The sequence below is a fragment of the Equus przewalskii genome, chromosome 6 (genome assembly GCF_037783145.1).
Source record: "Equus przewalskii isolate Varuska chromosome 6, EquPr2, whole genome shotgun sequence".
Taxonomy (NCBI): domain Eukaryota; kingdom Metazoa; phylum Chordata; class Mammalia; order Perissodactyla; family Equidae; genus Equus; species Equus przewalskii.
In genome coordinates, this window is record NC_091836.1 from 32,352,666 (window position 1) to 32,424,754 (window position 72,089).

The following is a 72,089-nucleotide window of genomic DNA, read 5'->3' on the forward strand; positions in this document are numbered from 1 at the left end:
ATCTGATAAAGTTTGTATATGAACCCTTTGGGCTCATCCCTGTGCTGTACATTCATGGATCTGACCATAAACAGTGTATCTGATGTTTGGATAACTGAAGGATGGGGTACACTGCCCACATCCCAGCCTTGCCTGAGGTGGCCCACATACAAGACAGATCTACTAAAGATGCTCCCAAAACTGAACTGACATTAAAACCACAGCACACAGAAGGCAAGCTTAACTTGTGATAGCTTTTATGGAAAAAAAAATTACAAATTACCAAAATTTACCCACGAAGAGATAAGCAACCTAAATATCTGTTTAAAAAAATGAATTTTGGGGGAAGAAAAAAAACCTTCCACAAAAGGTAACTCCAAACCCAACTGTGGAAAAACCCCCACAAATATTCAGTTTTATTTTCTTCATCTTAAAACAGGACTCACAATTCATACGAAACCTTCACAGGGATTCGCTAAAATTAGATAATGCATGAGAATTTGTTTTTATAAATAACAAAGTTCTATACAAATGAGTGAAAATAAGTAGGTGAACAGACCATTACATATGTAAAGCCTTTTGAGAGAAATAGAACCAAGTCAGAGCCTGGGAGTTCATACTATTTATGTCAAATCAGTAGTATCTTTTGTCCTTTCTTTCACAGACAGGCCTTTTCCAGAACATGATAACTCAGTGTGTAGAGGATGGTAGAGATCAGCCTGTGGCCTGAAGTCGACCTGAAATGCAAACTCTTGGCTACTCCAGCTGGGCAACCACCCAACTAACACAGAGAATAACAGAGAATGAAAAAACCTCCCTTTCACACATGGCATAACAGCATACATAACTTAAACAAGGAAGTCAGTGAGTGCGTCCAAAAGCAAGAAAGAGTGAATCTGATACCACGGTGGATGGGTATGCTGACGTTTGATCTAAATGTAGAAATTAGATGGCTACAAATGGAACTGAGTTTAAATTAGCTCTCAAGAACAGAAAAAGAGTCAAAATAAAGACACTATTGCTGTATAATGATAGTCACTGAGAATAATTAGACTCAGTTTAAATACTTCTTTCCTGAACTGAACTCATACCCTGAGAGAATTAAAGTCTGTGGAGTTTATGACTATTAAAACTCCAGATTTATTTTTCCTCAGTGATTAACTCTTTGAGCATCCTTTAAGCATTCAACAGAAACAGCACAGCTTTGCAATTAATCTCACAGTTCCTCATCTCCAGAGAGCACAAGGCAAAGCTCTACATGAGCTCCTTGAAACACATGCCTTGCAGATAAACTGTGGGTTTCAGGTAGAGTCCATTTTCAGTCCAAGGAAATAACAGAACTGAGACATGCTGTGGCAAAGACCACAGAGCAGGGATGATGGAAAGTTCCTAATATAAAAATGTGAGAAAAACCTTTAGAAGCACAAAAACAAGAAGAGGCCATCAGTCCATTGTTTCTAGGCAGAAATGAAAACTAAATCATTAACTATATCCATTTCAAGCTTTCTAAGAAAGATATTTATATTCTCTGTTAATCACCTAGACCAGTCTGTTGTAGTCTTTACATGTATAATTTAATCTCTTGTTCTGCAGATTCCAATTTTCTTAAAGCTTGAAAAAAATAGAACGAAGCTTGGAGGTAATATAGTTCATTTTTCTATGTATGTCCACAGCAACATACAATGAATAATATAGTAAATAAAGAATACTGAAGACTGGGACTTTAGTTTTTTCCCCTTCTTGGGCTCATTCTGCAGAGTTATAAACAATGAGGTGATTGGTTTTGCTATGTCACTGCTCAGGCTGGATCACTAGGATTTGGATAGCATTCAGTGGGCTAAGCAATTCCTATTCTGAACATCTACCTTTTCTTGATGATCTATTATTTGTGAAGAATCCAGCCTTTTCTCTTTATTTTGGTGAGGAAATTAGCTCTGACTTAACATCCACTATCGATCCTCCTCTTTTTGCTGAGGAAGATTGATCCTGAGCTAACATCTATGCCCATCTTCCTATACTTTATACGTGGAATGCCTTCCTGCCACAGCATGGCTTGATGAGCAGTACATAGGTCCACACCAGGGATCCTAACCTGAGAACCCCCAACCACCAAAGTGGAGTGGTGAACTTAACCACTACGCCTCAGGGCTTGCCCCAAGGATCCAGCTTATTATATCACACATGTGAGACTCTTAAACCTACCCAGGAGTTGACAGAAAATCACGGATCAGCCCCACTCTCTGGATGTCAACTCATATCTTTGAAGAAATGGAATGCCCAGAAACCACCAAGGTGTCAGTTGACATCCATAAGAGCAATCCCAACTTTCCTTTACTGATCATTTTTTCTATAGCTCCTGTCAGTGAAAGCCAATTAGAAGAATGCCACAAATATAACATGGACTTCAAAGTAAATCATAGTTTTCTACGTATTCATAGTCACAGGTCTTAGCATCAGGAGACCTCAAGAAATAATTTGCTTCAGACATTTCTTAAACAGATTAAAAACAAAAAAACAGGTGGGATGATTAAATAATTCTAATTTTTAGAAATTCCCTGTCTAGTAATGGTAATATCCCTAGCACATCTGAGTTTGGTTCTTGTGCTTGCTTGGTCTCTTCAGAATGCCTTTTCCCTGACATTCGGCACATCTTATGACTTTTGTTGAAAGCAGAGCATATTATATCTCTTAATAGACAGTGAATTATCAAGCCTTTAAGTTTGAAGATTTATATTAATCTGGCTAGAAACTAGGTGTTTTAAATGTTTGTTGTAGTTCTAGTTATCAGAGACTTCAAATGTCTTTATTGTCCTTGTTTTTGTCTACTCTCTTGATTTTGGGTCTCCTCTTTGTACTTCTCCCAGAGATAAACTGTGTGTTGAAGCTCTATAAACTATAACCTGCTGTTATCATACAGCAGAGTTGTTGGTAGAGTGGTAGGGTGTGACATGAGGGAGTGTCCTATAATCTTCTGAGTGAGCCTCAGTCTTTTAGTGGGCCTGTCTCACAGGGATGTAACGTTCAAAACTATTTCCATCCTTCCACCACTGGTTACAGCTTTCTTTCCATTTGTCTCCTATGCCCTTCCCTAGCTGTATCATTCTCAATCTATTTTTAAAGAACTTTCCCATGTTGGCTATTTTTTTTTTTTTCCCATAAGATGAGACAGGAAGACCAGAACTTGGGCAGAATTCCTTTCCTGAACTGGGGAAAAGATTTCAGAATTGCCATCTGTCAAATTCCTTTCCCCTGGAGGTCAGGTCTTTGTTAGGGAGTAGAGTCTAGATGGGTTCCAAGATGGCTACTTTTTTCATCCTCCTTCCAGGGCCAACATGGGATCTGTTTCATGTCATCATCATGACAACCCAGAGGATTCCTAAAGGGAAAGCCTATAAGTGTGGGGTCCCCTTATGACAAAAGACACAAGAATTTCTCACAGTCATTCCAGTCTGTACTCAGCCTCCAGCAGTTTGTCAAAATAATTATTTGAGTGTTCCTACCACTTTGGAGTTCAGTGACTTCTGCTACAGCTAAGTGAATCGTAAGGGCTATGTCTCTCTAGATACACCTGTCTCTCTTGATTTCAGGGTGGCAGTTTACACTGCAACCTCTGCTCTCTGATGGGTCCAAGAAAAGTCATTAATTTTCAATTTGTCTACTTTTTTCTTGTTCAGTCAGGAACGACAACTTTCAGGTTTTTTATATGTCATAACTCAAACTCTAAGTCAGCATGCAAGTTTTGATACTTGATGTTGGTTAGTTCAACATAGAAAGTAATGAGATGTCATCTAGGAGATAATTAATAAGCATGTTGTTATACACTGATATAGCATCTTTATATAGTTCAGACAGAAATGGATTAAAAAGGGCTAGTGATTTGGACTTATCAGAATCTTTGAAGAAAAAAGTAGGGGTTGGTGAATTTTAGAATGCTTAATGTGGCTGTAATAATAACTAATATTTTCTGTATACTTATATTCTAGCGTTATTCAATCCTTGTGATACTGTGTTATTCAATTCTTACAATACATTTGCGATATAAGTACCATGCTAATAAGCACCACTTTGAAGATTAAGAAACTGACATTCACATAGATTTGGTCACTTTCCTTGTGTCATGCAGGTGGTAGAGAGTGGAGGAAGGACTTGAACTGCAATTCATGTGACTCCAAAGCTCATGTTCTTAATCAGTACTATAGGTCCTCCCAAGAGATAGAAAAGTGTTCTAGCGAAAATTCCATGGTTGATGTATATGACTGAAGGCTTTTCAGGTTAGAGAAAACCTGAAGACATCGATTTATAGATAAAATATGAGGTGCAATCAAACTACTTATGTTACATTGTGATAATTTCTGGGCAACACCTTACAGAAGGGCAAATTGACATGGTCAAGTTAGGACCCACAGAAATGACCAGAATGTTGAGGGCTTGAGCAGTATTACATGAAATGATACATGAAAAATATTTGGTGGAAGAAGACATTTTAGTTTAGTGGTATAGGGTACCAGAAGTTCTCCACATCTCTTCCACTTCACAGTCAAGATGGATATAACATGACCGTGGAACTGACCTTCTGGGTTCAGGACTATTACCTGAGGGGTCACCTGTAAGCATGCAAAATGCTTAGATGCTTGAGACCACAAATGGCAATGGACCTGTCTTCCTTAGCAATTATCACTTTTACAATTTTACCTTTGATAATTTTTTTAATCAATTTCTCCCTGTTTCATTGCACCAACACTATCCAAAAGGATTTTTGGAAATGATAGTAATTCTCTATTTCTGCCTTCTCTATTACAGTAGCCATTAGTTACATGTGGCTATTGATTATCTGAAATGTGTAAGTATAATAGAGAAGGTGAATGGCCACACAGGGATAGTGGCTGCCATGTTGGGGAGAATAGCATAGCACTAGACAGTAATCCTTCTCTATTTAATTTGCTCACCATTATAACCCCAGGACCCAGCATAAAGCTTTATGCATAGTAGGAAGACAAATATTTTCAAACGAACAAATGAGTGAATGAATGATTTTGCCACTCTTTCAGTTTTTTCTAAGTAGGGTAACCACATGATTCAGTTTGCCAGAAAATATTTTTATTTATGCTTTTGGTTGTTGTAATTATTTGTAACGTCTTCATGAACTTTTCTTTGCTTCAATTTCCTCATCTGTAAAATGAAAATAATTCTAGTATATACAAATATATAAGAATAAAGCATAAGAGTACCTAAAAAGCTATTTGACACAAAGTAAGACTATACAACTGTTTACTACATATGTATTAAGTTCAATAGTAGACATATTTAAAAACATACAGTTTGCTTTTCTGAGTTTATGTCCTAACACATACTATGGTGTACTGCATGTCTATTGAATGAATAAATTATTGAATTCTTTAAAATATATGTACTATATTAAAAGTAATAATTTTATTAGCAAACTAAACTGCAATTTACTATGTTGGTAAGCTTGAGAAAATTAACCTTTTGTGTCTCATCTTTTTTTATTTTTTAAATATTAACCATATTAATTTTAGGTTGAATCATATGAAATTGATACCTGATTCAGCCTAATATTATCTTCCACATTGAGCTATTGTGAGAATTAGGTAAGTTAGTAAATGTAACAAGATTAAAATTACATGCAGCACATAGTATGTGTTCAATAAATCCTGGCTATTATCAACAATGGTGCATGCGCATAAAAATAAAGCATTTTGAAAACTATAAAGAGCAACCACCACTAATAATTAAATATAGTTATTTCCCCAAACCTTAAATAAACAGACAAAGATTGAAATCATGGCTTCAAATATTTCAGAAACTATATTCAGATAAGAAGTTGTTGTCATAAAGACTTTCTAGAACAATGTCTGCCAGGCTTGAATTGCTAGCCCTTAACCTAGTAAGTGTCTGCTGTGTGAACACTGAAAGAGAATAGTATACACAAGGGAACTAAGAGAATATCAACAAGGGATGAAAAATGGAAATTTTAATTGCTCCTGAGCCCCCATAGCTCATCCCTGGTAAAAGGAAATCTTGAGGGAGCTTCCATCTATATTGTTTTCATGATACCTCTTCTATAGTGAAATCCTAGATAAAAACATGTCCCTTTGGCAAATGCCTCTGGTAGCGTTATGAGGAGGCTGCAATAGGAAATCATGGATTTTGATTCATAATACCTATGTGAACAATTCAGGAATTGAGATCTGCATTTGACCCCCTAAGTAAGAGACAACCTAGGATATTCTATTTTGAACAGCTTCTACCATCATCATCAAGAGCTGTTTCCCTTAGAGAGTACTTGGTCTAAAGTGTACACATAAGGTTTCCAAGTAAAGGGTGAGTATCTAAATTTATCTATTTTAGAATTTTCTAATCTCAGAAAGTTAAAGGGCTAGCTTCCTCTCAGCATTACAGGAATTTCCTAAATCCATCTGAAAATGATTACTCATTTTTTGCTGTAACACATTTGAAGACAGAAAATTATCTTTTTCATAATTCAATGCATATTGTTTTCAGGCACATTTAATAGTTGGAGAGATTTTTTTAATGTTGAAACAGGTCTCTCATTGGCCATAGCTCTTCCCTTTGAGGTAACATACAATAAATCTAATCCCTCATTTTGGATAATATGTTCTTTTTAATGAATTGACTGGAAATTTTAGGTGTTTTTCTCTTGATCCAGATCTTTTGGACATGAAGAGCTATTAGGCCCATGCTTCCAAATTTTGAATGTTTTGGACACTTGGCTTATTTCTACATATCCTTCCGGATTCAGGTCTCTTTTGCAAGCCTCCATTGACCCTTATTCTGGGATGGCACCATATTCAGCATGTTCCTGGAGGACCCGTGCAATCACATATTTATCACATTGTCTAGTCTACCTCCCCACTCCTTTTAGATTGTAGCTTTCTGAAGAACAGGGCTTGTCTTATTCATCTATCCTGAGTGCTCACAGCAAACTTTACACTTGAAACTGTTAAATTTTTCTATTTAATATAAGTCCAGACCCTCAGACTAACAATTTTTTCTTGAATCATTGTCATGAAACAAGCGTTCATTACTCTTTCCTGTGTTTATGTTCTCTATGAATTTTGTGATGATTTCTTCTGTGGCATCAGCCAGGTTATTGATAGAGTGTTTTGCAAGATAAGACTAACTATAGTTCTCGGAATAACAGCTCAAAATTTTTCACTTTATGATTAATCCTTAGATGTTCCTTGAATTGATATAATTTTGATATATTGTTCTGTATTTTTACCTACTATACATAACTTTATCAAGTCCATAGATTGTCACAGGAAATTTAGACAATTCTTTATTAAAATCAAGGTAAACTAGGACTATAACATTCTTTTACTATTAATCTAGTAAAACTAAAGAAAGAATAATTCTAGGCATACCTTAATGATCTTACACCAGGTATGAATCATAATATTTCTTTTATAAGAGCTCAAAACTTGTTTTTTCTTTCCTAAATTGCTTTGGTGTTTTTCTCTGGATTCATTCGTCTTTAAGACAGATCAGAAAGAGATAAGAAAAGGCCATTGATGCAATGCTGGGAATTCTCCACATGTAACAGTCATGGACATTCAAACAAACAGGTGGTGTTACCAGGGCAGACCAGGAAGTAATAGAAACTAAGAGCACGTGTTGAAGTCAGACTTCAGAGGGAGCTGGTCACATGTAATGATTAAGAGCCCAAAATCTGCAGTCAGAATTACAAAGATTGGACAGAAGATAATGGAGCTTTTGTGTTGGGCATGGGTATTTAGTATGTCAGTCTTGTGAGAGGCCAGGAGTATAGGAAAAAAGTCAATTGGCCATGATAAAGGGTCAGAAATATGGAAAGATATAGACACTCAGCCCCTTTAAGATCAGATAAGGTAAAATTAGGGAATAGAGTAAAAGAAATAGATTTTGTAGAAGATAACTTGGAAAATCACCATTTTGAGTTTACCAAACTGGCAACAGTCTTGGCTTGACAATTTTGTACATTAGACATTCTTAAATTCTTCATTGTGAAGTATTGAATTGACCCAGAGCCAGGATGTTGGTTTCTGCAGAAGACGGCAAACTTACCGTTATCTGAAGATAAGAGGAAAGCAGATGTCAGGCAGCAAATCACTAATTACTGGGCACTCCACTTAAGTCTGATGAGTATTTTCTGGTACTGTGATTTCAGGCCTTCTTTACTATGTTTGGTTAATTTTTCTGTATTTGTTGATTTTTTTCCTCTGATGAAGACATAGGAGAAATATTTTAAATAGAGTATATGTTTGCCTTATGTCTATAACTTATTAACAATTCATAGTTAAAGCCTATAATTTTTATTTATGCATTAGAGAGAAAATATAATTGTGAAAGACAGTTATAATTTTTGAGTGAATATAGCACAAAATTGGGAGCAGGAAAAGATCTTATTGGTTGAAGAAAGACTTAATTGGGCATATTTGGCATAACTAAAGAGGCGTACACCAGGTACAACCTAGATGGGGAAGGCTTACAGGACAATGGCAAGTTAGCAAGTTGGGTGGAATGTTTTGTATAGTCACTATGGTATCACTGTTGTTTTGTTGTTGTTTTACTTTTTTATAACAGCTTTGTTGAGATGTCATTCACATACCAGAAACTTTACCCGTGAAATGTGTACAAATCAAAGTTGTTTTAGTATATTCACAGAGATGAACAACCATCACCACATCCTAATTTTAGAACATTTTCTTCACTTCCCTCCCCACCAAAAAAAGCCCTGTACCCATTAACAGTCACTTCCCATTCCCCCTGCTGCCAGTCCCTGGAAGATACTAAGCTACTTATGAATTTACCTTGTCTGGACAATTTGTATAAATGGAATTATACAATATGTGCCTTTTGTGTCTATTTCTTTCACGTAGCAGAATGTTTTCAGGTTCATCCATAATGTGGTGTGTCTCAATACTTCATTACTTTTTATTGCAGAATAATATTCCATTATATGGTTATATCACCCTTTGTAATCTAGTCATCGTTTGGTGGACATACAGATGGCTTTTACTCTTTTGACTATTATGAATAATATTGCTGCTTTAAACATTCATGTACAAGTTTCTTTGTGGAAATTTGTTTTCAATTCTTGTAAGTGCTTAGGAGCTGAACTGCTAAGTCATATAGTAACTTTATGTTTAACACTTTAAGGAAGTGGTAAACATTTTCTAAGAAGTAGTATCATTTTGCAATCCCACCTGCATTGTATGAGGGTTCCAATTTTTTCAGATCCTTGGCAAGACTTGTTATTTTCTTTCTTTTTGATTATAGTCATCCTAATGTGTATGAGGTGACATATTACAGCTTTGATTCGCAATTCTCTAATGACTAATGACATTGAACCTCTTTTCATGTTCTAGGCCATTTACACAGCTTTGAGAAAATGTCTCCTCAAATCCTCTGCCCACTTTAAAATTGGGTTGTATTTTTATAGTTGAATTGTAAGAATTTTTTATATGTCTTGGATAAAACTTCCTTTTCTGATATATGACTTTTAAATATTTTCTCCCATCTGTAGGGTGCCTTTTCACCTTCTTGATGGTATTCTTTGAAACACAAAATTAATTTTGATAGCATCCAGTTTATGTTTTCTATGGTCCTTTATGCTTCTGGCATCTTATCTAAGAAAATATCACCTAAGGGCACAAATATTTTCTCTTATATTTTCTTTTAAGGGTGTTATAGTTTTAGCTGTTAGGTTTAGGTCTATGATCCATTTTGAATTTATTTTTGCATATAGTGTGAGGAAGGGGTCTAGCTTCATTCTTTCACATGTGGCTATCAAGTTGTTCAAGGACCATAAAAGATTATTCTTTCCCCATTGAATTATCTTGGGATCTTTGTCAAAATCAATTCACCACAGATGTATGAATTTATTTCTGGACTCTTATTCTCATTCCATTGATCTACAAGTCCATATTTATGTCAGTGTCAAACTGTCTCAATTACTGTAGCTTTGTAGTAGGCTTTCAAATTAGGAAGTCTCAGTCCTCCAACTTTGGTATTCTCTTTCAAGTATATTTTGGCTATTATGGATCCCTTACCTTTTTACATGAATTCTAGGGACAGCTGTTCAACATCTGCAGAAGCAGAGGTGGCATGTTGTTAGGGATTGTGTTGAATCTGAAGATCAGTTTGGTGAGTATTGTCATCTTAACAACATGGAATATTTTGATTCATAATACCAGATGTCTTTCCATCTATGTGGGTCTTCTTTAATTTCTTTCAGCAATGTTTTGTAATTTTCAAGGTACATGTCTTGCTTTTCTTTGTTTAATTTGATCTTATGTATTTTATTCTATTTTATGCTATGGCAAATGGATTTTTTTCTGGATCACTTATTGCAAGTGGATGGAGATACAATTGAGCATTCTATCTTGATGTTGTAGTCTTCAACCTTGTGAGCTTGTTAATTAGTTCTAAGTCTTTTGTAGATTCTTCAGGATTTTCTATATGTTAGATCATGTAATCTGTGAATAGAGATAGTTTTACTTTTTTCTTTAAAATGCAGATGCCTTTTATTTCATTGTCTTGCTTGATCACTCTAGATAAAACTTCCAGTATAAGGTTGAATAGAAATGGTGTGATGGACATTTATCATGTTCCTCATCTTCGAGGATAACATTCAATGTTTCACCAGGTGTGATGTTAGCTGTGGCATTTCTTTGTGGTTGCTGTTGATGTTATTTTATTTTTTAAAAATAAAATAGAATGCTTTTTGACAGGGCATGTGCTCTTCAAACTGCATCATAACCTCGTATTTTTTTTTTTTAAATCAAGGTGGTCCTTTGAGTCATTTAAATTTGAAAAATCTTAAGGACATTACATTAAGTAAAATAAGCCAGTCACAAAAGGACAAATACTGTATGATTGCACTTACATGGGGTATCTAAAATAGTCGAATTCACAGAAACATAAAGTAGAATAGGAGTTACCAGGGTCTGAAGGAAGAAGAAGAAAAGGGAATTTGTTAATGGATATAGAGTTTCAGATTCTCACGACAAAAAAGTTCTAGAGATCTATTTCACAACAATGTGAACATATTTAACACTACCGAAATGTACACTTAAAAAAATGGCTAAGATGGGAAATTTTCTGTTATTTTTTTATCACTATGAAAATGGGAAAATCAAAACAAAAAAATAAATAAAATTTAATACAGTGGTGGGATGACTTTCTATCACTCAATTTGAAGTTGTATTCTGTCAGTGGTATAATCACTTCATTACACCTAAATCTTTAGTAAAAACGTGTTATATCCAACACTCATGTGTTAACGATGCTTTAAAAATGAAATAAAAAAGTATCGGCAGTTTTACTAGTTCCAGTCATCAGTGGGTGGTGAAGATGGGAAAGGCCAAAACATGGAGATATTATAGGAAAATGGGGCTGGATGACAGCAGAGGGGCAGGCAGCAGTGTGAGAGGATGTAAGACAAATACCCTTTTCTCAAAGCAGTTTCAAGAATGACGGCCCAGGTGGGAAGGAAGCATAGCAGCAAAATTCTTCTAACGTGTGAGATGGTACTTGACCCATTTTATTTGAGTACTTTGAAAATGGTGCCAGGGTATCACCTGCACTGGAGATACATGAATTACATTATTATACTAAACATAGCTAAAAATCATTTTGAAATTTGGAAGGCATTAATTTATACTCATAATTTAATATAACTACTGTGTACTTTGTGTGTACATTGTTTAAAACATAAATGTGTTCCAGTCAGATTTCTAAGGCAGGTATTTATCCTAATTTTTATGCTTATTTTATCCTTGAGTTCAGAACTTTGTAATTCTAATCTGTTATAAGATTTTTAAAATGTTTTGAAAAAAAACTAAAATGATATTTTATTAATTTATGAAAAAGGTGTTTTTAAGTCATTTAAAGCGTTGTTTCTTTGTTAAAAAAACACCAAATGGTTTTTATATACTAGAAATTAAATATACAAGGCAAAAAAGTTTTACTATAAGATTTAAAATGACAAAAATAATCATTAATATTTCTTTGAATGTTCCTGTGCTATATTGTACTTATGCATATAGTTTTTAAGCAAAATGCACTTAATAATTAATTTTGTTTTGAAAGTTTGTCTATTTCACTTTATCATAACTATTTAAAACCTACATTTTGGAAATGTGACAGACAATTACTCAATCTACACTTGTTTTGAGACTTGAGCTCCATAACACATTGATGTTGTCAGATCTAAACTCCTATTATTTAATGTTAGATTTATCATAACTTCCAAGGTATGAGATATCTAAGGACAACTCAGGAAGCATGAAAAACGATAGATTCATCATGTCAATACCTTCATCATATCAAAGAGAATCTCTGCAATGATACAACTTCATAAAAATTAAAAATACAACACATCAATCTATAGGATATTTTAATGGGGATATTAACATTACTTAAATCCTGATTTTTAGAAACATCCAGTCAGTTAACAGCATTTTAAATATTGCAAATTTCACTTCCTTTAAGTTAAATTTTTTTCTGAAGAAGGAAAACAGTTTTACATGGGGCTGTCACTAACCTCCAGGCAAATAACTTTTAAAAATCACACTTTTGCAATGTCCTGCTATCTAAAGACTAATAGGCCTTCACTCTCGGAAAGACATCTTCACAACCATGAATGAAGTCTATGTCTGTAGATGAAAATGTCAACAAGAGTGGCAGAAAACCATTTCTTATTTTAAGAAAATAAAAAAAATAAAAATATACTTACACTTTTCACATAACTAAATTAAGCAATAATTAACAAAGTAGTAAATATGTGAAAACTGTAAATTCCAAAGATTGAGATTATTATACTATAGAAACAATCATTAGTATTATACTAGAAAATTCTTGGAACTGAGAGACAAAGTACTAAACATAAGATTAAATTTTGGTATTATATTTACCTATTTCCAGCCATGACTTGCACAGTGTAAGAAAACATACCAGAGATAGACCTTTTAGTGGTTCAGTTGACTTTGTGCTCAATAAAAGTTTACATGAAATTGATAATTTGGGAAAGACAAAGACATTTTGTTTTATTTGTTTCATGCAGTGAATCCAGTTGTGTCCCTTTATTCATACACTGTTCATTGAGCAGTCCATGCATGGATAAGTAACTAATATAAGATTCATCTCTGTAGTATCTTATCTAATCTCTGGTCTAATTAGAATCACTCAATAAACATTAGTATCACTATTATAATTTTTCTCCAGTTATTATGTTCTTTGAATCTAGCATGTGTTTTATACATGCTTTGGTTTTAGAAGAATGGTATTTCCAGAAGATATCAGTATTAGCTCAAGTCCTTTATTACCATTTTTATTTCTCATGGCTATGTTAAATTTTCTACCGGTACTATTAGAAAGCCATTGTCAAACTATATTGAAAAGCCACAGAGTCACCACTAAGAAATTGCTTAAGTGTCTGAATTTTAGTTTCCTCATCTATAAAATGGGAATAATAGACTCATAATGTTGCTGGGGGGAAAAAATAAGACACCATTGATAAAAGTGCCTGGACAGCACATGATACACATTGAAAAAATAAGAATATCTCCTGATCTTTCATTCTTATCCAAATATTCACACTCTTGCTTTTTGATACACCGATGATCTCTGATGGTAACTCTTGGATCTCTTTCTTTTGAAGATAAAACAGTCATCACATTGTGCTATGCTCAAAATCATCAGCTTTCTTCTAAACTCATGTCCCAGAGATAGACATATTCTTTCTGCTTTGGTTCTCATGACTCTGAGGGAGTGCTATTAAAAGCTCTGGTTTGAAGGCAAATGCAATAACACCAAGACAACATGCAAATGTTGCTATAGTCTAAGTACCATGGAAGATTGACATTATGCAGCCCTAATCTCCCAGAACATAACCCCTAAGGGTCAAGGATTACATCAGGTCATACAAAGTGCTTAACACAAGGTGAGTACTCCATAAGTGTTTTTGAAATGATTGAATTTGGACTTTATTTTTTCACACTTTTGAATCTTCTTTATTAGGCAACTCATGTCCTTCCTGGATGTGCAGCTCAAATTGAACAATAGACTTACTGTTAACCATGCAGTTACTTTCCAGAACCACTATTTCTGTATTTTCCAAGTGGTGCCATTAGTCAAGGTACTCACTACATCTGAGTCCATTCCGGATCAGTTGTTGATACACTATTGTCAGTACCTTACATTAAGTTTTTCCATCACACTGATTACTGAGAAGGGTGTTTATGGTATGACAAAGAGACAAGGGTAGGAGGGCAGACATGAGTAGATAAAACAAGAGATGGAAGATGATACAGACAGGTATTATCTTATATCCTTGATCATTCAGTTATTACATGCTTAACTGTGGGCAAATATCCACCTGCTATAAGCCTCAGCTGCATAATATGTAAAATAAGCATGGTAGTATTTGCTCTGAAGAAGGGATGAGGAGAATACAAACAAGTGAAAGTTCTTATAACACTCAATGAAAGTTAACAGAAAAGTTATTTGGACGTTCAGGGACTGAGCAGTACCAAGATCCACTCTTATAGCATAGAATGAAAAAGGAATAGTTCTATCTGATATTTACTTACACGTCTCATATTATTGAGATCTCAGGGTCTTTGACTGCTAACATAGATCAGGGACAAACAGAAAACTGGAATCACCTGGTTGAAAAGACTTGAATTCTGCTTCACACTTCATTGTGTGGTGAGACAATAAATACCTACCATAATTTTTCTTCTTCTCTTCCTGCATAAAATTCCCAAAGGAAAATGACAGAGGGAAATCATTCCACAGTGACTGAGTTCATCCTTGCTGGGTTAACAGAACAGCCAGAACTCCAGCTGCCCCTTCTGCTCCTCTTCCTAGGAATCTATGTGGTCACAGTGGTGGGGAACCTGGGCATGATCACACTGATAGGGCTCACTTCTCACCTGCACACCCCCATGTACTATTTCCTCAGCAGCTTGTCCTTCATTGATCTCTGCCATTCCACTGTCATTACCCCTAAAATGCTGATGAACTTTGTAACAGAGAGGAATATTATCTCTTATCCTGCATGCATGACTCAACTCTATTTCTTTCTTGTTTTTGTTATATCAGAATGTCATATGTTGGCTGTAATGGCATATGATCGCTATGTAGCCATCTGTAACCCATTGCTTTACAATGTCACCATGTCTAATCAGGTCTGTTCCTGGATGGTAGTTGGGGTGTATATCATGGGCTTGTCAGGTGCCACAGCTCACACAGGCTGCATGCTAAGAGTGCTTTTCTGCAAGGCTGATGTAATCAACCATTACTTCTGTGATATTTTTCCACTACTGGAGCTCTCCTGCTCCAGTACTTATATCAATGAAGTGGTAGTTTTGTGTTTCAGTGCATTTAATATCCTTACCCCAACCCTCACTATCTTTGGCTCATATGTCTTCATTATTGCCGGCATCCTCCACATCCACACAACTGAGGGAAGATCTAAAGCCTTTAGCACATGCAGCTCCCATATCTCAGCTGTTGCTGTTTTCTTTGGCTCTGTAGCATTCATGTACTTAAAACCATCATCAGTCAATTCTATGGACCAAGCGAAAGTGTCTTCAGTGTTTTACACCATAATTATTCCCATGCTGAACCCTTTGATCTACAGCCTGAGGAATAAAGATGTCAAAGTCGCCCTAAATAAAATCCTTGAGAAAAGAACTTACCTATGAAAAAGGATATTTTGCCTTAGCAAAAATTTATAATTCCTCAAGAAGTTTTGGTAAGGAACAGACCAGAGACAGCAGTGTATGTCCACAAGTAATGAAATTGTTGAGACTACGTGATTATTTGGAATAAAAGTGCCAGGGGATTCATAGTATCAGTCACATGGAGAGCAGCACCATTTCTCGAATGCCCCAGAGTCCATCTACCCATAATAATCTATACTACATCTAGTGTTGGTGCTATAGTAGTGTGCATAGCTGCCTTCCATATTACCTCTAAACATTTTTTAAAAGTCTTCAAAGGCTTCCATGTAAGTGATTATACTTTATATGCACGAAATATGGTACTTTTTAAGGCAATACTTATTTATATTAATTCAGGAAATAAATCCATCTGGTCAGTATCCTTTGATAGTCTCAATACTTGTGTCCCTGCCCAATAAGAGTATTGACGAATGTTTCTAAAAGTGTGTTCTCTAAAATAGATAATTTTTAACCATTTGGAACCTACAAAATTTAATCTTTAATTCTTCTCAAGTGCACAGAATTGTATTAGGGAATATGGGGCATATGACGTTGATAAGATATAATTCCTATATCATAGCAGGTCACACTATAGTGGAAGGGATTGACAGTAATAAACATCATTGAATATATTATGTGTAATTTGGCTTATATCTTTATGAAACACTCCTGGCTCCACAGTTGTGTGATAAAGCTACCGCCTTCACTTTCCAGACAATCCTATATTCATTTTCTCTTATCTCTAAAAGATATCTCTTTTTTGCCACTTGCGTCATATAATCTCAGATTTAGAAGCGACATTCTTTTACTATTACAACCATATACATAGCAAGCTAAAACTGAAAAATTGTTTTCTGACTAATGATAAGTATCCTCCTTACCTCAAAATTCTATCCATTCTGGAAAAAGAAATTAAATTTTTTGAGAGGAGGAAGGGGATGTCTAAGCAATAGATTCCCACGTTCACCCCTCTCCCAATAGGTTTCCATTGGTGCTCTTGAAAACAGCAAACAGAAAACTCTTGAAATTTCTCTTGGCAAATAATTGTTTCCATTAATAAGTCTCAGTAGCTCTTGGTGGCATTCTGCCAGTTTCTCAGTTCCTACGTCTTCTCTTGCCAATGGTAGCAGCCTCTGCATGTGTTTTCTCTCTCTCCTTAGAATAACTCCTCAGATTCTTGGATATTTCTGTTTTGTTTTAGAGCCATTTCTAGATGACAAGTCATGTTGTGTTTTTTCTGGATGGCTCAGAGTTTCAAATCCTCCCCAAAAATTTGCATCAAAGAGACAAGCATAGACATCTCCAAAGAACATCATGCTCTTGACTGCTCATTTCTGTTATGCTGAGCCCAGAGATAGGGCACAGGGCTAATGATTCTTTAACTCAGCATGGACATTTACACCTGGTTTAAGTGCATTTTAAAAACAATCTGTCTCATCGCTCAGACCAAAACAGTGCTTGCTTTATCATCAGCTTGCCTTCAAATACATGCCATTAACACCTCAGTGAGATGTCACCTTTTATCTTACTTCATAAAATCAAAACTTGTAATGAGTAAGAGAAGCTTATTTCTTTTTTAAAATTAGAAGAAACTTCTCTCTTGGCTTTCTATGTACTAATCGTCCTTATCTTCATATCCCATTTTTTACTCCTATAAAAAATATCTATATGTGTGTGTGTATCTATACATATGTATATGTATATATCTATATGTTTATGAGTGACTTTATGTATATGCATGTATTGTATACCAATATGCATTTTATTGTTAGGATATGTTTTACAAAGCATATGTGTTTGTAATTTTTATTTTATTACTATAAACATTAAACAACCAACATCTAGCAAATTTTTTCACATTGATGACTGATTGATAAAAATGACTTTATATGAGAATTTTTTGTGTTTCCAAGCATTCATTTTTGTATTAAAAGTATTAAGAAGGAAAAAGAAATATGTCTGTACTGTTTGGTGGTCTTAAAACAGGTGGAAGACATGCTGTTAAAATAGTAGAATAGATATCAGATAGATTCCAAAGTGGAGATGGAGCTCGACAACAACACAGAGAGATATAGGACCATGGAGAAGGAGATGTACTAGAAATAAGAAAAAACAATAACAAATATATATGATTTATTAGGTACAATTACAGAAGGATATATATTATCAAATATTTTAATAATTGAAAGCAGTATGATAGAGTAAATACGTTTTAACATTAGGCACTATGATAAACTTTCATAATGGTCTCATACATAGTTTGTTTTTAAATCTGATACAAGCATGCATTAATTTATAAAAGAAAACAATTCCTCATGTGCAATTAATGTTTTCAGGGATCATCAGTATGTCACAGGACTGAACTTTAGACAGATAACTTTTTATCTTTTGCATTAGTTAAAATTAGGTTTGATTGCATATCACACACACAAACATGCACACACACACACACTCACACATACACACACACAGATATACAGCTCACCATGGTGCCTTAAATCAGAAGATGATTCAGGGCTGGTACAGTGCCTCATCAGGAACATAAACATCTTTTAAATTGTAGCTCTGCAGGCTACAACATGTAGCTTCTATCTGTTGGTCTCAGTAATGAACCCAGACCCATCCTTCACCTCCAGCACCCCGTCATCAGAAAGAAAGATATGAAAGTGGAAGGGAATGTCCTTTAACTTGAGAAACACTACCTGGAAGTGACAGATCTCACCTCCACCTATTTCTCTTTGATGAGGTCTTAGCCATATGGCCAAACCTAGCCGCAATAGGGACTAATAAATACTATGATTATCCATATAGCCATGTGCTGAACTAAGATTCAAGGCATTTATTATTGAAGAAGAAAAGGAGAGTTAAAACTAGGAATAATAGCAGTTCTCCTACTTTTTCAAGTATTTATATTTAGTTATAGATAACTCCATGCTGTTTTCTCTAGAGTTTAACATTTGAATTTAACATTGTATCTGAATAGAATAATAGGTTAAATGTGATTAAAATAAAAGCAATTCATAAATAAAATATACCAATATTTTGATAACTATTAGGATTGTCTAGAAAGCTGTATGTCATGCTGGGTGAGGTAGTTCCAATAGTATCTCAACAGTGCTGGGTTCATTCCCATGGCCTTGTCTTCATTCATGCTGCTTTCCACCTTGATGTGGCTTCCTGATTACATTCTCCTTTTCCAAATTTTACACACTTTTCAATGACAAACACAAATTTTAATTCTCCATGCATTTTTTACCACACCAGGCTATTATCAGGCACATTTCTGGTTCATCATGCATACTAAAATAATGATGTTTTTTGTCATATTGTTTACTATTAATGCATGCTTGTGGATATTATCTCCATCAAAATTGTCAAAAATACTTAAGAATAAAAATTGTGTCTTCCTTTGTACCGTATTTCTTGTTGTAAGGTTTGATAAGTACTGATGAGCAACATTTTCCTTAGGACATATGAATTATTCTCTTTAGTTTTTACGCCTTTCACAGCAATTTGAAAAAATTCCTTTACAAAAATGATTAAAGCCCCATATAAAACAATAATTTAAAGCATTTCAAAATAAATTTGACTAAGAAAATTTAATGTAACTATTGCCAAAATTATATAACATTTACTGAATATTTTGGATAAAGACGTGAAATACAATTTTAACTTCCAAAAAATAATTTAGGATTTATATGGAACTAAAATAATCTCTATAACACATATATTCGCTTGTTCCTCATCGTTACTCTTTTAATTTTAGAGGAAAATAAAATCATCGTTTCTCCTTGTTAGGCTTTTTAGGAATGCCTTATGGGTTTATGGTAATATCTAGCAGATTCCTTCATTCAAGTCACAAGTTAAAATATTCCAAGCATCACTGTAATATGAGTACATCATGATTCCTAAATGCAGTCAGTACAAGTCAATAAAAACGACTAGTTTTGAATCTTACACACGATGTTTACTTTCCCTGATTTTCTACTTTCTCCTGTAAGAAACAACTTTAGAAAATCTTCTTAGTGTAGGTCTTAAAAATTTCCTAAAATTTTGCATTTTTCAATGGCTTGGCATCAAATTCATTGGAGCTCTAACACTCTCTCACACATCCTCGTTTTCAATCCATAGTCTAACAAGAACAATAAATCACACCCATGTGACACTGTTAAACACTTGAGAACCAATGGGGATAAAGGGAAATTCTAATCGTTTCTTTTCCCAAGAGTTGATTCTTGTGGGAAGTCATTATCACTGTTTGTTCCTAGTCAGATTTGTAGTATGTATACCTAGAGGATAAAATCATCATATCATATCAACAAACCTTTGCAGAGGACCAGATGGCTTTGGGCACTGGCTTCATCAGAGATCAAGACCAGTGACTCAAAATAATTGCCAAAGGAGACTTTTAGTCCATGACCTCCTTAGTGTGAAGGAGTACTGGAAAGTTAGTACTCAGAACTATCCACCAGCATCATCAGGTCATTCTTCCCTCCACAGCAATGGACAAGAAAGAACACAGTGTTGAGCTCTCTGGGAAGAAGGAGGGGTATGTTTGAATCTCAGTCCCTGACTACCAAAATCTTTGTCTTCTGTTCTAGCTACCTCCCAGTGCACATAGAGATGCACATAGCTATTTAACAATATTCACCTGTCCTCATTCTAAGTTCACATTCTTTGATGAAAACAGGTTCCTTTATTATCTCCCTGTCCCTTTCAGTATAAAAATATAGCAAACATTTTTTGTTCACTCATTTCAACTCAGGCAGACTGAGGGCTTTGTTCACTTATACGAATCCATGTTAACTTATCTCTAGCTCTCCTTCAATGATTTTATTAAACACATATTTATTGAGGCTCACTATATGCAAGGCTCACTATCGAGGCTCACTGTGACAAAGACTGTATTGAGTTTACAGTCTATTAGAGAAGGAAAAACAGTAAATAATTCATAATAATTAATACAGAATTAAGTGCTCAGTGTAAATATAAGGAAAGTTTTCATGGGCATATAAAAAATGATCTTGTTAACTAGGGCTTTCACTATTAAAGTCTTTAACTAGGGGCCGGCCTGGTGGTGTGGTAGTTAAGTTCACATGTTCTGCTTCGACGGCCCGGAGTTCCCCAGGTTGGGATCCCGGGTGTGGACATGGCACTGCTTGGCAAGCCATGCTGTGGCAAGTATCCTACATATAAACTAGAGGAAGATGGGCACGGATGTTAGCTCAGGGCCAGTCTTCCTCAGCAAAAAGAGGAGGATTGGCAGCAGATGTTAGAACTAAAGGATCTCAACTATCAAATAGACTTCATAATACAGAGGGAATAGAAGAAGAGAAAAACCAAGAGAACACAATGAGGCAAAACTGAGTCTACCAAATACTCTTTTGGGGAACAGCTAAATCATTCGATACTTGTTGGGACATAAAAAAGAAAACTTTTTCTTGATAGCATAAAGATTTGAAAGTCCAAGAAATTGGTTTGTACTTTATTTGGATACCATGGAAAATATTGATAGTTTTAAGAGGTTAACATTTTAGTAAAAAATTCTAAATGTCTGTATTATTGTGTGTATTAATGGAAAGGAAAAACAAAAAGATATACTGAAGAAACAAATTTAAAACTCTGCTTGCCATTATGAAAATGAAAATGTTGGATATGTGAAAGATATAACAGAGAGAAACTGAACAGATTACAATTAAAACAACATTGGAATTTATTAAGTTCTTACCAAGAGTCAGGAACTGGTCAGCACCTTTCGGGCATCATTTAATTTAATTTTATGTGAGACAGAAATAGTAATGTTTGACATTTGGTAATAACTATCATGCCCCACATACATTTTTGCTTTGCTAGCTAAATATCCTCAGTTATTTCAGCGTTTCTTCAAAAGATAATACTTTTAGATAATTTTTATGAATTTTCTAGGTTTTCTACATCACATAATGTATTGTAACCCAAGTTTTTTTTTTTCTGAGGAAGATTAGCCCTGGGCTAACTGCTGCCAGTCCTCCTCCTTTTGCTGAAGAAAACTGGCCCTGAGCTAACATCAGTGCCCATCTTCCTTTACTTTATATGTGGGACGCCTACCACAGCATGGCGTGCCAAGCAGTGCCATGTCAGCACCCGGGATCCAAACCTTTGAACCCCTGGCCACCAAGAAGCAGAATGTGCGCACTTAACTGCTGCGCCACCGCACTGGCCTCCCCCACCAAGATAAAAAGACTAAGCCAACTATTGCTGGAGTTTTAAGGAAGAATATGAATTTCCATTTTCTAGAATTCACTCATTTTCTTTGCAGTTCTAAGCAAAATATATATATATGTCCTTTTTAGAAATAGATAACTGTTGACTAATACTGAATTTAAATGAAAATTTCTAATTGTATTTTGCATGTGCTGTGCTAACCCATATCTCTATCATCTTTAAATGCTATAGAAAGTGCATGCAAATACATGATAAGAAGACACCTAGCGTTTTTATTCCAAAGCTTTTCTCATATTTTGGGAATAAAAGTAGTTTTCTGACCTCCACCAGTATAACCATGAAGTCCAGTTAACATAAATCATTCATAGCCTACTGCTTGTCTGGGCATGGTGGTGGAATACACAATTTACAAAGCCATTGTATTACTTCCCTGGGATGATTCAAATTAGAAACAAAGGAAGACGATACTTTACTCTTGAAGAAACTGCTAAAATAGAAGTATGTTCTACTCTCGTCTTGTGAAGTAGTAGGGGGATGGTGGAAGCCAGGACATACGAAGAGCAGAATTTCAGGCGAAATCAGGCTGATAGTTACCCTAGTCATTCAGGAATTTTAAGCTGGAATTCTAGTAAGTAAAATAATTCAGACCAAAATAATTTTTTCACAGACTTTTGAATCCTCTGTTTACTAACGGTAGAAAGCATTTGCTATTCCTTTCTTCTGAGACAAATGAAAATTTAATCATTGTCTCATTTGACATGCAGGTTATGAACATATACATATAGAATATAGGAAGAGAAAAAGACCTTTAAAAATAACAGTAGTAAGCTTCCTACTAACTGACTCAAAAATCCAAAAACTTGTGTTTTCTCTTAAAAATTAGAAATATCTTAATTAAAAGTTTCTTGAATTTGTGATTCTTTCCCTGGTTAATTGGAATGATAGACCTAGAGAAGTGGAAGAGACTCCAGAGATACCTGCATTGAGTCTCCTCTGATGAGGTATAAAATAATGATCTCCACAGAGTTACTCTCCCTTTTACACACACATACACATGCACACACACACACACACACACACACACTCAAATAGACTCATTTTCTCTTTTTTATACTTAAATTCTATGAGAGGATAATGGATACCGGAAATCATTCCACAGTAACTGAGTTCATCCTCGCTGGGCTAACAGATCATGCTGAACTCCAACTACCACTCTTCTTCCTCTTCATAGGAATCTATGTGGTCACAGTGCTGGGGAACCTGGGCATGATCACGTTGATAGGACTCAGTTCTCACCTGCACACCCCCATGTACTATTTCCTCAGCAGCTTGTCCTTCATTGATCTCTGCCATTCCACTGCCATTACCCCCAAAATGCTGGTGAACTTTTTGACAGAGAAGAACATCATTTCCTACCCTGAATGCATGACTCAGCTTTATTTCTTCATCATTTTTGCTATTGCAGAGTGTCACATGTTGGCTGCAATGGCATATGACCGCTATGTTGCCATCTGTAACCCCTTGCTTTACAACGTCATCATGTCTTATCACATCTGCTTCTGGCTCACAGTGGGAGTTTATATTTTGGGCATCCTTGGATCCACAGTCCATACAGGCTTTATGTTGAGACTCTTTTTCTGCAAGATCAATGTAATTAACCATTATTTCTGTGATCTCTTTCCACTCTTGGAACTATCCTGTTCCAGCATCTATATCAATGAATTATTGGTTCTAGTCTTGAGTGCATTTAACATTCTGACTCCTGCCTTAACTATCTTTGCCTCCTACATTTTCATCCTCTCCAGCATCTTCCAAATCCGCTCTACTGGGGGCAGGTCCAAAGCTTTCAGCACATGCAGTTCCCACATCTCAGCTGTTGCTGTTTTCTTTGGATCTGCAGCATTCATGTACCTGCAGCCACCATCTGTGAGTTCTATGGACCAAGGGAAAGTGTCCTCTGTGTTTTATTCTATCATTGTGCCCATGCTGAATCCCCTGATCTACAGTCTGCAGAATAAAGATGTCAAATTTGCCCTGAAAAAAATTCTGGACAGTAAAAAATTTTCATGAATAGAATCATGATGTCATATGAGAAACAGGCTTTTGGTTTGCTGACATATGTAATGTGTTGGGTTTATTATTCAAATTTTTGGAAATTAAGTGACACTTCCTCATATAACATATCTCCAAAATTCACCTCCAGGCCATCTTGCTCTGTCCCACCAGGACATGAATCAACCCTTTGTCCAGTGTATCCATGCTATATTGTATAGAAAAAAACATAGTGTATGTAGGGTTTAGTACTATCTGCAGTTTCAGGCATCTGCTGGGGTCTTAGAACATATCCCCCATGAATAAGGGGGGACAACACTACATCATTATAAAATAGGATCTATACTAGAAATGAAAGATTGGTTTGACATTCAAAAAATCAGTCATGGGGCTGGCATGGTGGCACAGTGCTTCAGTTGACAGACTCCGCGTTGGTAGACCACAGTTCATGGTTTCAGATCCCAATCACGGACCTACACACCACTTATCAAGCCATGCTGTGGCAATGTCCTACATACAAAATAGAGGAAGATTGGCACTGATGATAGCTTAGGGACAATCTTCCTCAAGCAAAAGAAAAAATCAGTAAAGGTAATTCACCACACATACAGGCTAAAAAATAAATATCCTTATGATCATTCAAATAGACACAGAGAAAGAATATTACAAAACCCAATAAATGTTTCTAATAAAAACTCATAAAATCAGGAATAGATGAACATTTCTTAACCTGTAAAAGGGCATCAACTAAGATCTGTGACATACTTAATGGTGAAACACTGAATATTTCATCGGTCAGTTTTGCATTTATGATCTCGGTTCCAACTTCACCTTTTTGCTGCCTCTGTGATAATGAAGCTGAACATTGTGAACTATTTCTTCTTTGTCCTCTGGTAAGGTGTTAAGTCCTGTCAATAGTGGGCATTTGGGGAGGAAGAGGACTTCTCTTCCTGGTTTTTGGTTTGGCTCTCTTAACAAAAATGTACAGAGCACATTTTTTTTTCCATTGTTTGCTCTCTCATGTTTTATCTAGTACAAGCAGTGTGGAACTTCCCTCCAGCATTTGGACACCATACACTTTCTCCAGCACTTAACTGAGGCAGTGTGGCATTGCCAGGAGTCTCAGAAAAAACCTGAAATCTAACCCAGATCACTGATTTCCACACCTTCTCCTCAGCTTGGGCACATGCATGTACCCTGGGGGTCCCACATGGCTGACAATCTAGCAAGCCAGATTTTCAGTCTTTATCTCATGCAGCCAGCCCGGAGCCACCCCAGCCCAAGAAGGACATGAGTTTGCGCTAGACTCAGCCCCGGCAGAGGAAGGACTCTTCCTGGAGTGTTCTATAGCACCCTAAATAGAGTACTGCTCCTTAAGTCTACTATTCCTATATTCTTTAAAATTCTTCTATGCTCTCAAGATCTAAATTCCTGTTAGTCTAATCCCCATTAAAATATTTTTATTATTACTCTCAATGTTCAAATCATTGTGTGATTCCTATCTCTTGATTAACATATTTTCCATCCAATATCAAAAACAAAGCAAAGATGTTTGCTTTCACCATTTCTCTTCAATATTGTGCTGGAGATTTGGCCAGAGCAAAAGGTCAAAAAAAGAAATAAAAGACACCCATTTTGAAAATGAAGAAATAAGTCTTTATTTGCAGATGATATAATCATTTATGTGGAAAATCCTATGGAATCTACCAAGAAGTTACTAAAAATAAACATCAAATTTAACAAAGTTTCAGTTATTCTATGTATGTAACAACTATACCATAAAGTGCAGGTGTGTGTGTGGGGGGGCGCATTGACCTATACTGTTTAATATTTCTATATTTTATGTGAAGTGGTATATTACTAACTGTAAGAGAACTGTATTTAAGGATATATATTGTCCTGCCAATATTAAGGGCAAAAATTTTCTCTTGCCTCTTTGCAGTCAATCCCCGGCACCTCATCCCCCGTAACAATGAATCTGTTTTCTGTCACTACCTGTTGGTTTTACTTTTTCTAGAATTTTATACAAATGAGATTTATAATGTAAACTATTTTGTGTCTGGATTCGTTCATTTAACATAATGCTTTTGACATTTATCCATGTTTTGGTGTGTATCTGAAGTTACTTTCTTTTTATTGTTAAGAAATATACCATCTCATGGATATAATACAATTTGTTTATCTATTCAACTGTTGATGAATATTTCAGCTGTTTCCAGTTTTCTTCTTTTTACTATTCTTAATAAAACTACCATACACATTCATGTATAAGACCTTGTGTAGAGACATGTTTTCATTTTGGGGGGATAAATGATACAGGAGTGACATTGTATCTTATGCAAATATATATTTAACTTTGTAAGAAGCATTCTGTTTTCCAAAGTGGTCATGCCATTTTACATTCCCACTAACAATGTATGAGATTTCCATTTGCATGCTAACAGGTGGAATTATTTATCTAAATTCCTTAATATAATACTTTGCATAATGTAGTGCTCACAAATGTAAGTATGGTTTATGATAATAGCATATTTTAACATATATGTATAATATATTATTTGATACCTCTTATATATAAGGGTACAAAAATGTTTCTCTCTCTCAGTCTCTTTCTCTCTCTTTATATACATTTTTTTCTCCTGAATTTCTACATATACCCTGAAAAATTGAAACAATGACTTCTACGAACCTTAATAATTTTCATTATTGTATAATCATTTATAGGAAATTCTGTTTATATCCCCCTCATCTGTGTCCTTAACCAAGCTCCAACCCTCTTTCTCAGTTCTTTTATTCAGCACACTGAAGTAGCAGTCAATCAAAGTCTGCTCACCTGTAAGGAAGTGTTCCAGACACACAATATTCTCCTGTAGTCATCTTAGATTCCTGCAGCCACTGCAATTCCAAAGCAAAGAAGCTTTCTGATGTGTGCACATGGGGCATCCTGTTCGACTCTGAGTTCTGGTGGAAAGGATTCAAAACAAGAGATCATTTACATCTCGTTTCTCAGAGTGGTCTATATACTAGTAACTTGGGTAAAATCTGAGAGTTTGTTAAAAATGCATAATCTCAAGCCATATACCAGATTTACTGAATGAGAATCTGCATTTGAACAAGATCCCCAGTTCATTCTTGTAAACATTAAAGTTTGAGAAGTCTTTTAAAAATATTGAAATCAGATCTCACATCTTAAGATTTTGACTTAATTGATGTAGAGTATAACCTTGATTTTGATATGTAAAGAAACTCCCTTGGTGATATTAAATATTCAGGCATAATTTAGAAATGCTAATGTAATCCAACTGTAAACTCCTTTAAAAAGAATTGAACCTAATACACTTAATGATGTTTTATAAGAGCTTGCCTGATGTGACTGTCCAATTTATGTTGAATCATGCTGCAATCTAAGACTGCTTATCAATATTCCAGCTTTGGAAAAAAAGTGAAAAATTATAAGAAATGAGGACTAGGGGACACAGGTGCCAAATAATAAAATATTTTCTTTAAATATACAATTTAGCAAGTAGAATTATTATTAGTGAGATCCTCAAGAAAGAAAATATTACAAAAATATTCTGAGTTATATATAGATTGACTTTTGAATCAAGTAAGTGTGTTGCCTACTTATACATAATAAAAACATATTATTTACAAGGAAAACATGGTTTAGTTCATTATTCTAAAATTTTTATTAACATTAAAAATAAAACTTGCCAGGATGTCCACTGGTCCTCTAAAATTTTCTATTCGCAGTGTGAACTGTAATCCAATAGCTCTGCCCAGGAGCTTGTAAGAAATGCAGAATCTCAAATCTCACTTAGAACTGCTGGACTAGCATCTGCATTAAAAAATCCTGAGCTGGCCCAGTGGCATAGTGGTTGAGTTTACATGCTGCCTTCGGTGGCCTGGGGTTCACAGGTTCAGATCCTGGGTGTGGACCTACCCACTCCTTATCAAGTCATGCTGTGGCAGCATCCCACATACAAAGTGGAGGAGGATTGGTACAGATGTTTGCTCAGTGACAATTTTCCCCAAGCAAAAAGAGGAGGATTGGCAACAGAGTTTAGCTCAGGGCCGATCTTCCTCACACACACACACACAAATCCTCAAGTGATCCTGTGAACAAATCTTTATCACTAATTGATAGGTTTAGGATTGAGAAAGAATCTCTGTTGAAGGAATAAGTTAAACAACTGGGAAATAAAAAAACAGCAATTGCTTCTTTTCTCATGAGCTTGTTCCCTGAGAAACAGAAATCCTTGGAGAGTATTGTCTCCCTGTTTTTTGTATCTGGAATATCTAAATGAAGGACAAACATTCAGCACAGCAATCAGAACTCCTCAGAGGACTGTCAAAGGTGAGGATGTTTGCTACCTTGAAGCTGGAAAACACAAACTGGAGACTTACAATTGGAGAGTCTGACCTGTGATGCAGACCAGCTTCAAAAGTGGCTCTGAGACCCAAGGCTGTGCCTGCCCTTTCAGCACCAAGGATAGCAAAATGTTGGGTACCTATGACTCTCAGCACTAACATCAGCACTGTTCTGAGTCAAAGAGAACAAGTAGCAAACAAAATTTGACATTGAGGTTTCCAGGAAGAAGAAATGTGAGTGTGCTTATTTCACACTTGCGATTTGAGGATATTAAGTGTGGAATTAATTACCTTGGGAATTCAGGCAAGTATTCCTCAACATATTCATTAATCCATTTAAATATTCGTTTATTCATAAAATAAGTTTTTTAGCTTCCTGTGATGCGACAGATGTGTGTTACTTACTTGGGGTACAGAGGAGATTAAATCTGATATGATCCATCCTCTTGCTTATACTGTAGCTTTAGTCTGAAAATGTGCTGTTTAGAAATGGTAGTTTTCCGAGCATGTAGTAAGATGGTCCAATCAATGACAATGAATTGGAGGCTTCCATGATGGCATCAGTTTTAAATGATATTTGAAAAGATAAAATATTTACCAGATAACAGAGATAAACGGAGTTGGTAAAACTATTATTTCATGTGAAAAGATGAGCAAATAAAACTACAGGTAGCTGAGAAAATGTGATGTATTCCACAAACTGAAAAGTTTCTGGACTTGAAACAAAAGTTTATGAAACAGAAAGGAACAAAATGTGAATTAACTCTGGAGAGTGACAAGAGATAGTGTGGATATTCATACTTTATCTTAAAAGCAATGAAAAAATCCTTTCTCGGTGTCCCTGAAAGTGGGTCATCATCTGATTTATGGTTGTGTGCATTCATTGATTAGAAATAAGTATCTCAGTCCATTTCTAAGTGCTCAAATCTTTAGAATATTTGTCCTTACTCCTAGTAAAGGGTGTATTCTAAGATCTTTCAAATACCATGCATAAAATGTCTTCCTCCCTTTAGATTCCCTTCAGATATATGATGATATCTGATAATTATCCCATTACCTTGAAATATTTTCCAAGTTCTTCACTGTTTTTATTTGCCTTGTAACTTGTCAATGTCTCTCCTTTAAAATAATATCTATAACTAAACACAAAGCTACAGATATAATTTAAGTGTAGCACAGGGCTCCCTGACCTCACGACACACATATAAAATGGTAATATTTGTGTGATACAACAGGGTTAGTGGAGCAGACTGCTTGTGGCCAGTGGTGACCAGATAGGAGTCTATGGATGCTACTCGCTCAACCAACTCAGTCAAGGACTAAGAAGACCAAGACCTCAGCACCACTATGAGCTATTCATGACATTTTAGTTTTGTGGAAGTCTAGTTGAGAAGCTGTGTTCTAGATCTTTTGGGGATTATTACCGATCACACTCTACACTCAATTCTGAACTATCTAGATTATGTATAATATTAGAGAAACCTCTATTGTTTTTTTTTTTTTTTTTTGAGGAAGTTTAGCCCTGAGCTAACTGCTGCCAATCCTCCTCTTTTTGCTGAGGAAAGCTGGCCCTGAGCTAACATCCATGCCCATCTTTCTCTACTGTATATGTGGGATGCCTGCCACAGCATGGCTTGCCACGCAGTGCCATGGCCACACTGGGGATCCGAACCAGGGAATCCTGGGCTGCCAAAGCAGAATGTGTGCACTTAACCACTGCGCCACAGGGCCAGCACTGAGAAATCTCTATTATTTTCAAATATTAAAACTTACATCTATAATTTTTATTTGTTAGTTAATTACTCTGTTAGTCTAAGTCTTAATTAGCCTAAGACTTTTTATCTATATTACTTTGATTTTTCTAGCTACTTAATCATGTTACCTATAAATAATAGTATTGTTTATTCCTTTTCAATTCTTACTATTTTATTTCTTTTGCTTGCCTTATTGAGTTTGCTAGAATATTCAGTAAAATGATGAATAGGATTGGAGATATCAAGCAAGCATCTTTGTCTCCTTCTCATCACAGAGGAAAGTTTTCCATGTTTCACTAGTAAGTTTGTCGTTTGCTTTACATGCTTTTCAAACAGTTTTAAGAACTTATTATCTATTCTGAGCTTTCTAAGAGATTATTTTATTTTTACTGTTGAAAGTTTCCTTTGTCTATATTTTAGGAGAAAACCTGTAAGATTGGTATTATTACTGTCTTAAATGTAAACGAGGGAAAACGTCTGCAAAGGTATTGTAGCTTGCATTATGAACCAGCATATAAATGATTCTGTAAAAGTTCTATGTGCCTTTAAAAATAATATGCATTCTTTAGTTGATGCATGCCATGAGAATTTATATATATATATTCATACATTCAAATTTATGAATCTTGTTCAGATCTTTATCCTTCTTGATTCTTTATTATTACTAATTTATCATGTATTTTATTTTATTAATATTTTATCAAGTTTATACCAAGATATAATTTATCAAGATAAATAAAAAAATGAATATACCCATTGTAAGAATAAAGTTCACTTTATATGAGTTTCGACAAATGCATACACTGTGCCCTCATGAAACCGACACCTCAATAATGATATGACACATTTTTATCATCCTAAATGTTCTGTCATCTCCTTTCCCAGTCATTCTCCATGTCCCACCACAGTCAGCCACTGACCACATTTCCACCGCTATAAATTAGTTGTGCTTTTCTAGAACTTTATATAAATGGAATTGTACAATATGTCCTCTTTAAGTCTGGCTCCTGTTACTCAACATGATGTTTTTAAAATTAATCTGTGTAGTTGCATGTATCTGTGATTTATTACTTTTTATTGATGAATAGTATTCCATTCCTTGAATATAACATAATTTATTTATCTATCCATTGGTTGAATATTTGGGTTATTTCTAGTTTTTGGTTGTTAGTAACAAAGCTTCCACGTGTATTTTTGTACAAGTCACTGTGTGGACATGTGCCTACATTTTTCTTGGGTAAATACTGAGGAGTAGAAATGTCAGGTTGAATTGTAAGTGCATGATTGATTTTTTAGAAATTGCTAAACAGTTTTCCAAAATGGTTGGACAAATTTACACCCTTCCTCACCAGCTATGTATGAGAGATTTAGTAGCTCCATATCCCCTCAATACTTTGGTTTTTATAAGTTTTTGCAATTTTAATGTAGATGTGTCGTTGTCTGTCATGATGTTAGTATAGTTTTCATTTCCTTGATGAATAGTGATTATAGTGTCTTTGCATGTGCTCATTGCCTATTACTTTGTCTTCTTCTGTGATATATTTGTTCAAATAGTTTTCTTATCTTTTAATTTGCTAGATTCTCCTCATATTATTGTCTTGTCAGTATTATTTACATGTATTGAATAAAACTTAGTTTGTGGTTTGCTTTAAATTTTCTAATAGTTCCTTTTTTAAAAAAAATGTATTGTGGTCTAAATAGTTTATAATGTTGTGAAATTTTAGTTGTACATTAATATTTGTCAAACACCATATAAATGTGCCCCTGCATCCTTTGTGCCCACCCTCTCTCCTTTTCCCCCAGTAACCACTAAATTGTTCTCTTTGTCCGTGTTTGTTTATATTTTACTAGTGAGTGAAATCATATGGTGTTTGTCTTTCTCTATCTGGCTTATTTCACTTTCATGATGCCCTCAAAGTCCATCCATTTGGTTGTGAATGAGACAATTATGACTTTTTTATGGCTGAATAGTATTCCATTGTGTGTGTATGTGTGTATATATATATGTTTTCTTTATCCATCTTCTCTATCCAATCATCAGTCGTGGAGAACTTAGGTTGCTTCTATGTCTTGGCTATTGTGAATAATGCTGCAATGAACATAGGGGTGCATAAGTCTTTTTGTATTGTTGATTTCAAGTTCTTTGGATAAATATCCAGTAGTGGGATAGCTAGGTCATATGGTAATTCTAGTTTTAATTTTTTGAGAAATCTCCATACTGTTTTCCAAAATGGCTGCACCAGTTTGCATTGCCAACAGCATTTCTTTGGAAAACTGTGTGTTCATAACCTCTGCCTCTTTTTAGATTGGGTTCTTTATTTTTTTTGTAGTTCAGTTGTGTGAGCTCTTCATATATTATGGAGAGTAATACCTTATCAGATGTATGATTTGAAAAAATTTTCTCCCAGTTGGTGGGCTACTTTTTCATTTTGATCCTCATCTCCTTGGGCTTCCAGAAGCTCTTTAGTCTGATGAAGTCCCACTTGTTTATTTTTTCTTTTGTTTCCTTTGTCTCAGTAGACATTGTATTTATAAAGATCCTTTTAAGGCTGACATCAAAGAGTGCACTGCCTATATTTTCTTCCAGAAGTTTTATGATTTTAGGTCTAACCTACAAGTCTTTGATACATTTTGAGTCTATTTTTGTGTATGGAGAAAGACAATGATCTACTTTCCTTCTTTTGCATGTGGCTATTCAGTTTTCCCAGCACCGTATTGAAGAGGCTTTCCTTCCTCCATTGTATATTCTTGGCTCCTTTAACAAAGATTAGCTGTCCGTATATGTGTGGTTTTATCTCTGGGCTTTCAGTTCTGTTCCATTGATCAGTGTGCCTGCTTTTGTACCAGTACTATACTGTTTTGACTACTATAGCTTTGTCATATGTTTTGAAGTCAGGGATTGTGATGCCACCAGCTTTGTTCTTGTTTCTCAGGATTGCTTTGGCTATTTGGAGTCTTTTGTTGCCCCAGAAGAATTTTAAGATTCTTTGTTGTATTTCTGTGAAGAATATCATTGGGATTCTGAATAAGATTGCATTGAATCTGTATATTACTTTAGGTAGCATTGCCATTTTATCTATGTTTATTCTTTCAGTCCATGGATGTGAAATACCTTTCCATTTATTTATGTCACTGTTGATTTCTTTCAGTAATGTCTTACAGTTTTTCTTGTATAAGTCTTTCACTTCCTTAGTTAAATTTGTTCCTAAATACTTCATTCTTTTTGTTGTGATTGTAAATGGGGCTGTATTCTTGAGCTCTTGTTCTGTTGGTTCATTATTAGAGTATAGATATGCCGCTGATTTTTGTACGTTGACTTTGTCTAATACTTCCTTTAGACGAACAGCTTTTAATTTGATAAAACAGAATTTATAATATTGTATAGTTTGTGTGTGTGTGTGTGTCCTAACAAATCTTAGTCCATCTCAATGTGTTGAAGATTTTCTTTAGTGTTTTCTCCAGAAGTTTAATAATTTAGCCTTTATAGTTAGATTTAAGATTCAAGTTCCATTTTGTTTGACTGTGAGTAGAATGCTTTAGATTTTCTGTTTCCTTTTTATATTATTCAAGTGAAATTCACTTGGAACTTTATTTTGATGTATATAATTATGCAATCTGTTTAGTGCTTAGCTGAAAAAGGGGCTGGATTTGTGATTCTATATCCCTTTATTTTATGACTGTTTTGCATATCTTCTTAATCAATGAAGATAAGAGAGATGAAAGGGTTAAACATTATAATTACTATTTCTGTATTTTGAAGTGTGTAATTATCCCTTATTTTCTAAATGATAGCATACTGTAAGTACCAAAAACCCAGTAATTGCTATTATTATTTTTAGAGTGCTAACCTCTGCTAATTAGGTAATGAGGTTATTTTACTTGTCCAAGTTCATCAACTAGTAAATGATGGTCAGCGTATGAACACAGGTACTTGGACTTCAAGACCTGCTCACTTAGCCACTACTCATAGTTCTTCCCTCAAGCAAAGGCAAAATATTCATTCCAGGGGCCACACACTGGCTAACAGTGAGTCAATCCAGCAAACACATCTGCTTAATGAATGTTGTTTGTTTGGTTTTATTTCAATAATAATAATAAAAATTTGAAGATTTGATGTAGAAACAAATTTTATGATATTTGTAAAAGTAATTCTAGAGATATAGTAATAATGTGCTTCTTTTTACCCCAAGAAGAATTAGATACTTGTTAATAAAGGATGCTGCACTTAAACAGGATTTACTCTCTCCACACTGTTGCTCAGCCCGCTTCTCTCATACTCAATATGTCCTCTAAGTTTTTAAGTCTGTGAAACTCACATTACCAAAAATTGGGTAAAAAACTTGAAGTGTTCAGAATAGGGAGTAGTCACTCCAAAAATTTAAAATGATCATCTATATGGCTGAAATATTTTCATATGAAGTAATTTCGTGCATTTGATATTAAGATGTAAACCTATTAAGTTAAATATTACTTAGGTAAATTTATCGAGAGTTAAAATCATTATGCAATAAACAAGGGGATAGCTAAGCCATTAATTTTATATATGAAATCTTTTGTGAAATAAAGAATAACAAGAAAATGTCTCCAAAAAAATGTGCCTTTCTTTCTCCCCTTCAGAAACTTCCCAGAGGAAAATGGCATTAGGAAATCATTCCACAGTGACTGAGTTCATCCTCGCTGGACTAACAGAAGAGCCAGAACTCCAGGTGCCCTTACTCCTCCTCTTCCTAGGAATCTATGTGGTCACAGTGATGGGGAACCTGGGCATGATCACACTGATAGGGCTCAGTTCTCACTTGCACACCCCTATGTACTATTTCCTCAGCAGCTTGTCCTTCACTGATCTCTGCCATTCTACTGTCATTACCCCCAAAATGCTGGTGAACTTTGTGACAGAGAAGAACGTCATCTCCTACCCTGAATGCATGACTCAGCTCTATTTCTTCCTTGTTTTTGCTATTTCAGAATGCTACATGTTAGCTGCAATGGCATATGACCGCTATGTTGCCATCTGTAGCCCCTTGCTTTACAACGTCATCATGTCCCATCAGGTCTGTTTCTCCCTGATTTTAGGGGTGTATATTATAGGCCTGATTTGTGCATTTGCTCATACAGCCTGCATGTTAAGGGTTAATTTCTGCAAATTTTATGTGATCAACCATTATTTCTGTGATCTTCTTCCCCTCCTGAAGCTCTCATGCTCTAGTACCGATGTCAATGAATTACTGATACTGTGTGTTGGTACATTTAATATCTTTGCCCCTAGCCTGACCATCCTTAGCTCCTACATCTTCATCATTTCCAGCATCCTCCACATTCACTCCACTGAGGGCAGGTCCAAAGCCTTCAGCACTTGCAGCTCCCACATGTTGGCAGTTTTGCTTTTTTTTGGATCTGCTGCTTTCATGTACCTGCAGCCATCATCAGTTGGCTCCATGGATCAAGGAAAAGTGTCCTCTGTGTTTTATACTATTGTTGTGCCCATGCTGAACCCACTGATCTACAGCCTGAGGAATAAAGATGTTAATGTTGCGCTGAAGAAAATGCTAAAGAGCAGAATATTCTAGTGATCAGAAATATATGGGAATAATTTACTAGATCTAAGTCATCAACAATTACATTGTATGAATTGATACATTTCCTTTTAGTCCATCTGTCAAGATTTGTCTTCATTTTATGCAATTCTATTGACATTGTTTCTTATATCCATAGCATTCTTAATGTTCATCCTCTCTGTTTTTTTCTGTTATAAGTATTGAGACACAGATTAGAAGAAATACTAAGAATAACCTGGGTGCATGGACCCACTGATGCTGTCACAATCACTTTCTCCTCTTTTTTTCCATAAAATCCATAAAAACACAATCCTCAACCATAATTAAAATACCCTCTTCCAGCAGTGGTTACCCACCTCCTTCATTCTGTTCAGTCAAGAAACAACATAAATCATATCAATATGATGACAATAATCTCTAGTGTTTTGTGTAACTCTAGCCTGAAACAGTCTTTTTTCTGTCCTAATTATCTATATACTTTATTTGTTTGTCTTATTTATTCTGTCTCTTACTTAGGACACCTAATCAGAACTTAGAATCTGAGTTAAGAACTATCATGTGTAGTGATAGTGCTCAATCCAAAATACCTGTGCTTTGTCATTTAGTGTTCTAATTGGTACTTTCCTGCTTATTTCACAAATCTGCACTGGATTGTAGTTTCCATGAAGCTAGATCCCTATACATATATTTCACTGCCATATCTGTAGGATTTGGTACAGTGCCTGCCACCTACTAGGTCCTTGATAAGTTTGTTGTTAATTACTTCCTCTTATAAAGTATTTATAGGAAAACCAAATGTGTCTCATATGAGCTCACACATTGATCTCTAAGGTTAGCTACATACGCTTAATTTGTTGTTCGAATCAATTAACTTTGTGTTTGGACAATCCTCCAAAGTTCTGCAAGCCACTTGATGACGTCTCAACTTATTTCTTTACATAAGTTTAGAAGTATGCGTCCTGAGCTCCTTCTGTGTCAAACTCCAGTACAGGTGTAATATTTTGTGAAAACCTGATTTCTTAAGTCATTAAATCCTGTCAACCACTAAGGAGTCTTTGAACAAGACTTTTTTTATTAGAAAGCATGCAGTTAAAATAATAACTATATTTGATATCTGATAGGTCAACATAGCAAATCTGATGGTAGGGTGATATCTAGAACACAAGGAACTTAGTCCAGAACACTATGGTTTTCTATATGCTGGGAAAAAAGTAACTTCACATAGTCTGGCAGTGAGAAAATTCTTTACTATGCAGATATTGAGTGAATTTTGTTATACATAAAATATACTTCAATAAAATTGATAAAAGGAGAGAGTGAGCACTAAAGAGGTAAATGCAATAACTTGTATTGCTGCAGCTAGAGGAAATATTTTGTCTCTTTTTAAAGGGGCTGATTAAGTTATTTAGTCAGATACATTTTATGCTACCTAATTTATCTATATATGTTATTTACAGATTCCCAGTTTTCCAAACTGTAGTTTATTCATGTCTTTAGCTGGAGGGAAGGTAGGTGGATGAGCCATAGCTCTATAGTACTGTCCTCTGGGAACTCTAAAACTGAGTCATATACCCAATTGAGCATATCAAGTAGGCTTAAATCTCCTTGTCTGAGCAAGACCTCAATCAGCCATGGCCTCTATTAATCTTAGCCTAGGAAGACCCTGCTGTCAATCCATTTCTTCCACTTTAAACTGAGTTAAAGGATTTCTCTAGGATAAACCAACCTATTGCCTTATTTACCATTACCAGTTTACTTCAGGATAATCAGTGAAAAATTTGCCAGAGTCTGATTTAGAAATATACATCTCTGAAGGCAGTAAGGCCTAAAAGTTATTCCCTGGAAAACTCATCTGTGAAACTCCACATAAATTACATTTCATGTCAACTCTTTATACTCCCTCAGAAAAATTGGCTCTTTTTCTTTCTAGATGATGGTGCTTTTGGTAATTATATGATACTTTGAATACTTATTCTTTTCATTGCTCTTGCCTCAATGGACTATAAGATCCAGTAGGGCAGAGCATACACACTCAAATATTCATTTATGATTGCACCAAACATCTCTGGTTTCCCATGGCACATTCTCTCAGACTACCTCTGATTTCAGGGGCAGACATATTTTTTAGCTCTGTGCAAGGTGAAATTCAGCTTGCATTAAGAGTAGTTCACTTCAAGTTTGCAATATGATCTTTCAGTTTTGCTCTAGAGCCTTCTCTTCAACTCCAGGTGTCCACTTGACCCATGTACAAGTCAGCCCAGAGAGTTCTTGCCTTTGTATAAGCCTTATCTGATGTTACAGGAGACTGTGTAAATGCTGCATCTTCTTGCCTCTCTTGGCAGTCATTATGGGAAATGCTATGTACACTCCTCATGAATGGCTAGCAAAATTGAGCCCCCTTACCCATAACAGCACTTCAATACTACGTTCCAGTACTGGAGTCTCCTTAATTCTGTTTTGACCCAAATTAGTAAATACCACTTTAAAATTTTAAAAAAGTCAAATTCTATATCTAACAATGATTTAAAGCATTTAAAAGTAAGTTCAGTTAAAGAAATTCATTGCAATTATTGTCTCAAATTGATATAACTTTTAATATTTTGAATAAAAACAAATATAATTTTGATTTCCATACAAAGCAATTTAGTCATTAGGTAAAACCAAAATACTCTCTGCAACACATATATTTCCATTGTTCCTCAACATCTCTTTATTTGTAGAAGAAAAAAAATCATCTCTCCTTATTAGGCTTGTTAGGAACTCTGCATGAGTTTATAGCAACATCCATCAGATGCTTTCTTGTCATTACCACATTATGAATTCATTGTAATATTTAAACACAGTCAGAAGAGGTTAATGAAAATAAATCTTTCAAAGATTTATAGTTTATTAGTTTCCCAAGCCTGTCATAACAAATACCACAAACTGGATGGCTTTAAACAACCAATTTATTGTCTCAGTTCTCAAAGCTAGAAGTCTGAAATCAAGGTTTCAACAATGTTGATTCCTTCTGAGAGCTTTAAGAAAGCATCTGTTCCATACTTTTTTCCTTGCTTCTGGTGATGGCCAGCAATCCTTGGTGTTCCTTGGCTTGTAGATGCATTATTCTAATCTCTGCCTCTGACTTCACATGGTGTTCTCCCTGTATGTCTCTGTGTCCAAATTTCCCTTTTTATAAGGATACAATCCACATTGGATTAAGACCCACCCTACCCACCTCATCTAAAATTCATTACATTAATGAAGATCTACTCCAAAATAAGATCACATTCGCAGATATTGACAGTGAAGACACATATATTTTTGGGAGGAAGTAGTTTCAGCTTCAACACATAATACAAAACTATTTTCTCCGATTTTATATTCTTCCCATATGGAAAACACATTAGAAAATTTTCTTAGTCTACGTCTTCAAAATTTCCTGAAATTTTGAACTTTTAAATGGTAGAGCATGAAACTCTCTGCAGCTCTAACAATATCAGTCACATCCTCATTTCCAGCCCATAATCTAACAAGAGAAATATTTCACACTTATGTGACAATCTTAAACACTTGGGAACACAATGGAGATAAAGGGAAACTTTGATCATTTTTTTCCGAGTGCAGAGGGTTCCTTTTTCTCCATATCCTTTACAACACTTCTTATTTGTTGTCTTTTTGATAATAACCATTCTAACAATTGTGAAAGGATATCATTGTGATTTCAATTTGCATTCCCTGGTGATTAGTGATGTTGAGCAGATTTTCATGGACTTGTTCGCCATGTATATGTCTCCATTGGAAAATATCTATTCAGATCCATTGCCCATTTTTAAGTAAGACTGATTTTTTGCTATTGAGTTTATATGTTCTTTACATATTTTAGATATTCACCCCTTATCAGATAAATAATTTGCAAATATTTTCTTCCATTGATAGAGTGCAATTGCCTTTGGTGTCAAATCCAAAAATCATCACCTAGACCACGGTTTAGGAGCTAATACCTATGTTTTTTTCCCAAGAGTTTTATGGTTTCAAGACTTATGTTCAAGTTTTTAATCCACTTTGAGTTAGTTTTTGGGTGTGGTGTAAGATAGTGTTCTTATACGTGTAGTTGTCCAGATTTCCCAATACCATTTGTTGAAGAGGCTTTTTCTCCATTGTATATTTTTGGCTCCTTTTTGTCATAAAGTGATTAACTGTACATGTATGAGTTTATTTCTAGGCTCTCTAATCTGTTCCATTGATTTATGTGTCAGTTTTTATGCCAATACCATACAGTTTTGATCACTATAGCTTTGAAATATAATTTTAAATCAGGGAGTGTGATGCCTCCAGGTTTGTTATTCTTTCTCAAGATTGCTCTGATTATTGGCATCTTTTGTAGTTCCATACAAATTTGAGGATTGTTTCTTCTATTTCTGTGAAAAATGTCATTTCTTCTATTTCTGTGAAAAATGTAATTTTGATAAAGATTGCTTTGAGTGTGTAAATTGCTTTAGCTAGTATTGGTATTTTAACATTGTTAATTCCTCCAAACCATGAACATGGAATATCTTTCAATTTTTTTGTATCTTCTTCAATTCCTTTCATTAATGTTATAATTTTCAATGTACAGTAGTCCACCTTATCTGAAGGAGAAACATATTAAGAACTCCAGTGGATACCTGAAACTCTGGATGGTACCAAACCCTATATACTATGTTTTTTTCTATATACGCATACCTATGATAAAGTTTAATTTATAACTTATGCACAGTAAGAGATTAATAACTTCTCTTAGGCATATCCAATTTGCCAGCATCACTCCTCCTTCACTTTGGGGCCATTATTAAGTAAAATGAGGTGTACTTGAACACAAACCCTGTGATACTATGACAGCCAGTCTGAGAAACAAGATGAATACTAAGTGAGTAATAGTTGGGTAGCGTATTCAGTGTGGATGGAGTGGGAAGGCATGAGAGATTTCATCATGATATTTAGAATGGCATGCAACTTAGAAGATATGAATTGTTTATTTCTGGAATTTTCTATTTAATATTTTTGGACTGCAGTTGACCATGGGTAACTGGAACTGTGGAAAGTAAAATTGTGGATAAGGGGGACTCTTGTACAGACTTTCACCTCCTCATTTAAATTTATTCCAAGGTATTTTGTTTTTGACACCATTGTAAACGGGATTGTCCTCTTAATTTCTGTTTGTGATAGTTTACTATTAGTTTATAGAAGTAGAACAGATTTTTGTATATAGATTTTATAGCCTGTAACTTTAGTGAATTTGTTGATGAGTTCTAACAATTTTCTGGTGGAGGCTTTAGGATTTTCTATATATAATATCATGTCATCTGCAAATAGTGAGTTTTTTATCTTCTTTTCTGGTTTGAATGCCTTTATTTCTTTTTCTTGCTTAGTTGCTCTGGCTAAGACTTCCAGTGCTATGTTGAATAAAAGTGGCAAAAGTGGGCACCCCCATCTTGTTCCAGATCTCAGAGGAAAAGCTTTCAGCGTTTCACCATTGAGTATGATGTTAGCTGTTATATCCTCTTGTTGAACTGACTCCTTTATCATTGTGTAATGACTCTCTGTCTTTTATTCAGTTCTTGTCTTAAAGACTATTTTGTCTGGTATAAGTATAGCTACCCAAGCTTTCCTTTGGTTTCCATTTGTATAGAATATCTTTTTCCATCCCTTTGTTTTCAGCCTGTGTGTGTCCTTACACCTGAAATGAGCCCCTTGCATGCAGCTTATAGATGGGATTGTTTTCTAATCAATCACCATTCAATGTCTTTTGATTGGATAATTTTGTCCATTTACATTTAAAGTAATTATTAATAGATATGTAATTATTGTCATTTAATTAATTGTTTTCTATCTGTTTTGTAGTTTCTTAGTTCTTTTCTTTTTCTCTTGCTCTCTTTCTTTGTAGTGGTATTTTAGATTCATTCTCTTTATCCTTTGAGTACGTACTATAGGTTTTTGCTTCATGGTTAACATGAGGCTTACAAAAAACACCACATACTTACAAGTTTATTGTTAAGTTGATAGCAACTTAAATTTGAACTCACTCTAAAGCTATACATTTTTCCTACCTCCTATTATATGTTTTTCATGTCACCATTTACATCTTTTTATCTTTTGTATAGCTAACAAATTATTGCATTTATATTTATTTTTACCCTTTTTGTCTTTTAAACTTCATACTAACTTTATAAATAATTAACCCACTACCTATTACAACATTAGAACGTTCTGAAATTTACTACAGTAACCCCTCTTTCTCTGTGGAGGATATATTCCAAGACCACCACTGGATTCCTAACCTTGGACAGTACCTAATCCTATATATACTGTGATTTCTTTTTATACACACAAAGTTTAATTTATAAATTTGGCACAGTAAGAGATTAACTAATAATAAAATGGAACAATTATAACAATATACTATAATAAAAGGTACTGTAGATTTTAGTTAACTCAGCTTGTGATTTTTTTCTTCACTTATTAAGTTGAGAACTTGCACTTTTTCACTTAAGAGAAGCCCTTTACAGCTTCTCTTGGCATATCCAAATTGCCAGTATCATCACTGTTGTTCATTAGGGCCATTATTAAATAAAATAAGGGTTACTTGATCACAAGTACTGCAATACCATGACAGTCAATCTGATAACCAAGAAGGCTACTAAGTGACTAACAGGCAAACAACATACACAGCATGAATATACAGGACAAAGGGATGACTCATGTTCCAGGGCAAGATGGAGCAGGATAGCATGAGATTTCATCAGGTTACTCAGAACCTCATGCAATTGAAAACTTACGAATTATTTATTTTGGGGACTTTTCATTTAATATTTTCAGACCATAGTTGACCACAGGTGCCTGAAACTGTGGAAAGTGACATCTCTAAGTCAAGGACAAACCCTTATAGCACATCAATCAGAATTGCTCATGGGGCTGTGAACGGTGAAGATGTTTGATACTCTGAAGCTGAAGAAACACAAACTAAAAATTTACAGTTGGAGATGCTGATCTGTGATGAAAAACAGCTTCAAAAGTGACTCTCAGACCTGGGGCTGTGTCTGCCCTCTCAGCACTAAAGATAGCAGAATGCTAGGTTCCTGTGACTCCCAACACCAACATTAGTGCCATTGTCATCTGAGTCAAAGAGAACAAGTTGCAAATAAAATTTGGCATTGAAATTTTCAGGAAGAAGAAAGATTGATTGTGCTCATTTCACACCTGTGATTTGAGACTATTAGATCTGGAAGCAATCATGGTGAAAATTCAGGGGTACATTCATTTTTTGAAATTTTCATAAAATATTTTTTATCTTCCTATAGTGTACGAAACACTGTGCTACCTTCTTTGAATACAGAGGAGAATAAGCCTGATATGGTCCATCATCTGGCTTACAATGTAACTCAGTCTGAAAATGTGCTGTTTAGAAATGAGAGTATTCTGAGCATGTAGTTAAAACATCCAATTAGTGACAGAGAATTGGAGAATTTTTCCATGATAATGTCACTTTAAATGAGGTTTGGAAAGAAAAAAAAATTACCAGACAGCAGTGAGACAGGTTGTTGACCACTTCATGGTGAAAAGAAGAACAAATGAAAAGGCAGACACCTGAGAAAACATGACGTATTCTAGGAACTGAATATGTACTGAAGCCAAATGTTCCATAGCAGGGGAGGAAGATTAAAAGAACTAAAGATGGAGAGTGGTGAAAGAGTGTGAATTTTGTACTTATCCTAAAATCAATTCAGGAAATCTTGTCTCCAGTGTCCCTGAACTTGGATTGTCATCTGGTTTATGGTTGTATGTATTTTATGACTAAGAGCAAGTAGCTCATTCCATTTCTAATAATGGAAATGTTAGAATATCTTTCCTTACTGTTATTAAAGGGTATATTCTTAAATCTTTCAAACACCATACAAAAAATAATCTCTCTCTCTTCACTTCCTTTAGGATATATGAAGATGACTGCAAATTATCCCATTACCTTCAAATATTTTTCAAGTCTTTGACAGTTTCTGTACTCCTTCCATCTTTTTAATGTCCCCCCTTCAAAAGGACATCCATAACTAAATATAGAACTCCAGATTTAAGTATAGCACAGCACTTCCTAACCTCGTGACGCACATAGAAAATGGTAAAATCCATGTGGCATAACAGAATAAGTGAATGAGGCAGTTTGTGGCTGATGGTGACTAGTTAAGAGGCCCTGGATATCACAGGCTTATCCCTAATATCCTAAGGTATGAGAACCAATATCTCAGCCCCATTATCATTTCATGACATTTCAATTAAATGGCACATGTTTAGGAAGCTATGTCAACAGATCTTACATGGATTATTGAGCATCATAGTCCGGTATTTTTATTGATAAAAGCAAAATCTCCCATTGCTTTCTTCATCATCCAAGATTATATTGACTTCACTGAGTTAATAAGGAAAATACCTATTTTAGATTTTCAAAGGAATTGCATTCAAACCAGGCATTTTGAATGTGAAAAGTTTTAACTGAGATTAGAAGTTAACTATTTTCTCTGCCAAATTTTCACTTGTTTGTTTAAACTATTTCAGTGTCTATAATCAATTTCTTGATTGTAGTTCTTTTGGGCAGAAGTTATAGCAACATGAGAGTGGGGTAGCTGAGTCATATGGTATTTCTATTTTTAAATTTTTGAGAAATCTCCATACTGTTTTCCACAGTGGTTGTACCAGTTTGCACACCCACAAGCAGTGTATGAGAGTTCTCTTTTCTCCACATCCTTTACAACATTTGTTATTTTTTGTCTTGGTGATTATGGCCATTCTAATGTATGTAAGGTAAAGTCTTTGTGTAGTTTTGATTCGCATTTCCCTCATGATTAGTGATGATGAACATCTTTTCATGTGTCTATTGTCCATCTGTATACCTTCTTTGGAAAAATGTCTGTTCATGTCCTCTGCCCATTTTTTGATCTGGTTGCTTTTTCGTTGTTCAGTTGTGTGAGTTCTTTACATATTTTGGAGATTAACCCCTTGTCAGATATATGATTTGAAGATATTTTCTCCAGTTGATGGTTGTCTTTTTGTTTTGTTCCTGGCTTCCTTTACCTTCTAGAAGCTCTTTAGTCCAATGAAGTCCCACTTGTTTATTTATTTTTTTGTTTCCCTTGCCCCAGTAGACATGGTATTTAAAAAAAACCCTTCTGAGACTGATGTCAAAGAGCGCACTGCCTATATTTTCTTCTAGGAGTTTTAGGGTCTCAGGTTTTACTTTCAAGTCATTGATCCCCTTTCAGTTAATTTTTGTGGAATGGCCTATTTTCATTCATTTGCATGTGGCTGTCCAGTTTTAGCAGCCCCATTTATTGAAGAGACTTTCTTTTCTCTATTGTATGTTTTTAGCTGCTTTGTCAAAGATTAGCTGTCTGTAGATGTGTGTGTTTTGTTTTTCTGGGCTTTCAATTCTGTTCCATTGATCTGTGTATCTGTTTTTGTACCAGTACCATGCTGTTTTGTTTATTATAGCTTTGTAGTATATTTTGAAGTCAGGGATTGTGATGCCTCCAGCTTCATTCTTTTTTCTCAGGATTGCTTTAGCTATTCAGGGTCATTTGTTACCACATATGAAATTTTGGATTCTTTGTTCTATTTCAGTTAAGAATGTCATGGGGATTCTGATTGGGATTGTATTGAATCTGCAGATTGCTTTAGGTTATATGGACATTTTAATGATATTTATTTTTCTAATCCAAGTACATGGAGTATCTTTCCATTTCTTTATGTCTTCATTGATTTCTTTCAATAATGTCTTATTGTTTTCATTATAGAGGTCTTTCACCTCCTTTGATAAATATATTCCTAGATATTTTATTCTTTTTGTTGTGATTGTAATTTGGATTGTATTATTGAGTTCTCTTTCTGTTACTTCATTATTAGAGTATAGAAATGCAACTAAGTTTTATAAGTTAATTTTGTACCCTGCAACTTTGCTGTAATTGTTGATTATTTCTAATAGTATTCTGACAGATTCTTTAGGGTTTTCTACATATAAAATCATGTTGTCCAGAAACAGAGAAAGTTTCACTTCTTCCTTGACATTTGGACTTTCTTTTATTTCTTTTTCTTGCCTAATTGCTCTGGCCAAAACCTCCAGTACTATGTTGAGTAAAAGCGGTGAGAGTAGACACTCTTGTCTTGTTCCTGTTCTCAGAAGGATGGCTTTCCATTTTTCCCCGTTGAGTATGATGTTGCCTATTGGTTTGTAGTATATGGCCTTTATTATGTTGAGGTAATTTTTTTCTATACCCCTTTTATTCAGAGTTTTATTAATAAATGGATGTTAGATCTTGTAAATGATTTCTCTGTGTCTATTGAGATAATCAAGTTGTTTTTATTCCTCATTCTATCAGTGTGATGTATCATATTGATTGGTTTGTGGATGTTGAACCATCCTGTGTCCCTGGTATAAATCCCACCTGATTGTAGTGTATGATTTTTTTAATATATTACTGTATTTGGTTTGCCAACATTTTCTTGAGGATTTTGGCATCTATGTTCATCAGCAATGTTGGTCGAATTTTCCTTCTTTGCGCTGTCCTTGTCTGGCTTTGATATCAGGACAATGTTGGCCTCACAGAATGTGTTAGGGAGTGTTCCATATTCCTCAATTTTTTATAGTAGTTTGAGAAGGATAGATATTAAATATCCTTTGAATGTTTGGTAGAATTCACCAGAGAAGCCATCTTGTCCCAGAATTTTAATTTTTGGGAAATTTTTGGTTACTGTTTCAATCTCTTTATTTGTGATTGATCTATTCAGATTCTCTATTTCTTCTTGGTTCAGTTTTTGGAGATTATATGAGTCTAAGAATTTATCCACGTCTTCTAGATTCTCCAATTCATTGGCATATAGCTTTTCATAGTATTCTCTTATAATCCTTTGTATTTCTGTGGTATCTGTTGTAATTTCTCCTCTTTCACCTCTAATTTTATTGATTTGAGCCTTCTCTCCTTTTTTGTTAGTGAGTCTGGCTAATGATTTGTCAACTTTGTTTATCTTCCCAAGGAACCAGCTCTTTGCATCATTGATCCTTTCTACTGTTTTTTTTTTGTTTGTTTCAGTTTCATTTATTTCTGCTCTAATTTTTTATTATTTCCCTCCTTCTGCTGACTGTGGGCTTTTTTGGTTCTTCTCTTTCTAATTATGTTAGGTGTAGTTTATGATTGCTTATTTGAGGTTTTTCTTGTTTGTTGAGATGGGCCTGTATTTCTATAAATTTCCCTTTTAGAATTACATTTGCTGCATCCAATATGAGTTATTATGGTGTGTTTTCATTCTTATTTATCTCTCTCTATTTTTTGATTTCTCATTTAATTTCTTTAATTATCCATTGGTTGTTTAATAGCATGTTGCTTAACCTCCACATATTTGTCACGTTCCCAGCTTTTTTCTTGTAGTTGATTTCTAGTTTCATAGCATTAAGGTCAGAGAAGATACTTGACATGATTTCAATCTTCTTAAATTTGTTGAAGCTTGCCTTGTTTCTCAACATACGGTCCATGCTTGAGAATGTTCCATATGCACTTGAGAAGAATGTATCCTCTGTGTACTCTGCTGTTTTTAGATGGAGTGTTCTCTATATATATATATATCTATTAAGTCCATATGGTCTAGTTTTTCATTTAAATCCACTATTTACTTGTTGACTTTCTGTCTGAATGATCTATCCATTGATGTAAGTGGAGCCTTAAGGTCCCCTACCCTTATTGTGTTGTTTTTAATATCTCCTTTTAGGTTTGTTAATAGTTGCTTTACGTACTTTGGTACTCCTGTTTGGGGTACATAGATATATATGTGTTATGGCTTTTTGGCGGAGTGTCCCTTTTTTCATCACATACTGATCCCTTTGTCTCTCATTAACTGTTTTGTCATGAAGTCTACTTTGTCTGATATAGGTATGGCAACACCTGCTCTTTTTTTGTTTGGCATTAGTTTGGAGTACCCTCTTCCATCCCTTCACTCTGAGCCTGTGTTTGTCTTTGGAGCTCAGATGTCTTTCCAGGAGGAAGCATATTATTTTTTAATCCATCTCACCAGTCTTAATGATGCTGTTTTGTCGTTCCTTTCCTGGTTCTTCTGCCTGAGCTGAGTCATGCATTCAGATATGACATTAATTCATGTCATTGAGAAGTTCAACAATCTGCTATCTGCAAGTGGAGACCCAGAAAAGGCAGAAGTATAGCTCCAGTTAAGCCTGAAGGTCTGAAATCCAGTGGGACTGAAAGCCCTACATCTAACAGCAATTTAAACAATTTTAAAGTAAATTCAGTTGAAGAAATTTATGGCAATAACTGTCTCAAAATGACATAGCATTTAAAATTTTGATTAAAAACTTAAATAAATTTTGATTTCCGAAAGAAGTAATCATTACATAAAACTAAAATATTATTTGTAACATATATATTTCCACCATTCCTCAATATCCCTTTTATATAAAAAAGGAAAAAATAATATAACTTCTTGTTAGGCTTTGTATTTATTTAGAATCTTTTCTCTCAGGCCTCAGTTATGAGATAAGCTAGTAGGCTTCCAGCACAGAAATACTAGATACCTCAGCATGTTGCCTCTTACAGAGCCCTAGGGATGGTAGTGGGTTAAAAACTCTTTCTTGGTGAGTTAGAGTCCCATAGGACCTGCAAGGATAAACCGGATGTTCACCAAAGCAGGGACATCTCTGTGTCCCTTGGGTAACAGCTGCAAAAATTAGGGCACCAGATGAGGTACAAGCTCCTTTCAGGGAGTTACGGGCATGCTGGAGAGAGGCAGAAGGAGAGAGCAAAGATGGTGCCCACTGGCCACAGTCCCCACAGGGTATTTCAATAGACCCCTGAGGTGTGTTGAATTAGATGCCTGTCTCTCAATCCAATGCTTTAAGATAAGTAAATAAGCCTCTTTCACAGAAAGTCTGGGTCTTTTTAATTGATTATCTCTGCACTAGCCCTGGGGTGGATGAGTGTGTGAGTACAAGCCCTTTAAGAGCTCTTTCTCAGTTCCCCACAACCTTGTGAGTCTTGTGGATGCAGTTTTGACTTTTAAAGCTAGGTATTTTGGGGCTTATCTCTCAGGTGCAGATCTTAAAAGTTGGGGTGCCAGATGCGGACTTCAGACCCTTTGCTTCTCAAGGAGAAACTTAGGGCTTTGAGTTTCCTACCAATTGTGAGTTGCCATGCTGGGGTTAAGGTTTATGGCAAAGTTATGTCCCAGCTTCTCCTACCAACTTTGATGTGTGTTTTTTCTCATTTACTCAATGTCTAGGAGTCACTCAGCTAGTTTTTTTTTCTTTTTTTTTTTTCAGGAAGAAGTTGTTTCATACCTGTCTGTAGATTCTGTGTGTAAATGAAAGGAAGTGAGTTCTGAATCTATCTATATCGCTCTCTTGACCTGGAACTCCTAGTATAATTTATATTTTACTACTCTAAGCATTAAATATACAATCTAGTGAATTTTTACATTGATACGTGAGAGCAATATATGGTTAGGAAAATTTTTGTGTTTCTAAGCACTTATTTTTGTGTTAAAACTGTAAAAAAGTGTTGCAAAAGATAAAAAATATTTGAACTGTCGCTAGTGAATCTGAGAACTGGTGGGAGACATGCTATTAAAATATTAGAATGGATATCAGATAGACTGCAATGTAGAGATGGAACTCTACCACAGTAAAGGGAGACAAAAGACCTTAAGGAAGGAGACCTAAAACAAATGAGGAAAAAAAATAATACATACGTTAATATTTATTAAGTACCATTACAGAAGGATACGTGAAGGAAACTGGGACCCTTCTCCCTGGTCTAACAGGTGAATCTAGCAAGCAAGCTGTAGAGGCTTAAAGTCAGTACGATAAAGTCCATGCTGTGCTTGAAGCAGCCATGAAGGCCTCGTAAGTCTGTGTCTAAATGGCCTTGCAACGTTTTCTCTCACGACTGAAAACACTAGCCGGATAAATCAGTAACAGGAAGAGATAATAGTTAACTCACTCTCATATTTCCCAACTATATTTCTGAAAAATTTAAGGAAAAAGTGATGACCCATGGTCCTTGCCTCCCTCCACACATAGATAGCACCAACACACACCTTGTGTGACATATAACCAAGAGTTCTTGTTATCCTTGAAGTGGATGAATATTCGATGTGTAAGTCCTTTCCTGCATGGACACTGCTTTATGAAAGGGTACATAAACTGCATCAGATCTGTAGACCCTGGAGCAGTCCTCAGAATACTCCATTGGACTGTTTGCCAGAACTCGAATTCCTCACCTTCATTATCAAACAAACTCCTTCATTTAATCTTTACCTAGATTCTTTATTTCGTTGACAGATATATGTCATCAAATGTTTAAATTATTGAAAAGAGCATGATAGGGTAAATGTATTACAACTCTAGGCACTATGATCAGCTTGGATAACGTTCATTAACTTTGATACAAGCATATATTAATTTCTAAAAGAAAACAGTTCCTCTCATATAGTTAGCATTTTCAAGGAACATTAATATGCCACAAGAATGAACTTTAGACAGAATCATTTTCTAACTTCTACTTTAGTTACAATTAGCTTTGCTCTATGTCACATATACACATGCACCATGGTGCCTTAAACTAGATGACTCAGGGTTGGTACAGTAGCTCATCAGATGCATAAGCTTCTTTTAAATTATTGCTTTGTGACTACAACACATAACTTCCAATTTTTGGTTTCAGACAATGATTCCATTCCATTCTTCATCTCCATCACCCACCCATCAGAAAGAAAAATGGAGAAGGAGAGAGGAATGTCTCCAACCTTGAAGAACACTGCCTGAAAGTCACAGATCTCACCTACACCTGTTTCTCATTGATAAGGACTTAGTCATATGGCCAAACCTAGCTTTAAGAGGGGCTAAGAAATATAATGGTTATCTCTATAGCTATGTGCCAGGCTAAGATTCAAGGAATTTACTATTATGGAAGAAAGGGAGGATAAAAATTAGAAATTAGTTGCAGTTTATTTAATTCTTTCAAATATTTGTATTTAGCCATAGACAACTCTATGTTCTCTCTGGAGTTTAACAGTTGAATTTAGCATTGTATCTAAGAAGAATAATAAGATGAAATGTAATTAAAGTGAAACATATAATGCATAAATAGAATATATTAATATTTCATGACTTTTGATATTTCCTCTAAAGCTCTATGTCACACTGGGTTGAATAGTTCCTATAATATCCCAACAATGCTGGGTTCCTTCCTATGGCCTTCTCTTCCTTCATGCTGCTTTCCCATTCTGAAAAGGCTCCTTAACGCCATTCTACCTTCCCAATTTTGCACAATTTTCAATTTCACACACTTATAAATGCAAGGGTTTAATTCTCCATGCATTTCTGACCTCTCCAGGCTATTATCAGACACACTTCTGATTCATCACACATGCGATAATAATGATGTTTTGTCTCGTATAGTTTACTATTAATTCATGCTTGTGGATATTACCTCTATCAAAATTGTCAAATTCTTGAGAACAACTATTGTGTCTTACATCATACCATATTTCTTGTACTAAGGTTTGATAATTATTGATGAGAAACATTTTCTATAGGGTTTAAAGATTATTCTGTTGCAAGTTTTGACCCTTTTCACAGTACTTTTCAAAAATAACTTAAAAAAACAGATTAAAGTTTCACATCTAATAATAACTTAAAGCATTAAAAATTAAATTCGATTAGCCAAGAAATGGAAACAATCTAAGTAATTTGGTATAAACCAAATGTACAATATATATGTATATATAATATATGATATACAAATGTATATATAGTATACAATATGCAAACATATATACATACACAATGGAATATTGCTCACTCATGAGAGAGAAGGAAATCCTGCAATTTGCAATGTCATGGTTGGACTTTGAGTGCATTACACTAAGTGAAATGTCAGACAGAAAAAGATAAATACTGTATAATCTCATTTATGTGTGAACTCTAAAAAAGCCGAACTCATAGAAACAGAGAGTAGAATGGTGGTTAACAGACCATCACTGGGGAAATAGGGGGATGTTGGTTAAAGGGTACAAACTTCAGTTTTAAAATGAATACGTTCTGGGGAGCTAATGTACAGCATGGTGATTAGAGTTAATAATATCCTATTATATACTAAAAGTTTCTAAGAGAGTAAATCTTAAATATTCTCATGGCAAAAAGGAAATGGTTCTTATGTGACTTGATAGCAATGTTGGCTAATGCTATGGTGGTAAACACTTCGCAATATGTAAGTTTATCAAATCAATATGTTGTACACTTTAAATCACACAATTTTATATGTCAATTATATCTCAAAGCTGGAAAAAAAGTTAGTTGGTTAACCAAATTTGTTGTAGTTATTGTCCAAAATGATGTAACATTCAGTGAATACTTAGAATAAAAACATTAAATACAATTTTATTTTAAAAAAATAATTTACTACTTATATAGGACTAAAATAATCTCTATAACACATAAATCTTTATATTGTTACTCAACATGTCTGTTTTAATTTTAGAGGAAAACAAACATCAACTTCCTTGTTAGGCTTCTTAAGAATTTCTCATGGGGTTATGGCAATATCCACTTGATTGTTTCACTCAGCCCCCATGTTAAAATATTCCAATTATTACTGTTTTATAAGTATATCATGATATCTAAGTGTAGTTAGTAGAGGTCAATGTAAATAAAAATTATTCAAATCATACACACAAAGGTTATTTTCCCTGATTTTCTATTTACTCTTTGTGGGAAATCACTTTAAAAAATTCCTTTAGCGTATGTCTTAAAAATTTCCTGAAAATTTGGACTTTCAAATAGTTTGGCATGAAATTCAATGCAGATCTAACAAAACCTATTACATCATTTTTTTCATTTTATAATCTAACAAGACAATGAATCGCACCTATGTGACACTATTAAATACTTGAGAGCTTAAGGGGATAAAGGAAAATTCTAATTGTTTCTTTTCCCAAGAGGTGATACTTGTGGTATAAGATCCTAGGGGGAGGCCATTATCATGATTTTTTTCTATCAGACTCTTAGCCTCAGCAGCCAGAGTATAAAATCATCATATATCAAGCAGCCTTTTCAGAGAGCCATCAGCTTCATCAGATATCAGGATCAGTGACTCAAAATTATTGCCACAGAAACTTTTAGGCTATGACCTACTCCACATCCAGAGGTCCTGCAAGGTTAGTACTCAGAACTAGCCTCATCAGAATCATTTTTCCCTTCAGAGAAATGGAGGAGGAAAATACATATCTCTGAATTTTTGGGGAGCAAGAAGAATATCTCTGAATCCCAGTTCTTGACTTTAAAATTTTAGAGTTCTCTCTACTAGCTCCCTTCCAGTGCACTTAGAGATGCACATAGTTATCTATCGCTACCTTTTCTAACTCTAATACTTGGACTTCCTGACGAGCAAAAGTTCTCTTATCAACTCCCTGTTCTCTGTTGCATAAAATTATGACATATGCTTCTTTGTTCGCTCTCTTCAATTTAAGCAGTGTGAGGTACTTTTTCACTTATATTGAGTCTATGTTAACATATCTCTAACTTTCTTTCAATAATTTAATTAAAATCACATATTTATTGAGACTTCTTGTATGAAAGGCACTTTGTCTAGTACTGTATTGAGTTTTCAGCCTATACAGAAGAAAAACCCATAAATAACTCATAATAATTAATAAGGAATTAAGTATGGCTAAACATAAACATAAGAAACATATTCATGAGCATGTAAAGAATGGTTTTATTAATTGGGGCTTTCATTATTAAAGCCCTTAACTAAAGGGCCCTAACTATTAAATTGATTCCGTAGGATAGAGGGGATAAGATAAGAGAAAAGCTAATGAAATATGATGAGTCAAAAATGAAAGTCTAACAAATGCCCTTTTGTGAAGTAACTAAATCGTGTGATACTTGGGAGATAAAATATATATATATGTAATCTTTTTTTGTTGCCAGATGATATAAATATTTGAATGACACAGAATTTGGCTTGGAATTTATTTAGAGACCATGGAAAATGTCGATAATTTTAGGAGGTTAATATTCAGTAAAATATTCCAAATCTCTGTATTATTGTAATACTCATGTAGAAAGGAATAAGAAGATATGGTAAACAAAAAAGTTAAAAACTCTGGTCATTCATTACAGGAATGAAAATGTTGGTTAAATAAAAGATATATTAAAGAGAAACTCAGATTAACATTAAAACAACACTGGCATTTTATCATTTTTTACCAATAGCGAGGAATTGTGCTAAGCATCTTGTAAACATTGTTTAGCTTAATTGTAACATGAGACAGATGTTAGTGTTTTTGTTTTTCAGAGGGTTGAAGAGTGAACGTAATTATTGTCAGGTCACCAACAAGTATAGAGTTTAGTTCAGGTTTGAATGCACATCTGTCTAACATAATATCAAGACCTATTAGAATGATAAAATCATGAAATATTGAAACCAGAGGAGATGTTTAAGATAATTTAATTCAACAACTCATCAGTTGCTTGCGTGCTTAAACAACATCTGCTAATAAGTAATTATTCAGGCTGTACTCAAACATTTCTGACTGAAAGTTCAAGGTATGTCTGACCATTGAATGTTCATCTTTGTTGTGAAAACGAATACTTCTCTCCATGGTTTCAAGCAGTTAGTTTTACTTCCCTCTCTTGGAGACATACACAATGAGACCAATACCGCTTAAATAAAACAATATGTTAAACACAGAGATAACTATCATGTGCCACATGAATTTTTGCTTTGTTAGTGAAATATCCTGTTGTTTTAGCCATTCTTAAAATGACAGCTTTCTAGATCATTTTCCTGAAGTTGTCCAGTTTTTATATATCACACAAAATATCATTTCCCAAACTGAAAATACTAATCCAACTACTATTTGTAAGTAAGAATATGAATTTCCATTTTCTAGAATCTACTCATTTTCTTTGCAAATATAAACTGAAGATAAATTGGTCTTTAAAAAATGCAGCATACTGGTAACTAGTATAAATTAAATTAAAATTTGTAATTGTATTTTGCATGTGCTCTACTAATCTACGTCACCATCTTCAAATTCTATAGAGACCACATGCAAAATACACGTTTATAAGAAAAGACCAGCATAAATGATACCTAGTGTCTGTCGGCACAAACTTTTCTCATATTTTGGGAATATGAATAGTTTTCTAACCTTCACCACTTCAAACATGAAGTCCAAATTGCATAGATCAATCATAGTCCACTGCTCCCCTGGTCACAGTGGTAGAAAAAATGAACTAAATATAGGCCATTATATTATAGCCTCTGAGATTATCCAAATTAGAATGTGGGAGGATGGGTCCTTGGTATTGGAAAAGCTGCTGAGTTATAAGCATGATGTCTGCCAGCAGTTATGGTCCTGCTTTCCAGGGTAGTAGGCCTGGGTCAAAGGAGCTGGGACAAGCAGAGCAGCCAAATCTCAGGTGGAAAAATACGTCAGTTGCTCAGTCCTGATATTTTGAGTTGGGATGCTAATGAGGAAAATAGCTCAGACCAATATAACTACTCTTCACAGACTTATGAATCCTACATTTATTAATTATAGAAAGCAGACATTACTATTGTCTATTCAGAGCAAGATGAAAATATTATGCTACTTTACGTGCATGACATTAATATATACATATAGAATATTGGAGAAAAGAGAAAAGTCTTCAGAAATAACGGTAGTAATGTTGCCTCTGACTGACTTAAAAAATGAAAAATTCATGTTTTATCTTAAAAAATTATGAAATATCTGAATTTTAAGTTTCTTGAAGTCTCTAAGCCCTTCTCTGGTCATTGGTTGTTCCAGAGCAGCAGGAGAAAAACAAGAGATCCCTGCGTTATGAATCTCCCCTGTTGAGTGTTAAAATAATGATCTCTACAGAATTATTTTCCCCCTCACACACACATACACATGTGCATACATTCAAATACATACACCCACACACACAAAAGTACACTAATTTACTTTTTTTAAAACTTAGAACTTGCTAAGAGGATAATGGTCCCTGGAAATCATTCCATAGTGGCAGAGTTCATCCTCGCTGGGCTAACGGAACATGCTGACCTCCAACTACCACTATGTGGTCACAGCACTGGGGAACCTGGGCATGATCATACTGACAGGACTCAGTTCTCACCTGCACATCCCCATGCACTATTTCCTCAGTAGCTTGTCCTTCATTGATCTCTGCCATTCCACTGTCATTACTCCCAAAATGCTAGTGAACTTTGTGACAGAGAAGAACATCATTTCCTACCCTGAATGCATGACTCAGCTTTATTTCTTCCTCATTTTTGCTATTGCAGAGTGTCACATGTTGGCTGTAATGGCATATGACCGCTACGTTGCCATCTGTAGCCCCTTGCTTTACAACAACATCATGTCTTATCACATCTGCTTCTGGCTCACAATGGGAGTTTATGTTTTGGGAATTATTGGATCTACAATCCACACAGTTTTTATGTTGAGACTCTTTTTCTACAAGACAAATGTGGTTAACCATTATTTCTGTGATCTCTTTCCACTTTTGGAGCTGTCTTGTTCTAGCATCTATGTCAATGAATTATTGGTTCTAGTCTTGAGTGCATTTAACATTCTGACTCCTGCCTTAACTATCCTTGCCTCCCATATCTTCATCCTCTCTAGTATCCTCCACATTCGCTCCACTGAGGGCAGATCCAAAGACTTTAGCACATGCAGTTCGCACATCTCAGCTGTTGCTCTTTTCTTTGGATCTGCAGCCTTCAGGTACCTTCAGCCATCATTTGTAAGCTCCATGGACCAAGGAAAAGTGTCCTCTGTGTTTTATTCAATCATTGTACCCATGCTGAACCCCATGATCTACAGTCTGCGGAATAAGGATGTCAAATTTGCCCTGAAGAAAATTCTACACAGTAGAAAAAGTTCATGAATAGGTTCAATATCATGGTGTCATATTAGAATCAGGCCAGAATGAAACTGGACCACTATCTTACACCATACACAAAAGTTAATTCAAAATGAATTAAGACTTAAATGTAAGACCTGAAATGATAAAACTCCTAGAAGAAAACACGGTTGATAAGGTTCTTGAAATAGGTCTTGGAGATGATTCTTTTTGAATCTGACAACAAAATTAAAAGCAACAAAAGCAAAATAAAAAAGTGGGGGAGTACGTCAAACTAAAGCGCTTGCGCACAGCAAAGGAAATCATCATCAAAATGAGAAGACAATCTACTAAATGGAGAAAATATTTGCAAATCATATATTTGATAAGTGATTAATATTCAAAATATATAAAGAATTCATGCAAATCAACCACACAAAAACAAACAATGCAATTTAAAAAAATGGGCCCAAGATCTGAGCATTTTTCCAAAGAAGACGTACATACAGCCAACAAGCACATGAAAAGATAATTAACTAACCATCAGACAAATGCAAATCAAAACCACAATGATACGTCAACTCACACTTGTTAGAATGACAGTCATCAAAAAGACAAGAAATAACAAGTGTTGGCGAGGATGTGGAGAAAAAGGAACACTTGAACACTGTTGGTGGGAAGGTAAATTGTTGCAGCCACTATGGAAAACAGTATGAAGTCTTCTTATAAAATTAAAAATCTAACTACCATATGATCCAGTAATTGCACTTCTGAGTATTTATCCAAAGAAAACGAAAGCACTAACTCAAAAAGATATATGCACCCCCATGTTCATTGCAGCATTTTTATAATAGCCAAGATATGGAAGCAACCTAAGTGCCCATTGACCAATGAATGTATGAAAAATTTGTAGTATATATATACAATGAAGAATTATTCAGCAATAAAAAGAATGAAATCTTGACATTTGCAACAACATGAGTAGAACTTGATGGCATTATGCTAAGTGAAACAAGTCAGACAGAGAAAGACAAACATGTATGACCTCTATTATATGTGAAATCTAAAAAGTAAAAACAAAAACCAAGCTCACAGATACAGAAAACAGATTGGTGAATGCCAGAGACGGGGAATGAGGGGTAGGAGAAATGGGTGAACTGAGTTTCTTTTTAGTTAAACAAATAAAAACATATATCTATCATCTATCTCTCTATCTATACATATGTATCTATTTTGTAAACAAAAACAATATCTAGCTCTACTAACAGTGAGATAACTTGTCAAGATGCGCCCTGGTCCTCTAAAACTTGCAATTCACACTGTGAATCATAAACTAATAGCTCTGGGTAGGAGACTGTAAGAAATTTAGAATCGCAAAACCCACTCAGACGTACTGAATCAGAATTTACATTTTAAAAAAATCCTCAAGTGATCTTGTAAACAAATCTTTATCATTAATTGAGAAGTTCAGGATTGGCAAAGAATCCCTATTGAAGAAAAAAGTTAGACAACTGGGAAATAACCGTTATTTCTTCTTTTCCCAAGAGCTTGTTTCCTGAGAAATGGAAATCCTTGGAGAGTTTTGTCTCCATGTTCTTGGGTGCCTGGCATATTTAAGGCAAGGACAAACCTTTACAGCACAGCAATCAGAACTGCTCAGTGGACTATGAAAGGTGATGATGTACATTGAAGCTGGAGAAACACAAATTGAAGTTGAACACAACAATTGAAGAAGTTGACCTGTGATGGAGACCAGCTTCAAAAGTGGCTCAGAGACCTAGGGCTGTGCCTGCCCTCTCAACACTAAAGGTAGCAGAATGTTGGGTACCTAGGACTCCCAACACCAACATTAGTCCTATTGTCCTCTGTGTCAAAGAAAGCAAGTTGCAAATAAAATTTGGCATTGAGGTTTCCAGGAAGAAGAAAGGTGAGTGTGCTCATTTCACACTTGTGATTTGAGAATATTAAGTCTGGAAGTACTCACCTTGGCAATTTAAGCAAATATTCCTTGATACTTTCATTCATTCCTTCAAATATTAATTTATTCATAAATAAGTCTTTAACTTCCTATAATGTGCCAGATGTGTACCATTTACTTGGAATATAGAGAAGAATAAGTCTTATATAGTCTATTATCTGGCTTATAGTGTATCTTAAGTCTGAAAAAGTGCTGCTTAGAATGGTAGTTTTCTGAACATGTACTAATAAAGTCCAATCAATGACAAGAAATTGGAGAATGTTTGAATGTTTCCATGATGACATCAATTTTAAATGAGATTTGAAATGAAAAAAAAAAATATTTATCAGCTAACAGAGGTAAATGGAATTGGTAAGACTTTTTTTATGTGAAAAAGATGAACAAATAAAATTGCAAATAGCTGATAGAATGTGACATATTCTAGAAACTGAAAAGTATCTGAGTTTGAAAGATAAGTTTCTGAAACTGAAAAGAACCAAACGTGGACTAAACCTGGAGAGTGGTGAGAGGTAATAAGAAAATCCTTTCTCCTTGTTCCTGAAAGTGCATCTTCACCTGATTTATGGTTGAGTGCATTCAATGATTAGAAATAAGCAGATCAGTCTATTTCTAAGTACTCAACCATTGTTAGATTATTTTCCTTATCTCTACTAAAGGGTATATTCTAAGATCTTTCAAACACCATACATAAAATAAGTCTGTTTCCCTTTAGATTCCTTTCAGATGTATGATAATATCTGCTAACTATCCCATTGCGTTCAAACATTTTCCAACTTCTCCATAGTTTTTATTTGTCCTCCTTCTTGCCAATGTCTCTTCTTAAAATGACTATCCGTAACTAAACACAAAACTACAAGTGTAATTTAAGTGTACCACACAAAGCTTCCTAACTTCACACAGAAAATGGTATTATTTGTGTGATGTAACAGGGATAATGGATCAGGCTGCATGTGGCCAGTGGTGATCAGCTAGGAGCTATGGATGCCACGGGCTCAACCCCTCTCCATCAAGAGCTAAGAAGACCAAGACCTCAGCACTGTTATGATCCATTCACCATATGACAGTTTTATGGAACTCTAGTTGGGAAGCTATGTTATCAATCTTAACCAACCATACTCTAGATACTGTATTGCTATAAATGCAATCTGAAACTAACTGCTTTATTAACCAGCCACTTACTTTATGGGTTTTACTGAATTAATAAAGAATTGAGTCCTCAGGGCCAGCCCCAATTGCCTAGTGGTTAAGTTCTGCGTGCTTCACTTTGGTGGTCCAGGATCGGTTTCTAAGCGTGGACCTACACCACTCATGTGTCAGTGGTCATGCTGTGGCAGGGGCTCACATACAAAAAGAGGAAGATTGGCAACAGATATTAGCTCATGGTGAATCTTCCTCAGCAAAGAAAAAAGAGTATTTATATTTTTTACATGAATTACACCCAAAAGCTATATCCAGTATGCAAAGAATTGACCTTTTAAAACAAAATTAAAAACATATAATATTTGCCCTGCTAGATTTCAGTTTGTTTGCTTTAACCATTTTCAGTGACCATATTCATTTGTCCAGTTGTTGTCATCCCTTGTGGTATAGGTTATGGTAACTTGAGAGATTATGTTTCAAACAGAGTGTGCAGTATACCATGGGGGATTGGCATCTCAAAGTCCAAGCTTAACTGAGAAAAGGAAAATTTCACAGAAACAGTTTGAGTCCAAACTGATATTTTCCTATTATACTCCCTCCCATCCCCTTTACAATTCAAATAAAGTCTTTACCTTTTGGTAAAGACCAGAAGAAAATGTCTTTGATGTTCGATGTTCAGTGATTTCATTTCATATTCTGATGAAAGGATTTACAGCCCCACTTCAGTGGCTATGTTTACTTAATTGCTGTTGCTATATACACTCAATTATTAATTATCTAGATAATATATGTAATAATAAGAAAACCTTTATCTTTAATTGATCTTTATGTAAATAGGGGATATTAAGTTGTTTCATAAGCAAATATATTATTCAGAACCTCATAGGTGGATCCTATGGAGATTAGTTAGAACAAACAAATAAGATATTTTGAGATAAATACAAACTTTTTTGAGACAAATACAAATTTATGAGAAAACATTTTGAAATAAATGCAAATTTCAAGACATTCAGTTTCCTAGCTCTGATTCCAATAGGGAATGTATTCATTTTTTATGCCTCTCTGACTTCACTTCAACTTTACTTTCATGTTAACTTCACTATGGTGAATATTAGCTCTCTTTGATATTAAGTCTTGAATTTCATGAGGACAGTAACTATGTTTTTGTGATTTTTATATTCTAGCCCAAAGGTCATTGTTTGGTATGTTACTGTCTCATTAAGTTTTGATAAATAATAGAGGATTGAGAGAAAGAAGGAAGGAGCTAGGAGAAGAAAAATGGAAAAGAGGTAAGGTAAGAACGGAAGAAAAGAAATGAAAAGAAGGTAATAGAAAAAAAGAAAAAAAATAGAATTTCTCCAGTTCTTCATGTGAAGCATGCCAATACACTGACTTTGTATCTCTTAATCCGATAGTCCCCAAACCTAGATAATCATCAGAACTACTTTGGTAGTTTTGTTACTTGTTTTATTTGTTTTAAGTTAGTTTGATTTTCAGAAGGTCAGATCTTTAAAACCCTTGAAGATTCTGATTCACTAATTCTGGTGTTAGGATAGGAAATCTGTAATAAAATTTTATCCTGATGAGTTGAGATAATTTGGAAAGTTGATGATTAAAAAAAATTGAAAATATTTTTAAAGTTATAGAGCAAATAAGAAAGGAAGTCTTAAAAAATAAAAGTTTCAAATATTAGAGTGAAAAGGAAGCCAGTTGCAATGATTTAACTAAAGTAACTGCATATGTAATACAATAGAAAGTTGAGATAACATATAAAGTTGATAATTCTGGAAATACCAAGATATGTGAATTATTTAGAGCTGTGGAGGTAATTCCCAGAAGAAAGAAACAGAAACTCTTTATTAGAGCTATTCCACAGAGATTAAGATATCCCTCGATTAAACGACTAAGAGTGTAGGGAGGAAGATTCAGAAACTCTTGTTTTTCATTATAATCATGTTTACATTTTTGTCATTTTTGTAAATACTGTACTCTCTGTAGGTGGCTCTGATGATCAATTGTACTGGGAAATTCCTGCATTAGTAAACGCTCTTTGTGTTCCAATATGTTCTCCTACATCTGACTGTAAAGCCACCATCCCACAGAGCTCTATCTTACCCACAAGGTATTGTGAAAGCCTGGACCACTTGCCTATATGAAATGACAGAGAACTGTGTCTATGTCATGTTTATGTTAGCGACTGAAATATTGGCCTGGATAAAATCTTTTTGGCCTTGATACAGGTTGGACTCTAGAAAGCAATGCATTTACTGATCCTATATGTGGATTTTAATATATGTGTTGTCAAAGTAGGCACTACATGTGGATTTTAAAGGGACACAGATACAAAGAGAAATGAGTACAAAGCATGAAGCCTAGCACATTAAAATACATACCATGAATTTCCAGATTCCAATTTGTAAGCTTTTGAGGATTATACTTTCCAGGATAGGTATTCTAGCTGAGTAGATATTTTTCATAAATTCTAAGAGACCACCAAATACAGCCAAATGATCCCATCAGTACTTTTAAATGTTGTCTTAAGGTATTGTTTATCTGAGTTTAGATGATATTACCAGGGCTCATTTGGAGGGAAGAAAAACCAGAGAATAGTTGAGATCTGAAATGAGGCATACCTTCCAAGTTTGAATAGTTCCTGAGTGAAAAAGGCTTATAGCAGGAAAAGGGAAAGTAGATTATGTTTTTTATGCAAATATTAAAATTATCAAATGTTGAAAGTCTAGGGAGACATGTAGATTGACTTGGAAACAAAGACTCTTGAGCTATTAGTGAATGCCCCAGGCATCAGGCATAGCATAGGAACCAAGGAACATGGCTGTAGAGAAGAAAGAACCATGACAAAAGGAATCTAGGGTTCAGCAAACCTGGCACAGGGAGTGGTGAGTTGTGAGCAAGAGCTATGATTTAGATACAGGACTTCATTCTCAGAAAAGATTGGAGGTAAACAGGTGGTAAAAATAATAGAAGTGAAAAAAGGTAATATAATTATCTGAGTTCATATCAGTGGAAGACCTTTATTTCATTAGAGTAGTGTTTTGAAAATCTCCACAGATAGTGGACAAAATATTAACTCCGTCTATAAATCCAATTATTCGTGGGCCTTAGAAAACATTAACTGTCCACTTAGATCGTTTCAGCTTCCTTAAAGATAGATCTGCTTTCTATTAAGACAAGATGGAGGCAAGAAGTTGAGGATATAGCAAAACTGGCTTTCCAGTGACAGAGGTTTCCAAAGGCAATGGTTTTAAGATGACAGGGTGCAAAGATTACAAGTGCTTGAAGGCATTTCTGTACAAAGTGTGGTCACAGGATGAAGAGCGTGGACACCCGTATATTGAAAAATGATGAATAAAATTTTGAGAATATTTTTGAAGTTACAATATTTTGAAGCAACAAAGAAAAGAACTAAAATACAGTATACTATCAAGTATTGGATAAGGCGAGAGGTGTTGCTACTGGTAACTCCACATGAAATATAATAAAAAAGTGGAAGCAATGTCAAAGTTGATATTTCTAATAATGATAATATAGTAATATTATTACAAATAGTAATATAATTTGTAAAACTTTGTTCTTCTTCAAGATTGCCATAGTTATTTTTGGCCCCATGAATTTCACATTGAAATTCACAGCAATCCACAAAAAAATTACTGAAATTTAAATTTGGATTAGATTGAACCTATAGATGAACCTGGAAGATTTAACATTTTTATAACATTGAATCTTCTAATCCATGAATGTCGCATTATCTCTCCTATTATGAAGATTTTTTGAACAAATGTTATATAATATATATTATATAATTTTATTATATAGACATTGTACATATTTGTTAGATTTATTTTTCAGATATTTTATGCTTAATGATTGCTATTTTAAGTAATATGATTATTTTAAAACTTGTATTTGTACTTTTTGTTTCTTCTAAAAAACACATTTTAGTAAAAGCATATAGAAAGATTAAAAGGAGGAGGACTGAAAGTGACATGCCATCAAAGCACTAAGCAAAAAATTAACATTTTGTTCTACTAAAATCATGTATAGAAACTGTAAGCATTGTGCTGTACCAGATATCAGGGAAACACTCCATAATGATAAGAGTTCAAGTCTAATATCCATACCAGAAAGGTCTCAGAATCCTAAATCTCTATGTGACCCAAAGCATAGACCCAAATTTTTTAAAACAAAAGTATTTATGAAATCAAGATGAAATTGACAAATCCAAAATTTGTGGGAGACTTTAATATATATGCATCTCTCAATAGCTATTAAAATGGCAGGTCAAAAAAATCTCTATGTGTATAAAAGATGAACAACATAATTAATGGACTGAACTTACTAAAATATAGATTTCCATGAGGGCATTATGCTAACTGACATGTCAGACGGAGGAAGGCAAATACTTTTTGATCTCATTTATTTGTGGAATCTAGCAAAAAAAAAAAAAAATGAACTCATAGGTACAGAGAGGAGATTGGTGTTTGCCAGAGAAGGAGTAGGAGGTGGGTCAAATAGGTGAAGATAGTCGAACGATAAAAACTTCCAAGCACAAAATAAGTAAGTCATGGGGTTGTAATGTACAATATTGGGGCTATAGTTAATAACAATGTTTTGTATATTTGAATGTTGGTGAGAGAATAAACCTTAAAAGTTCTCATCACAAGGAAAACAATTTTGTAATTATGTATGGTGATGGATGTTAACTAGACTAATTCTGGTGATCAATTCACAATATGTACACGTATTGGACCAGTATGCATACATCTGAAACTAATATAATATTATATATCAATTATACATCAATAAAAAACAAGAAATGCATAAACCACACAACTCTGCAAGGATATATAACATATTTATTCAAGTGCATTTGGAATATTTATAAAAATTTACAAAATGTATGATGAACAAAACTTCAAAAAATTTCAAAAAATTAAATTCATGGTATATTTATTGATTGCAATGAAATAAAAACAGACATTTCAAAAAAGAGATACTTTTAAACATCCTAATTTTCTGGGAAAATAGTAAAACATTTATAAATATTCCATGGGATAAAATAATTTAAAAAATTATCATAAAACATTTAAATGAAAAATAATGCCATTTAACATAGTAAAACTTGTCAGATGCAGCTAAAGTAATAACTGGATGGAAATTTACTCCTTAAATGTGTATATTAGAAAATAAGGATGATTGAAGATCAATGATTTAATCTTCCATTTCAAGAATTTAAGGAAAAAGAGGAAACCAAACAAATATATATATATAAATAGAATATAATAATTAAGTTATTAGAAATAAGTTACATAGAAAATGAACACAATTTCGTAAAATCGATGTAGCCAAAATATATTATTAAATTGAAGAATAAAATTTAAAAACATCTATCATGAGGGATCAAAAAGAAAGAGAAGAATCACAAATTGCTGACTTAAGGAATAAAGAAATAGAAAGGACTGCATAGCTTATAAATATATAAAAAGGTGAAAGAGAAGAGTATTAAAACCATCTGATAATTTTCAAAATGGATGAATGCCTTGAAGTTTCAATTAGGGAGAAATGAAAGGCAAGGCAAACATCTGAAAATTGATAGTTATTGAATAAATTCATTCTGTTACTGGAAAGCTGAACACAAGGAAAACAACAGTTCTAGATAATTTCACTGTTGAATACCTCTAAATGTCTAAGTTAACTTTTATGCAAACATGTTTCCATGTTTCACTATCAAGTTTGTTGTTTGCTATACGTGCTTTTCAAATAGCTTTAAGAACTTGCTATCTAGTCTGAGTTTTCTAAGAGGTTATTTTATTTTATTTTATTATTACTATAGAATGTTGCCTCTTTTTCTATATTTTAGGAGAAAACCTGCAAGATTGGTATGATTATTTTCTTAGATGTGAAGACAGTGAAAATATCTTGGAAGATATTGCAACTTGTGTTATGAACTGGCATATAAACAATTCTTCAATGGTTCTATGTGCCCTTAAAAGAATATGGTTTCTTTAGTTACTGTATGCCGTGAGATTATATACATATATTCCAATTTATGAATCATGTTCAGATCTTCTTTATCCTTGTTAATTCTTTATTAGGTTTTCTATTTTTATATTATTATTTTACTTTTATATATTTTGTTGTATTAATATTTTATTGAGATTATAAAAAGATATACTTTTTTCAAGATTATATCAAGAATGAATGTACTCATTCTAAGAATAAAATCCACCTACATAAGTTATGACAAATGCATACACTATGTGCTGGTGAAACCAACACCTTCATAATGATATGACACATTTTCATCATCCTAAAAGTTTCTCTTATCTGCTTTCCCAGTCTTTCTCCCATGTCCCATTGCAGTCAGCCACTGACATCATTTCGGTCACTATAGATTAGTTCTGCTTTTTAGAATTTTATAAATGGAATTGTACAGTGTGTACTCTTTTATGTCTGGCTCCTTTTACTCAACATGATGTTTTCAAGATAATCCGTATTGTTGTATGCATCTGTGAATTATTACTTTTTATTGGTAAGTAGTGTTCCACTCTATGCATATGCCACAATTCATTTATCTATTCATTGGTTGAATATTTGGGTTGTTTTCAGTTTTTCATTGTTAGTAACAAAGCTTACATTACATTTTTGTTCAAGTCATTGTGTAGACATATGTCTTCATTTCTTTTGGGTAAATACTGTGGAGTAAAACTGTTAGGTTATGTTGGAAGCACATGGTTGACTTTCTAACAAATTTCCAGTTTTCCAAAATGGTTAGACAAGTCTACAATTCTCCTCACTGGTTGTGTATGAGAACTTCAAGTGTTCCATATCCTCTCAAAACATTGGTATTGTAAGTTTTTGTTTCTTTCTTTTTCATTCTTTCTTTTTCTTGCCATTTCAATATACATATGTAGTGGTTTGTCATTATGGTTTTAGTCTAGTTTTCATTTCCCTTATAAACAATTATTTCCATATCTTTTCATGTTCTTATTAAGTATCCAATTATGTCCATCTGTGATATATTTGTTTGAACAGTTTTCTTATTTTTTACTTTGCATGACTGTCTTCATAGCCTTGTCTTGTTGATATTATTTATATATTTTGGATACATATCTATACTTTGATGTATTCTCTGTGGCTTGTTTTTAATTTTGTACAGGCACCTTTTAAAGAGCAGATTTCATTTGGATAAAACTGAATTTATAAATATTGCATATTTAGTGTGTGTGTCATAAGAAATATTAGACTACTCCAATGTGTTGAAGATTTTCTTTAGTGTTTTCTCCAGAAGCTTAATAGTTTAGCCTTTGGGCTGAGATTTAACTTTCATTTCAAGTTCATTTTTGTTCAGCTGTGAAGTAGAAAAATTTAATTTTCTAATTATTCTGTTTTAACTTTATTGAAATGGAATTCATTTGTAACATCACTTTTATGTAGATAATGATAAAAAACTGTATATGATTTACAGAATATAAGAATACATTTATGATTCTATATCCCATACTTTTGTGACTATTTTTCATACTGTCATAATTAATGAAAGATAAAAGAGATGAAAGGGAAAGTTTAAACATTACAGTTGCTGTTTCTGTATTTTGAAATATGGAATTATCCTTTAATTTTCAATTGATAGCATGATATAAATAACAAAACAGCAGCAATTATTGTTATTATTATTTTCAGAGTGCTAATCCCTGCTAATTAGATAGTGAGGTTATTTTACTCATCCAAGTTTATCAACTAGTAGATGATGGGTCAGCATATGAACGCAGGCACTTGGACTTTAAGACCTACTCACTTAGCCACTACTCATAGTTCTTCCCTCAAGTGAAAGCAGAATATTTGATCCAGGGGTGACTAATCGAATAATAGTGAGTCAGTTCAGCTGGCACATCTGCACAATGAATGTTGTTTGTCCTGTTTCATGTCAAAAATAATATTAAAAATCTGAAGATTTTATATAGAAACCCCAAAATTTTTATTTTAATTAAAAATTCCAAAAGCCTAGCAATAATGTGCTTTTCATCCCTATCAGAAATAAGCTGTTGGATAATGAAGATAGTGCACTATCACAGGATTTATTCTCTTCACATCAACTCTCAGCCAGCTTCTCTCATTTTCAATGGCTCCTCTATGTTTTTAAGTAGGCAAATCTCACTTTAGACAAAATTGGCTTGAAAATAATTGAAATGTTCAACATTGGGAGTGATCTTCAAAGACTTATCATTATGGCTAACATAATTTTATGTGACGTACTTTATTATATTGATATTAAAGTGTAAAAGTATTTAATTAAGATAAATATTACTTCAGTAAATTGATCCAGAGTTAAAATTATTAACAGATACCAAGGGAATATTTAAAGCACTAATTTTCTATATGAGGTACAATTTATTAAATGGAGAATAACAAGGAAATGTCTCCAAAAACTGTACCTTTCTCTCTCTCCTTCAGGAACTCCCTAGAGGAAAATGGCAGCAGGAAATCATTCCGCAGTGACTGAGTTCATCCTCGCTGGGCTAACAGAACAGCCAGAACTCCAGCTGCCCCTCTTCCTCCTCTTCCTAGGAATCTATGTGGTCACAGTGGTGGGGAACCTGGGCATGATCGCACTGATAGGGCTCAGTTCTCACCTGCACACCCCCATGTACTATTTTCTCAGCAACTTGTCCTTCATAGATTTCTGCCAGTCCTCTGTCATCACCCCCAAAATGCTGGTGAGCTTTGTGACAGAGAAGAACATTATCTCCTACCCTGAATGCATGACTCAGCTCTATTTCTTCCTCATTTTTGGTGTTTCAGAGTGTTATATGTTAGCTGCAATGGCATATGACCGCTATGTTGCTGTCTGCAGCCCCTTGCTTTACAGTGTCATCATGTCTCATCAGGCATGTTTTTCCCTGATTTTAGGAGTGTATATTATAGGCCTGGTTTGTGCATTTGCTCATGCAGGCTACATGTTTAGAATTCATTTCTGCAATATTGATGTGATCAGCCATTATTTCTGTGATCTTCTTCCCCTCCTAAATCTCTCCTGCTCTAGTACTTATGTCAACAAATTACTGATTCTATGTGTTGGTACACTTAACATCTTTGTCCCAAGCCTGACTATCCTTAGCTCCTACAGCTTCATCACTGCCAGCATCCTCCGCATTCACTCCACTGAGGGCAGGTCCAAAGCCTTCAGCACCTGCAGCTCCCATATGTTGGCAGTTTTGCTCTTTTTTGGATCTGCTGCTTTCACGTACCTGAAGCCATCATCAGTCACCTTCATGAATCAAGGGAAAGTGTCCTCTGTGTTTTATACTATTGTTGTGCCCATGCTGAACCCCCTGATCTACTGTATGAGGAATAAAGATGTCAATGTTGCCCTGAAGAAAATGCTAAAGAGAAGAACATTGTAGTGATCAGAAATAATATGAGCATATATTTGATCTAAGTTAAGACAATACATTGTATGAATTAATATGTTTCATTTCAGTCCATATGTCAACAGTTTTCTTCATTTAGTAGGATTCTTTTGGCGTTATTTTGAATCTCCATGCCTTTTGATGCTATTTCTCTCTGAAGTTTTCTCTCATAACTATTGTTGAGAAACAGACTGGAAGAAATACTAAAGATGACCTGGATACATGCTCAAAGTAAGGCCATCACCATCATTTCCTCTCCTTTTCTTCCATACAATTGATAAAAGCACAATCCTCAACCATAATGAAATTACCATCTTCCAACAGTAATTATCTATCTACTTTCTTCTACCCAGTCAGGAAACAACATCAATTGTAGCAATATGATGGCTATAATCTCCAGTTTTTTGCATATCTGTATCCTGGAACAGTCTTTTTCCTGTCCTGTCCTGTCTTTCATTAAAGCTCACCTATGTGACATATTTCTTCCAGCCCTTACTTCAGAATTCTAATCAGAACTTAATATCTGAGTTATACACTCATCCATGTGCTGTGATAGTGCTCAATCCAATAGGCCTCCTACTTTGTCATTTATTGTTCTGGTTTGTAGCTGCCTGCTTATTTTCAAATCTGCACTGGACTATAATCTCCATGAAGGTAGCCCCCTATACATATATTTCACTGTTATATCTGTTACATCTCCAGGATGTAGTATAGTTTCTGCCACCTCTTTGGTCCTTGAAAAATTTCTTGTCAATTATTTCCTTTTGTAAAGTACTTATGGGAAAACCATATATATCTCACATTCTCTTCCTCCATTAATCTCTCCAATTAGCTAGACATGCTTTTTTATTATTGTTCAAACCAATTAACTTTGTGTTTGGAGAGTTCCCCAAAGATCTGCAAGATGATTGATGACATCTTGACTTATTCCTGTACCAAAATTCAGAAGTGTTAGTCCTGATTTCCTTCTGTCAAACCCCAGTACAGTTGTGATAAATTGTGAATACTTGATTATGAAGTCATTAAACTCTGACAGTAACTAAGAGGTCTCGGAAGCAAGAATTTTTTTTTTTTTTACTTTCAATCACTCAGCTTTGGAAGGTTAAAAAATAAGACACATATTTGATATCTGTTGGATAAACATAGCAAATCTGGTAGTAGAGTGATATGAGGAACCAAAACCACCGATTCTAGACCACCATAATTCCCCATACCCAGAGCAGAAAATAAATTTGCCTATGCTTTCATGAGAAAATTCTTTACTATGTAGACATTGAGTGAATTTATTATGTGTAAAGTATAGTTCAATAAAATTGAGAAGAGTGAGAGCGCACTATAGAGTTAAATACGATAACCTGTATTGCTGCATCCAAAGGAAATAATTTGTCATTTTTTGGTGAGGTTAGTTAATTTACCGTGATTTTATTCCAGTTTATGCAGTCTCCTGTATGTATCTTATTTAGAGACTCCTGCTTTTCCAAACTGTAGTTTGTTCAGATCTTTAGCAGGAGGGAAAGTAGGTGAATGGGCCATAGCTCTATAGTACTCTCCACTGAGAAACTGAAAAATGAGTCTTATTCAAAAGCTTGGGACTTCCTGTCTGAGCAGTCCATCAGTCATGGACTCTGTTAATCTCAGCCTAGGAAGACCCTACAGTCAATCCATTAATTCCACTTTAAAATGAGTTAAAAGATTTCTCTAAGCTAAAGCAACCTATTGACTTATCATCAGTGAACCTCAGGATAATCAGTGAAAAATTTAGCCAAATATGATTTAGAAAAATAACCCCTTAAAGTCTGTAAGGACTTGAAGTTATTTCCTCAGAAAACTCATCTTTGAAACTCCACAAAAATTACTTTTCATGTCAACCCTCTATTCTCCCTCAGAAAAACTGGCTCTTTTTCTTCTTAGTCTGAAGTGCTTGTTGTAATTATATGATACTTTGAACGCTTATTCTTTTTATTGTTTCTGCCTCAATGAAATATAAGCTCCAATAGGACAGGGTATATGCACTCAAATATTCATTCATGATTGTACCGGACATCTCTGGTTTCCCATGTCACCTTCTCTCAGACTACCTCTGATTTCAGCAGCAGATACATTAGTTAGTTCTGTGCAAGCTGAAACTGAGCTTGCACTAAGGGTAGTTCACTTCATATCTGCAATAGGATCTTTCAGTTTCACCCTGGAGCCTTCTCCAAGTCCAGGTGTTCACTTGACTTATATACAAGTCAGCCCGGAGAGTTCTTACCCTTGGGTAAACCTTATCTAATGGTACTGTATAAATGCTGCATTTCCTGCCCCTCGTGGCAGCTATCTTGATAAATACTAGGCACACTCCTCATGAAGGGCTAGTACAATTAAACCCTCATTGCCCATTACAGCACCTCACCACTACACGCCAATGTTGGCTTTTCCTTAATTCCAATTTGACTTAAATGAGTAAATACTACTTTAAAATTAAAGAAATTAAGGGGCCTACCTTGTGGTCTAGTGGTTAAATTTGGTACATTCCACTTCTGCAGGCCCAGTTCATGGGTTTGGATCTTAGGCACAGACCTACACCACTCGTCAGCCATGCTGTGGCAGCAACCCACATACAAAACAGAGGAAGATTGGCACAGATGTTAGCTCAGAGCAAATCTTCCTCATAAAAAATAAGTACATAAAAATAAAAATTAAAGCCCATATCTAATAATAATTTAAAGCTTCAGTGTAAGTTCAACTAAAGAAATGTCTTGCAATTATTGTCTTAAAATGATATAGCATTTAATATTTTAAATAAAAACAAATGATTTTGATTTCCAAACAAAATGCTTTAGTTTTTCAGTAGAACTAAAATATTATCTGTAACATATATTTCCATTGTTCCTCAACATCTCTTTTAATTTTAGAATAAAAAAATATCATCATCTCTCCTTTTAAGCTTGGTAAGAACTTTTCATGGGTT

At 34.6% G+C, this 72,089-nt stretch overlaps 4 protein-coding genes and 1 pseudogene across 4 annotated transcripts; all 5 read left to right on the forward strand.

The window, feature by feature from the left end:
* Window positions 1-14,771: 14,771 nt before the first annotated feature.
* LOC103550114 (olfactory receptor 8G1-like) lies at window positions 14,772-15,713 on the forward strand. The gene has a single exon (XM_008518848.2). It carries the CDS (start codon window positions 14,778-14,780, stop codon window positions 15,711-15,713), a length of 936 nt encoding a protein of 311 aa, XP_008517070.1. The 5' UTR covers window positions 14,772-14,777.
* Window positions 15,714-23,069: 7,356 nt separating this feature from the next.
* LOC103550112 (putative olfactory receptor 8G3) lies at window positions 23,070-24,005 on the forward strand. The gene has a single exon (XM_070626660.1). It carries the CDS (start codon window positions 23,070-23,072, stop codon window positions 24,003-24,005), a length of 936 nt encoding a protein of 311 aa, XP_070482761.1.
* Window positions 24,006-34,725: 10,720 nt separating this feature from the next.
* LOC103550111 (olfactory receptor 8G1-like) lies at window positions 34,726-35,679 on the forward strand. Its single transcript, XM_008518847.2, has one exon. The coding sequence runs from the start codon at window positions 34,747-34,749 to the stop codon at window positions 35,677-35,679; it is 933 nt and encodes a 310-aa protein (XP_008517069.2). The 5' UTR covers window positions 34,726-34,746.
* A 20,046-nt stretch (window positions 35,680-55,725) lies between these two features.
* Window positions 55,726-56,638, forward strand: LOC103550136 (putative olfactory receptor 8G3; annotated as a pseudogene).
* Window positions 56,639-68,200: 11,562 nt separating this feature from the next.
* LOC103550110 (olfactory receptor 8G1-like) lies at window positions 68,201-69,133 on the forward strand. Its single transcript, XM_008518846.2, has one exon. The coding sequence runs from the start codon at window positions 68,201-68,203 to the stop codon at window positions 69,131-69,133; it is 933 nt and encodes a 310-aa protein (XP_008517068.2).
* Window positions 69,134-72,089: the final 2,956 nt, after the last annotated feature.

Coding starts and splice junctions, on each gene's coding strand:
- LOC103550114 (XM_008518848.2), top strand. CDS start 14,778: ATGACAGAGGGAAATCATTCCACAGTGACTGAGTTCATCCTTGCTGGG.
- LOC103550112 (XM_070626660.1), top strand. CDS start 23,070: ATGGATACCGGAAATCATTCCACAGTAACTGAGTTCATCCTCGCTGGG.
- LOC103550111 (XM_008518847.2), top strand. CDS start 34,747: ATGGCATTAGGAAATCATTCCACAGTGACTGAGTTCATCCTCGCTGGA.
- LOC103550110 (XM_008518846.2), top strand. CDS start 68,201: ATGGCAGCAGGAAATCATTCCGCAGTGACTGAGTTCATCCTCGCTGGG.